General features: G+C 34.6%; 2 protein-coding genes across 3 annotated transcripts; one reads left to right on the forward strand and one right to left on the reverse strand.

Annotated features, from left to right (window-relative positions):
- The first annotated feature begins 6,545 nt into the window (after positions 1-6,545).
- Positions 6,546-35,604, forward strand: CHMP2B (charged multivesicular body protein 2B). The gene is made up of 6 exons (XM_060099801.1): positions 6,546-6,832; positions 22,227-22,318; positions 27,438-27,632; positions 31,175-31,277; positions 34,802-34,908; positions 35,112-35,604. The coding sequence occupies exons 1-6, from the start codon at positions 6,799-6,801 to the stop codon at positions 35,220-35,222; spliced, it is 642 nt and encodes a 213-aa protein (XP_059955784.1). The 5' UTR covers positions 6,546-6,798; the 3' UTR covers positions 35,223-35,604.
- Positions 35,605-41,502: 5,898 nt separating this feature from the next.
- POU1F1 (POU class 1 homeobox 1) lies at positions 41,503-56,212 on the reverse strand. Of its 2 annotated transcripts, none has more exons than XM_060099803.1 (6): positions 56,071-56,212; positions 53,165-53,236; positions 45,820-46,044; positions 43,620-43,784; positions 42,585-42,645; positions 41,503-41,713 (listed from the first exon to the last, which is right to left on the reverse strand). In XM_060099803.1, the coding sequence occupies exons 1-6, from the start codon at positions 56,210-56,212 to the stop codon at positions 41,503-41,505; spliced, it is 876 nt and encodes a 291-aa protein (XP_059955786.1). The 2 variants fall into 2 exon arrangements, with proteins under 2 accessions (XP_059955786.1, XP_059955785.1); XM_060099802.1 differs by having other exon boundaries at positions 53,165-53,314.
- Between the last annotated feature and the right edge of the window lie 15,877 nt (positions 56,213-72,089).

Here is a 72,089-nt window from a genome sequence, read left to right on the forward strand (position 1 = left end):
TACTGTAGCATTATTAAATGTAAGGCAGAATGTATTGTGTAAGGTAGTTAGTGAAATAGCAAAACAGCTTATGGTCTACTCAAATTTGAACCTAAGTGAAACAGGAAACAAAAAAGGGGTTATCCACATTAATCCTTGGGTTATTTATTGACTCAGAACCAGGCTGTCTAGATCTATGTTGTTTACGGGGATGGATAATGTTGGCTGCTTTCAGATATATATAAAGCCTCGAAACTGAGTATGTCAAGTTAATACAAATGTACTAAATACACATTATGTCCTTTGGCATATTTAAGTTTTGACTAAATATTGATACATTTATATTCCAACAGGAAATGATTGAAGCATATGACAAGATAGTCTCTCTGAATCCAAGGAGCTTAGAATGGGATGCTGGGGAGAAAAGACGAACACAAACAAACCTGTAATGGATCCTCCCAATATAACAAATACCAATGTTAGACACATATTCCTATAACAAGTAAACTTCTATAAATATAATAGAATCAAGGACAAGAAAAACAGATTTTTTTTTAATTAAGGAGAAGGAACTTGGCTAATTGGGAGATAAGTGAGGTGGGGTGACTGACAGAGTGAAGGTAACCAGGATCAGAATCAGAAAACACAAATCGAAGTTTTATATTTTCTCGTTTACAGATTAGTGAATTTCAGAGTGAAGTGATGACTCTTGAGGAAACATGGAAAGGTAAGATCTAGGAATATTAACACAGAGACCTAATATCTTATAGTGCTTAATATGTGCTAGGCACCATTCTGAGTATTTACATATATTAGCTCATTTAATTTTTTCAACAGCCATTTGAAGGTAGTACGAATATTATCCCTATTTTACATGTGATGAAATGGACATGGAGAGGTTCAATGACTTGCCCCATGTCTGATAACTAGAAAGTGGCTAAGCTGGTTATAGACCTGAGCAGTCTATGTCCAAAGTCAGCACTCTCAACCGTGATGTTGTATAACAGCCAAACGAGTAAAAGAAGGTGTCCATTAAAATTATAGCCTATGACAGCAAAAGACTGGAGAATGGCAAATATTCTGGTTCTCAAAGAGGAAACTATGTTATAAAATACTTCAGAAAACACTCTTAAATAGATTATTAAATTGTGCTTTATTAATACTCAATAAACAAATTGTTGATCATGTGGAGTGAATGTTGTTTCCTCTGGAATAAATTACGCCAAACTCAACTCATCTTTTTTATCTTTATGGTTGTTATAACTGATAAAATGTGATATAACAGGCATATTGTACCTTGATATCAGCAGAAGTTTTTCTGTCTTAATAAAGATTACAAAAATCTTCAAAAGGATCTTAAAAATGAAAATTAAATAAAATCTTGATGATTTTGTATAAATAGATTCATAGATAGCTACAATGCCTCAAAAGTACTTATAAATGAATCAATACAAAGATGAATGGATGTCTCTAGTGATGCATGAAAACTTTTGTATTTGGGTTAATATTATCCATAATCAAGAATAGGATGAGTGGACTGAGTAGGAATTTATATTTTTTTAAAAATGCTAAAAGTTTTACTTGACTAAAAGTTTGATGCATTTCAAAGAACATGATAGTCAAAAATGGTAATGCAGTAGAAGAGAGTGCTATCAGAAATTCCATGTACAGAACAACGGAGGTAATAGATGGCATAATTTTAGGATCGCATGTAAACAATTACGTTCCAAGTGAGTGACTCATAATGAAGGGAAATAATTAGGAGGGCAAACTGGATGGTAAAATTTTGAACATATAATGAATGAATAACAGAAGTTCAATCTGTAAAATGTGTGTGTGTGTGTGTGTACACGTTCACATATGTATGTGTGGTCCAGACATAAGTATTGAGATTATGTTGATCTCTTTCTGAGAAACAGATGAGCATCATCAGAATGCTCTGATTCACATTTTAACAGGACCACTCTGTCTCTATATTGTGACAAAAGAAGAGTGAGGTAAGGATGGAAACAGAAAAATAACATAGATCAGTGGTCTCCAATTTTTTTGGCACCAGGGTTCGGTTGTGTGGAAGACAATTTTTCCATGGACGGGGGCCGGGGGGGATGGTTCGAGATAGCGATGGGGTGCGGCAGATGAAGCTTTGCTTGCTCGCCAGCCGCTCACCTCCTGCTGTGTGGCCTGGTTCCTAACAGGCCATGGACTGGTACCCCAGGGGTTGGGGAACCCCGACATAGATGGTAATGATCTAGAAGAAAGGTGAAGGTTACCTGGATTGGGATGATTCAGAATGGTAAAGTGCTATTTTTTTTTAAACAACTTTATTGGAGTATAATTGCTTTACAGTGGTGTGTTAGTTTCTGCTGTATAACAAAGTGAATCAGCTATACATATACATTTATCCCCATATCTCCTCTCTCTTGCATCTCCCTCCCACCCTCTCTATCCCACCCCTCTAAATGGACACAAAGCACCGAGCTAATCTCCCTGTGCTATGCGGCTGCTTCCCACTAGCTATTTTACGTTTGGTAGTGTATATGTGTCCATGCCACTCTCTCACTTCGTCCCAGCTTACCCTTCCCCCTCCCCGTCTCCTCAAGTCCATTCTCTACGTGTGTGTCTTTATTCCTGTCCTGCCCCTAGGTTATTCAGAACCATTTTTTTTTCTTTTTAGATTCCATATATCTGTGTTAGCATATGGTATTTGTTTTTCTCTTTCTGACTTACTTCACTCTGTATGACAGTCTCAGGTCCATCCACCTCACTACAAATAACTCAATTTCATTTCTTTTAATGGCTGAGTAGTATTCCATTGTATATATGTGCCGCATCTTCTTTATCCATTCATCTGTCAATGGACACGCAGGTTGCTTCCATGTCCTGGCTATTGTAAATAGAGTTGCAGTGAACATTGTGGTACGTGAGTCTTTTTGAATTATGGTTTTCTCAGGGTATACGCCCAGTAGTGAGATTGCTGGGTCGTATGGTAATTCTATTTTTAGTTTTTTGAGGAACCTCCATAGTGGCTGTATCAATTTACATTCCCACCAACAGTGCAAGAGGGTTCCCTTTTCTTCACACCCTCTCCAGCATAAAATGCTATATTTTTTTGGCTTACCATATCTTTAAAGGTGAAGTCAATAAGATTTGATGGTATTACCTGTAGGATATGGGACACCATATGCCAAGATATTTGGCCTGAGCTATATTTTATTCATAATAAAATTCCAAAATTTAAAGGAACCTTAGAAACCTTCTAATCAAACCTTTGATTCTTCAAAGGAATTCTTTCTACGATAACCTGCTCCTGCTTGAACACTTCTGTGACAAGGAACTCACTATCTCACATGGCACCCATCCTATTTTAGAGAAGCTCTGCTTTTAAAAGCTCTTTTTCTTATACCAAGCTAAAGTCTGTTCCTCTGTGATGGACAAGTGTGCTATCATGATTTATAAAAAAGAAATATATATTTGGTCTTCCTCCTCATTTCTCACACAAAGCTTCTAAAACTCTTGGGAATTCATAAGTGATAAGAGCAATCAATGTACGTTGACATTCATAACAAACACCTTTCAAACACACCTGAGTTTATGTTAATAAGGTGATTTTGGAAAGCCCCTAAGGATGCGGGCTGGTCATGAAGGGAAACAACCATGTGAATAAAGGGTTGGAACTTCCAGTCTCCTTCCTCCAACCTCTGGAGAGGGGAAAGGGGCTAGAGATTGAGTTCAGTCACCATGGGTCAATGATTTAATCAACCATGCCTATGTAAGGAAGGCTCCATAAAAACCCAAAAGGTCTGGGTTTAGGGAGCTTCCAGGTTGGTGAACCAGAACACATTCACATGCCACTGTGTCTGGGTCCCAAACTCCATGGAGACAAAAGAACCCACATTCAGGACCTGGCCCTATGTATCTCTTCATCTGGCTGTGGATTCCTTTAATATCCTTTGTAATAAACTGGTAGTCTAGTGAATAAACTGGTTTCCTGAGTTTTGCGAGATAATCTAACAAATTAATTAAACCCAAGGAGGGGGGATCATAGGAACCTCTGATTTATGGATGGTTGGTCAGAAGCACAGGTAACAACCTGGACTTGCAACTGGCACCTGAAGTGAGGATAATCTTTTGGGACTGAGCCCTTATGCTGTAGATCTGATGCTATATCTCTGCGTAGATGGTGTCGGAATTGAGTTGAGTCGTAGGACACCCAGCTGGTGCTGGAGAACGGCTTCGTGTGGGAAAAAATCCCACATACCGGAATTCGTGTCAGAGAGTAACAAGTAAATGATAAAAGATGAAAAACCTGGTAGGAAGGCGGGTAAGAGAAAATGATGGAGGAACTGTATTTGTTTCTTCACACAAAACATGGTATGTGTCATTAGGTATATAACAAATATATTTTTCACTGCCTGAGCAGTTTGGAAGACTATTATTGGGTCATAATGACCATAGGATATTAGTTCATTATTTCTTAATGAGGTTTAAAAAGAATAACATTAAAACATCTTCTCTATCCACTATGCTTATATCTATGTCTTGTTGATTCAGTGAGTTTGTATGCGATGATGGTGGTTTTGAACAAATGAAAAATACCATTGTATTCTAATTTATGGCACCTTGGTGTCCTAAGTCTCAGTTATATTTAAGTGTACATGCCCTTCAATAAGGAGTGATCTACAAAATATAAACCCGTAGTTTGGCCAGCAACTAATCAGAATGGATGCCAGTTTGCTTATCAGCTGCATATCAGCCTGCTTCAAACCAGGGGAGAATTAAACTATTTGAGTGCTGAGCTTAAATACTGCATATTTCTATTTTGTCTTTATTGTAATGAGGAAGCCCTGCCTTTAGCTCCCGCTGTGCACTTTTGGAGGGTCTTCCATATGGTTGCTAAGTATTTTGGCATTTTCCCAACTGTTACAATTGGGTCAGTGGGGGGGGGGGATTGTGTGGGGGTAATAAAACAAGGGTGAGTGCAGCAGGGAGGAATACGATCACTAGACACATCACAGCTTATTGCCTCTCAGGCACTCAAGCACAGTTCAATGCTATTCATTACAACAGGCAGCCAGGGCAAACAGCCTTTTTGCTATAGAGCTTACCCCAAGAAAGGCCTGGACTTCGGGGCAGAAGCTGTTTCCTGCTTAGGTTTTTGTTTTTTGTTTTTTGTTTTTTTCTGTTTCCTTACTTCTTCACCTTCCCACAATATCTCAAATAACTTGAGAAGGAGTAATATAATTACTCCTTGCATACTGCTATGTTATTCTGAGAAAGTTTTCATGAGCAGACTCTTAGCTAAATTTTAGCAGCAACAGCGGGATGATCAGTGGCCCTGAGGCCTTTGATGTCTCAAGAGGCGGAAAAATGGGGAAGGAAAGTCTGACTACCCCAAATACTTAAAAACCCTTGAGTCATGATTCTTAAAGCCAGAGGTGACTGATAATACTGATACTATTATTGAGGTGTCTTCCTATCATAAATCACATCTTTGTAAAAAAGGTACCATGATTTTCATCCTGTGGAAGGCAGTGCTGCTTAAAGCACTAATAGATTGGGAGAAAAAAGTTCAAAGCAAAATTAAGATTCCAAAAAGCAAAATAATACATTAAACAGAGATGTGTAAACACAGAAAGAGAGACACACACACACAAAATGAACGATGAACTCAAGGTCTTGATCCAAAGACAGTATATTCCATATTTACACTTATACACAGAAGGATTCTTGAAATAATTCATTATGCTTTTCCTTTCACATAATATGGAGCTTTTTTCCACAGTGAATACCAATGTACAGGTATGTAGTATTCTAATAGGTTCACAGTGTAGCCATAAATTTTTCTTGAGCAATTACAAGAAATTGAGATATTAAAGAAATAGAGTTGGAGACATTTAAACAGGTATACAACAAATGTGTATGGATTTCTTTTTTCATGTTTCCAGCCAAGAACATTAAATAAAAAATGTTGCCTTAAGGAAGCTGCTCCCCATTCCCTTCCTCCCCCGCCACTCCCAAGCCTAGAAACCGGATCCCCGGAGACCCACACGTTGTGGTCAGAGCCTCGGGCTCAGGGCCGCAGTGAGCGCCTCGGGTCCGGCAGGGGGCTGCGTGGGTGGCGTCGGAGAGACCGCTGAGCGAGTCAGGGCCCAAAAGAGCGTGAACTCCCGATACAAATACAAATACCACCGGGGCTCGGACCTCAGCATTAACACCAGCCCCTGCACTTATGAATGCCTTGATACAGACAGCAAGGGGATGGTCGTAAATCAACTGGTTCCAGGACGACCCACGCTTGTCCTAGGATTCTGGGGACACCCCTACTTCCAGCTTCTCCAGGGCAAGAAGAGCGCTAAGTAAGGCTCATCTCTGTCAGCATTCAGCACGGAACCCGCACCTAGAAGCCACATGACACCGCCCGCAGTCTCCCACGCACTGCTACCGCCTCTAGCCTCGCATGATTCGCCACACCGGGACGCTGCAGGCGGGAGAGCGGGCAGCAGCTGAAGTGAGGGCAGCGGCTGCAGCTTCAGGCGCCGCAGTACGCAGACGCGCGCGCAGATCGCGCAGGCGCTGCCTGGAAGTGACTTCTCCAAAAAGTGTCTTAGTTCGCGGTCACCTGAGCTGAGGGCAACTCCGCCGCGGCAGGGTTCGTGGATACCCGCCCTCCGCGGGTCCTGTCTGGAGACCCCGCCCTCTTCTCTCGCCCATCCGCTCCGCCATCCCGAGCCCTCCAAAGGCCTGTCCTTTCCCTCCGGTCCTTTCCCAGTCGCGGGCCGGACCGGGCCGAGCCGGGCTGCCCGGGCGCGGTCCCTGACCATGGCGTCCCTCTTCAAGAAGAAAACCGTGGATGGTGAGTTCCAGGCCGGGCCGAAGGGGCCCAGCTCTGTCTTTTCCCGGCGTATTTTGGGGGCTTCCGGCCGCGATTCTTGTTGCTGTCCCAGGGGGCGGGGCTGGATCAAGTGGCCCCACAGGTGACCACTTGACCTACCTCGTGCGTCACTTTTCTGTTTGCCTATCTCTTCTGACTCGCCCCACCTCAACCTCACCTGGGCAGTCTGGCTTCCTCTCTCTGATAACGTAGTCCTTAACAGCCCCGCCCCCAGGTTTCTCCTTTAGCGGGATCCTGAGCATCCAAGGAGGCAGGATGCGGCTGGCCCTTGAGTGTCATTAGAGTTGGTGATTTGATGAACTTTATATTGGTTTCCCCTGCTTGGTTTACTGCTCCTTCAGTTTGGAGCCGTACTACTTCTGGGCATCCCAACCGGAAACCTGTGTTGAGGTGGGGGAGGGTGTAATAGGCTACTGTTACAAAATGAACTTGGGTACGGGCCGGTCTTGCCCTAGGAACACCCCATCAATAGAGACGTGAAAAAAAAAAATGCTTCTTGACTGACACCGGTAGAAAAATTAAAGAAATCCAGGGGAAGTGCCTGGATTTAGTTTTCATAGGAGGTTTTTCTCCCTTATGATTATCTTCTGCTATGTAAAGAGATATGGTATGCATTATCTGCATAGAAGTTTACATTTTAAGATACTGCATTGCTTCAGACATTTAGCTCAATGTCATGTTAAGGGGAGAAAAGTGAATGTACAGGAATATACAAATGGGTATTTATAAGGAATGACTGTAATATGTGTTTATATAACTGTTTAATTAGTCTTGATACTTTCATTGACTCTACTAGGAATCAAATTCATTCAAGTTATTTAAAAATCGTGTTTCTCATTACATGTTGAATCTAGGTTGTTGCTGGTTCAGTCGAAGAATCACTTCTTTGTAAGGGTCTAACTCTGCTACAAAAGGAGCAGTGGTAGCTAGACAGTGATTGGTACAAACAGGGTGCTCAGTCCAGACCTGGGGTAACTCCTTCATTCCTTTGTAGTGACTTTTCCAATGTCAGCACAATTATTTTGTGGAGGATGACAAAAACATCATCTTTACCCTGCCACCACACCCTTTACTTCAATACATAATGTCATTTTACCCCTAATTTATCACAGAGCATAACAATATTTTTGCTTATTCTAAGTGGGTGAAATTGACCTTTTATTAACTGAGAAATACCACTTACTACACCTGAAATAACTACCAAGTTGGGATAGGAAGTAATACAATTATGTGAAATGAGTTTTATGTGTGTTTTACCTGAGACTCCTACTTAATCTTTAACATGGCACTTTAGCTTTTCAGTGTTTCAATACCAGTAATATGATTTTCAGTCATTGTATAGTACTCCAGGGGGGAAAAAGGTTCATTTTTTTTGTTTCAGTTTCATAGAGTGAGAATTTACTAAACAGAGGAAAAGGGTTGCACCTTTCTTACTGTGATGTTATGAATTAAATTTTAAAAATTAACATTAAAAGCCAAACATCCTAGCTTTAATTGCTTGATATCTGTCCAATATTTACAAAGACATGAATATCAGTTCTATATTTTCAGTGCTGTGCTTCCTGGTGCTTTTGGCAATCTAGTGACTATTGTACTTGAAGTATAGAGCAGAAAAAAAAAAGACAATGAGGATGTGCAGTGAGGGTGTTTAACTGTCTATTTATTTGAAGTTGGGTTAATTCATCCAAGAAATAATGTTTTTGCTAAATAGACTTATTTGCGAGAAAAAGATCCTAAGGACTTTTGGAAGGAACTATACTACTGTCTTAAAGATCTGTGTATGAAATTTCTGAATATAAATTTGGCCACTGTGTACATTTACTATAACTACCAAACTGCATACTTGATGTTTTCTTAAATTATCATGTCAATTCAGATCACTTAATGACATCTTAACTGTCGATCTGTACTTTCATTATTTTGATCTAGAGATTTACTGATGTTTTTTATTCTTTGTTTTATCAAAAATAAGGTGTTTTGTTTAAAAGGTGACAGCATTCTTCTTAGCAATAATGAGGCTATATATTATGAAATTAAATGTATTCTTATGCATTTCTCCCAGATCCTTAGACTCGTTGATTATTGATCACAAGATCTTTTACTGTATGCTGTCTTTTTATCTGTTTCAGCAGTAATGAAATTCTGATATAAAAGGAAAATATGTAACTGCTTATAGAGCTGGAGAATAATTGAATCTTTTTGTCTTTGGATTGGCTAGAAGAGTTGCATACTATATCATTAAAGAACACTGCACATGTAAATTAAAAAGGGAAACAACATTAGAGCACTTATTACTATTCAGAGTTATGTTTAATTCATTTTTGACATAAAGATGAACAAGTCTCTGCAGTGTATACTTCGTTACAAAAATTAATGAGAATTGTACCTCAATGCTAAAGAAGAGATTCTTTTGAATTTGAAATTACAGTTGAGTACTTTTACTGATGTATAAGATATACACATATATATAAGGCATATATATGGCAATGTGTTTATCTACAGTTTTTTTTTTGTTTGTTTTGTTTTTCTTTTGTTTTTTTCCTAAGTGGACTAATGGTGACCTATTTATTGAAGCTAATTATGAACCTGTGAATCAGGATGCCATGAGGACTTGTCATGAATGCACAACTAAATATGCCTCTTAAAAAGTGAAGTTCTTGGGCTTCCCTGGTGGCGCAGCAGTAGACAGTCTGCTTGACGATGCAGGGGACACAGGTTTGTGCCCCGGTCCGGGAAGATCCCACATGCCGCGGAGCGGCTGGGCCCGTGAGCCATGGCCGTGGAGCCTGCGTGTCCATAGCCTGTGCTCCGCAACGGGAGAGGCCACAACAGTGAGAGGCCCAAGTACTACAAAAATAAATAAATAAATAAATAAAAATAAGTGAAGTTCTTTAGGCACTATATACTTTTTGTCTGTTATCCTCAACAAAGACAAATTTGAGGTATTACTCTAAGCCAGCACTGTTAGCATTTTGTATTAGTATCTTATTTCGTACAAAACCTATAAGTACTATTATTATCCCCACTTTATAGATGAGGAAACTGAGAGGCAAAGGACTAAGTAACTTGCCCAAGATCACACAGCTACTAAATTAACTTGGGTACGGGCCGTCTTGGGTACGGGCCTACAGCAGAGCCAGGACCTCATCTCTTTGGGTATTATCATTGTTATTTCTTCTTATTGGAGAGCCTGTGGCACAGTTTAATTTTGCTGTTCTTGCTAAGTACATGGAATTCTCAGCTTTTGGTAGGTACCATGTACACCTACCTTTTGTCTGTGAGCCAGAATCTTTTCTCTCAGAATTAGTATTGGAACTTTAATTTCTAATGGTGGTAGAACTGGAAGCAACCCTCCTTTTCCTGACTCTCCCTTAACCCAGCATTTTCTTAGGAAATATTTTCCAGTCTGTTTTTGCTCTTCATCGAAACCTCTCAAAGGAGTGGTGATGTCTCCTATCTTCACTTCTTTACTTCTCTGATGCCTCCCATTGTACAGTAGTTTGTTTTACATCTCATGTAATGAATGAGATCTTGCTAAGATCATCAGTGACTTCTAGATCACCAAATCCAGTGGTCATTTTTTAGTGATCATCTCTTGGGCTTATGTTTTGCATTTGATTTTGACAATAATTTCTTCCTTGAAATTTTCTTTCAGCTTGCATGACATAACACTGTCTTAATTTTCCTCAAATTCTTCTGACTACTCTTTTTCTTTTTTCTTTTATGTTTTTCTTTCTTTTTTCCTTTCTTTCTTCCTTCCTTCTTTCTTCCCTCCTTTCCTCCTTTCTTCCTTTCTTATTTGAACCTGCCCTTTAAATGTTAGTATTTTTCTTGGTTCCATCTTGAACTACCACTATTCTAATTGTGCACTCTCCCTACATGATCTTATCTAAACTCTTATTATTTTAGATATAACCCAAGTGCTGATGGATCCCAATTGTGTATCTCTAGATATATTTTTCTGAGTTTCAGACCAATATATCCAATTGTTTGCTAAGTATCTCTGCCTTGATGTCCCAAATACCTCAAATTAAAACAGATCCCAAACAGAATTCATCACCATCTCCTTCAAGTCAGTTCCTTTACTGGGTTCTCCTCTTCTAGTGTTTGACAGTTCTTGATTTTGCCCTCTACCTTCAATTAATTACCAAGTCCTGTTCCTTTTGCCTCTTAAATGTTTGGCACATATGATCTTCCTTGCTCTTATTCAGATCCCATTTATCTTACACTTTACTACATCACTTTTCTGTGTTTCTTTCCTGTAATTTCATAGCCTTTAAATCAATCTATTGGGTTGGCCAAAAGGTTTGTTTGTTTTTTTCTGTAAGATGGCTCTAGTAGCACTTAGTTGTCTTTAACTTCATTCGAAACAATTTTGTTAGATTGTATGTAATGGCTGTCATATCAGCGTGCATTTAAAAAAAGACTTATCAAAATTGGTGAATTTTTGTGTAGCCATTTTAATATTGAAGATGGAAGAAAAAACAACATTTTCGGCATATTATGTTTTATTATTTCAAGAAAGGTAAAAACGCAACTGAAATGCAAAAAATGATTTGTGCAGCATATAGAGAAGGTGCTGTGACTGATCAAACGTGTCAAAAGTGGTTTGCAAAGTTTCCTGATGGAGATTTACTGCTGGACGATGCTCCATGGTCCGGTAGACCAGTTGAAGTTGATAGGGATCAAATCAAGACATTAATTGAGAACAATCAATGTTATACCACACGGGAGATAGCCAACATGCTCAAAATATCCAAATCAAGCGTTGAAAATCCATTGCCCCAGCTTGGTTATGTGAATCACTTTGATGTTTGGGTTCCACATAAGTTTAGTGAAAAAAAGCTTCTTGACTGTATTTCTGCATGTGATTGGCTACTGGAATGGAAGAGATCATGGGGCAAGCGAAATGAACCACCACCAGCCACACCAAAGGTCAGTCTTCATCCAAAGAAGGTGATGTGTATATGGTGGGATTGGAAGGGAGTCCTCTATTATGAGCTCCTTCTGGAAAACAAAACGATTAATTCCCACAAGTACTGCTCCCAATTAGACTTAACTGAAAGCAGCAATCGACAAAAAGCATCCAGAATTAGTCAACAGAAAACGCATAATCTTCTATCAAGATAATGCTAGACTGCATGTTACTTTGATGACCAGGCAAAAACCTTTACAGCTTGGCTGGGAAGTTCTGACTCATCCGCCGTATTCACCATACATTTCACCTTCGGATTTCCATTTATTTCAGTCTTTACAAAATTCTCTTAATGGAAAAAATTTCAATTCCCTGGACTGTAAAAGGCACCTGGAACAGTTCTTTTCTCAAAAAAATAAGAAGTTTTGGGAAGATGGAATTATGAAGTTACCTGAAAAATGGCAGAAGGTAGTGGAACAAAATGGTGAATACGTTGTTCAATAAAGTTCTCGGTGAAAATGAAAAATGTGTCTTTTATTTTTACTGAAAAACCAAAGACACTTTTTGGCCAACTCAATACAAAGTTGCCTGTGTGATTGATTTATATGAAATCCAAATCTTACTATGCTACTCCTAAGTATATATCCATTTATTGAGTCTCTAGCACTAAAAGGATCAAGTGAATGCTCTTTAATAAGGTATGTATGGCCCTGCTTGATCTGGTCCTTGTCTTCCTTTCTAGTCATGTCATTTTACTCTCCAAGAACACTTCTCATATTCATCTGTATATACCATACTCTTTCTCACTCTGACATATTTTAAATTATGATGACTTTATGCATAGAATTCTTTTTTTTTCTTCCTCTAGCTTACTTGAACTGTCTCAGGTTTTTTCTTTTTCTAGAAATTCTTCTTTGACGCCACCTCAGATTATGTTAAATGCCTCACTCCTTGTGTTCCCCCCATCTGCTTCCCGATTTGCGTTCGCCAGCACCAAAGTAGATCCTCACGCACTTCCAAAGTTGGATTATGCTTTTTCTAAGTTTTTCCTTCATTCCACATTTTCAAGGTTGCAGAGAGTCTTCAGCATAAATGAAAATAACTGCAGCAGTTTAGAACTTAAAGAGTAAATTCCAAAATAGTAGCATTTACTAACCAAAAGTTGTGTTCCCAGTATCCAGAGCTTACTATAGTCTACATCCATATTATCGCCACTCACGTCGAACCTTAGTACAAGTTTAGAGATAATTTGAGGAATGTTACTGACAGTAGAGGAACAAAGCTTCTTGGGTTTTGCCTCATTGGGTTGGTATCCATGTATGCTAGTTTTCCACAGTTCAGAACCTGTGAAGTTTTGACTAAGTTGGATAAATCTGTCAAGAGTTAGTTGTGATGCCACATTTTTTATAGCTCAAGAAGGAATAAAATTTACCATCTATATAAATTAGATCCCCTTCAGAAACATTCTGCTTTCTTCCAAGTAAAATACAAAATTCTTATGGTGCTGCCTACAATAAGTACCCAGATCTTTCCTAGCGCGTTGTGTGTTCCCAGAGTGATTATTATTTTGAATATTTAAAAACTCAAATTACTTTCTGTTTGGTCCCTAAATGTTTGGCACACCAAAGAAAAATAATTGAATAAGGGATTCAGGAGCACCGTTCTCTCTTCTGAGCATTTTTCTGAGCAAAAATTCTCCATACTTTATTTATTTATTTGTTTGTTTTTAGGAATGTAGACTATTCTCTTTTTATTTTGAGCAATTTCAAATCTACAGAAAAGCTGAAGTGACAGTATTCAATGAACACCCATATTCGCACTGCCTAAATGCACCAATTATTAACATTATGCCACATTTGCCCGCTCTCTCCCTCCTCTATGCGTGTATGTCTTTATATGTACTTACATACACACATGTGGGTTCTTGTTGAACTGTTTAGGGTAAGTTATACACATAATGAAACTATCTCTGAATAGTCCACCAAATATTTCCCAAGAATAGGATGTTCACCTGTATAACCACAATGCCATTATGACTCTCAAAAATTTTAATAGTATAAAATAGCATTATTTAATATGGAATGAAATTCAAAATTTCCTCTATTGCCGCCCCCCCCAATCCATTATTGCTGTTTTTGTTGTTGTTGTTTGTGTGTGGGGAAGAGTTACCTGGGTGATGAAAAAAGATTTCCCTACTTATGTGGCATTTGAGGGAAAAACAGAATGTTGAGAAGAAATAGTCATGTGATGATCTGGTACGCGAGCGTCCTAGGCATAGAGAACAGCGAGGCAGGAGGCCCTTTTAGAAGCCTAGGAACAGATATTTCTGTAGGAAAATATCTTTCCTCTGTATTTCTCCATCCCAAGCATGATACCAAGACTGGTATTTCTTTTCATGCTACCATTTTCTACCTTCAAGTCCATCCATATATCTGTGAGACTGTTCTTTCAAAGGATCATTCCCTCATTCCCTTACTTATCTAAGCTGAAAACTGCCCTTTGACAGTTTTCCGAAGCTGTTATTGATGATGCCAAAGGCTGTGTCTTTGAGAACCACATGAGACCCAAAGATGTGCCAACAGCTGACACCTCAAAACCTTCCTTCAGCTCTTGAAAACACTGATATTTTAATAATAATGAACAAATTCATTTCAATGAATTCCTCAGGGCTTGAGTGACTTTTGAGACTTTACTGGTGGGGGCAAAAACATTCCGTATTGCTTCCTTTTATCCTACCTTAGGGCTAGACTCCTATTCTCTTCTTAGTATTCTACCTCTTCCTCCCAAGTGAGTCCTGCTGAGTTTTTCAACTTCAACCTTGTTCTTAAGTGGATCTATGTATAGAGTAAAGCTGTTGGCATGATTCTCTAATGTCCTTTCTGTCTCCTATAGTTTATTTATTTTTGTTTTTACTTTTTCATGTGTTTAAAACTGGTTAATTAAGCTGATACCTTTTCTCCCTGATTTCTCATATATCATGTCCAAAGCCTGAGAAACAAGTTTGCTTTGCATATCAAATTCTGATTTCTCTTCAGCCACTCTCTCATTGTCATTGTCCTTCTGCCTCTGAGTAAATTTGGTTTTTAGAGCCGGTATTTTCTGGTTACTGGCCTTTAGTATTTGTTTCTTACCCCTTAACCTTTGAGTTTGGAGCATTTTTGCAGTTTTTTTCTCCTCATCAACCTAAGAAAATGGTATAGCCCCAAATGGCCAGGACCCCCATCCCCCTTTATTGTTCATTTGAGCTCCACCATGACTGCTTTAGCTGAACTCACACTCCCAGCTCTTCTGTTCATAGCTATGATCAGGGTTTATCTAATATCCATTATCCCACTATACCAGTGCCACAGTACCCACTATTTCCACTGATACTAGCTTGTAGAACTAGCACATGAAATATGAAGAGGAAGCTCACTTTCCTTTTGGATCTTGATCTCCAAAACCCAGTTAATGGAGATGGTAAAGCAGGATGTGGGAGCATTTTGTGATCCTTTCTCAATCCATGTGATCATTAGATTCAGGATAATTGGTAGGCAATAAAGTTGCATAAATCAAAATGATTTTTCTCTGAAAAAATACATTTAAAAGCAGAAAAAATATATTAGATTAAAAAGTCCATCATGACCTTATAGTAAAGCAGCAAACCCAGTACATGGTATGCGGATGCTGTCTAAGAGACCAGCTTGAATCCATCTGAGTGGTACAGTCGGTGAGTTGTGCCTTAGCGCTCATAGGGCAGTAATCCTGAACTATCCGGAAAGCTTGAGACAGGCCCCCTCCCTTTTCTCAAAAGATAGGCACTTTAGAGGATATTGCTCACAAATTAATGAATGTCCGTATTTGCAGTTGGCAACCACTTTTTGCTTTAATCCTCAGATGTGCAAATAGCATGTAAGTGAGCAGGGTCTAGAAGAACAGCCATAATTCAAGTTGGGGCTTGGCCTCAAATCCCAGTAGAGAATTCTAGTGAGCTACACCGCATGGGAGGCCCTTTTAGATTTTATTTTTTTATTTTTTGGCTTTTTTCTTTCTTTTTTTTTTTTTCTGTAAGCAGATAGGCCTTATTGGCTCATAACCAAAGAGTACAGAATGAGCTTTTCTGTCTGTATCTTCTTAAGTCCAAAATTTACCTCAGTGATCTTATCACTGTAATGTATGCATGCCTTCTTTTGTTCAGTAAAAAGAGCCTGAAATGCTTGAGACAGGCTTTAGTGCCCAGAGTGGAGCGGGCCTGAGTGGCTTTTTCTCAGTGTTGTGCTGGGTGTGGGTGAGGAGAAGGTGGTGGATGGGGGAGTTCCCAGACCCTTTGGACCTCACCAAATGGTAACAGAGAGAGCACACCACGGGCATTCCCATGTATTTTCACAGTGTGCAAGTTCCCTATAGCCACCTGTTACGAAACACTTCACAATGCCCCATGAGGTAGAAGAAGTGCTGGCGTATGAGAGTTCAGGGAGTGCTCTTGACTAGAAGAGGAAACAGGGGATGGACAGGGAAGCACAGGATAGGCAGAGCCAAGCGCTCCTTCTCTCCTAGGTCAGCAGTACTTGCACATATTTCTGTCATGGTCATAACTCAGAATGAAAAAAGGGGACAGCAAAAAATTATAAGAGAAACATCTGATTATTTCAGTGTTACATTTTTCCATTGTAGAAAGGTATCTATCGTAGTTCAGATTTTACTATGATAATTTGTTAAATTATCAGCCATCTTTCTTGATAACCAATAGATTTTATTATACATTTTTAAAGAAATGTGTTAAATTATGACTATAAGGCAAATCCTTTTACATTTTGATATATATGTTTGTGCTGCCTTAGATTACTGTTAACTAATATATCGGTATAGTTGTTGACACGAAGTAAAATGGGAATACAGATAGGTAAATAAAATAAAATGTGTTCCTTGCTCTTAAAGAGCTTGTAAACTTAGGAATCAATCAGACCTACTAAGAAATAAATATGATTGGAAATAAACTTGGCCTTAAAAACATTAAAATTGTCTCAGAATCTTTCTCATGTTATTCCTTCTGAATTATCTAGAAGACCAACTGGGGGTTTAGTGTATGGATTGTTTTTAAAGAAAATTAAAGAGTAATTTGTTTTATAAGATATACCTATCATCTCATATGAAAAAATATTTTACTGTCTTTTCCTACTTACCTTAATAGGTTTTAAAGTGTTATGACTCTGTTTTAGTATAACATTAGATGCTCTTGGTTTATAGCCTAGAACTGTTTAAATATTAATAGGTCTATTAACAACAGGCTGTGGAATATGCAGTAGTTAATTTTTTTTTATTTCCCTTCTCTTATATACAGTGACAGTTATGGTACACATAGTTACATAAAATTAAGAAAAGTGAAGTCAAACTATTTAAATTATGTTTTGTTAAAATTTCATGTCATACTTGTTTTTCAAGAAAGATGGCTATATCTGTTCTTTACTCTGATTCTCTGACACCAATTGGGTGTCTGCAGCAGTTCAGTTCAATCCTAACACTAACTGTCTGGAGTTAGCACAGACCGCACACCACAGGTTAAGGGCTCTGTCCACATGACTGTCTGCACTTAAGAGGCCAGTCACAGTCCTAGATTACCACCAGTACTTCTGACCGACCAGCTATAAATTCTAGTGTCACCACAACTTCCTCTTCAGGTTTGGTAATTCACTAGAACAACTCATAATTCAGGAAAGTGCTTTACTTAGTAGTATCATTTTATTATAAGGATGCAACTCAGGAACAGCCAAATGGAAGCAAGTTATTATGCAGGGGGGTGGGGTGAGGGGTGCAGCTCAGAGCTTCTCTGCACTCTCTGGACATGTTACCTTCCTAGAACATCAATATGTTCACGAACCCAGAAGCTCTTCCAATCTCTTTGATCAAGAGTTATTATAACCCAACCTCTGGCCCCACTCCCCTCCCCTGAGGGATGGGGCTGAAATTCCCCACCTTCTAATCAAATATTTGGACTTTCTGGTAACCAGCCCCATCCTGAAGCTATCTAGGTGTACCCCTCTCTGAGTCAAAAGATGTTTCTATCACTTAGGAAATTCCAAGGGATTTAGGACCTTTGTGCCAGGAACTCAAGCTAAAGACCAAATAATGTATTTTTCATTATGCCACCCAAGTAATGAAAAAAATGTATGTGGATAACATTCTAGATCTTAGCAGTCAAGGCTTTCAGTAGTGTTTCACAGTGCTTTGCACTGTGTCAATTACCTGGTCACAATTCAACTTATCAATATAGTGACTTCTCTTTCAGCCCAGTACTTTTGTAACTTTAGGAGACCGTCATCATTATTTTAATATTTCATCTTATCCTAGTTGAGTTCAGGGAGTTTTTAGTATACAAAGGGGCTGTACTCTAAAAATTCATTTGTAATTTCATAGTTTTAAATTTAGGGCGTATTTTCTATTGAAATAGTAGGAAAAGTGGTGAATGTTTTCATACCAATCCATTGCCTTGGGCAAAATAGGGAACTAAGACCAAAAGATAAAAATTTGGAGGGTTTAAACGTTGAGGATGAAAAGGCTGATGACTGTTTTGAAAGGGGAAATGAGAGCTTTCTTTGTTATTTTGTTTAGTATGAATCTGTAGATGTCAGAGGAAAAATATCATGTGTTGTGGACCTAATTATGTCCCCTTAAAATTGGTAGCCCCAACTCCTAATGTGACTGTATTTGGAGATAGGGTCTTTAGGGAGATTATTAAGGTTAAATGAGATCATGAGGGTGGAGCCCTAATCCAATAGGACTGGTGTCCCTATAAGAAGAGGAAGAGATACCAGGGATGGGCACATACAGATAAAAGGCCATGTGAGGACACAACAAGAAGGTGGACATCTTCATGCCAAGGAGAGAGGGCTCAGGAAAAACCAACCCTGCCAGCACCTTAATCTTGGATTTACAGCCTCCAGAACTAGGAGAAAATAAATGTTCGTTGTTTAAGCACTCAGTCTGTGGTGTTTGTTATGATAGCCCTAGCAAACCAATAAGTCATGTTATTTTAGAATAGGATCGCAACCAATGCTCCATGAAACATTTGTATCTGAGAAATTTTAATAGAGATTTCTCAAAAGGGATCCTTGGCTTAATAAATTTGGGAAACAATCTATCACATATTCTCCCCTTAAAGATTGACAATGTATATTCTTATGTTAAATGGTCTTAGAAGCCTTGAAGCAAAGAAATCGGTTTATTTTTTTTCCAACTTGAACATTTCCCCAATATATTTGTCTATAGAATATCTCCTTCACTCTTTTTTACATGAAACACGTTTCCCATCCAGAAGAAAGTTGGTGGAGGGAGAGAGCTCCCTCTCTTTTCACCTCCCATATATTTTATGGTTTCATATTCTTATATTTAAGGAACATACAGAATGTGTTCTTAGTAAATCCTGAGCATGAGATGTCCACCAAGATAACTTCATTGAGAAACAGAGTAAGTAAAGGAGGAGAAATAGATGTCTTGTATGTAGGATATAGGAGCTCTGGCATCTTATTTTAACTTTTATTCAGAAAGTCATTGTAGTTGATTAGTTATATTCTATATAATGACATGAAATGTTTTACATTCTGTTATAACAGTATTTTTATTGATATGGATCTATATTTATAAGGATTATGTCTCTGATAACTTTACTTTTTGTTTTCCTAAAAGTTTCACAGTGTAATAGCATATTTAAAATCAGAGGCCTTGGAATCAGAATGGCTGTATGTGAATCCTACCACTTTTTCTCCCTTGGGCAGATTACCTCACCAAATATCAATTCCCCCCTCTGAAACAAGTGAGATAATAGTACCTACCTTTGGGGGTTGTTGTGAAGCACTTAGTATAATGCCTATTACTCAGTGTAATTAGTTATTTGTATTCTGAGTAAAGTTTCATTAAAACAGAAATGTGTAGAATATAAGTTGTGATGCTCCATCACGAAAAAGGATAACAGTTGCTGACTTCGCTGCTGTTTTAATTGAGATGAAAGTCACATGACATTAATCATTTTAGAGTGAACAGGTCTGTAGCATTTAGTACATTCACAATGGTGTATAACCACCATCTCTAGTTCCAAAACATTTTCATCCCTTTAAAATAAAACCTTATATCCATTAACTAGTGACTCATCCATCCCCCTTCTCTCCAACTCCTGGCAACTATCAATCTGCTTTCTGTCTTTGTGGATTTACCTATTCTGGATATTTCATATGAGTGTAATCATAAATGACCATTTGTAACTGGTTTCTTTCACTTAGCACACTTTTGAGGTTTATCCATGTTGCAGTATGTATCAGTACTTCATTTTTTTAAATAATTGAACAATATTCCATTACATTATATGTATATACCACAGTTTGTTTATCAATTCATCAGTTCACGGATATTTGGGTTGTTTCCACCTTTTGACTATTGTAAATAGTGCTGCATTTGTGTAGAGTATTTGTTTAGGTACTTGTTTCAGTTCTTTTGGGTGAATACCTAGGAGGGGAATTGTGAGGTGATTTGGTAATTTTATGTTTAACTTTTTGAGGAACCACCAAACTGTTATCCACAGTGGCTGAAATAATTTACATTCCTACTGGCAAATCAACACTTATTTTCCTTTTTCTGATTGTAGCGATTTTGGCAGATGTGAAGTGGTATCTGGTTTTCCTAATGACTAATGATATTTTGCATCTTTTCCAAGTGTTTATTGGCCATCTGTGTATCTTCTTTGGAGGAATATCTATTCAAGGCCTTCACTCATTTATTGAGTTGTTTGTCTTTTGTTTTCGAGTTGTCAGAGTTTTTTATATATTCTGGATACTAGACTCATATATAATTTACATAAATTTCCTCCCATTTTCTACACTGTCGTTTCATTTGGTAATGTCCTTTAATCACAGTTTTTAATTTTCACGAAGTCCAGTTTATCTATTTTTTCTTTTGTTGCTTGTGCTTTTAGTGTCATATCTAAGAATCAATTCCAAATCCCAAATCATGTAGATTTACTCCTGTGTTTTCTTCTGAGTTTTATGATTTTAACTCTTATATTTGGGTCATTAATCTTTTATGAGTTAATTTTTATATATGGTGTGAGGTAGGGGTCCAGTTTCTTTTTTTGTGTGTGTGTATCATGTGGATATCTAGTTTTCCCAGTGCCATTTGATGAAGAGACTATTCTTTCTGTTGTGGTGGTGGTGGTTTTAAATCTACCTTTTTACTAAAAAGGTACTCTAGTGAAATGATTAAGATCACTGATTCAGGAGACAACACTTGGATTCCTTGGGCACATTATTTAAACTTACTAACACTTAGTTTTCTCATATATATAAAATAATAGAAAAACCAACTCCATGGCATTATTATGAACATTATACTGTATACTGTATGTAAAGCACTTAGCAAGATTCCTGACAATGAGGGAACAGTTTTGGCAAGCATTACTATCCATATCTGTGATCCTTTGAAGAAATAACTATTTAGTAACAGTTAACCCAAATGATAGTCTGTCAGTCTCAGACTAATATTTTAATTCTTCCAAAGGTAAGACTGGGACTTCCCTGGCAGTCCAGTGGTTAAGACTTCGCCTTCCAATGCAGGGGGTGTGGGTTCGACCCCTGGTCGGGGAGCTAAGATCCCATATGCCTCACAGCCAAAAAACCAAAACATAAAACAGAAGCAATATTGTAACAAATTCAATAAAGACTTTAAAAATGGTCCACATCAAAAAAAATCTTTAAAAAAAGGTGAGACTGGTGGATCCAGATGAATTGAGACAAATGAGAAAGACATTAACAATGACTGGACACTTACAATATATCAGGGCATTGTGTATGTTATTTACTCCTTAACAACAATCCTAATTTTGTAAGAAACATGAGGTTTAGAGTGTTAACTAACTTTGCAAGGTATCATCATATAATTTTCAAGTGGCAGAGGTGCGATTCAAATCCAGGTCTGCTTCATTGGAAGGTTGGCTGCTTCACTCTGTTATGATGACTTAGTGTAGACAAAAAGATTTAATAAACACATTGCTTGTCTTCCTTCTTGGAATTTCATGTAATACTGGAGTAAGGAGAGATGAGAAGGGTGTGTGTGTGTGTGTGTGCGCACGTGTGCACGTGCATGTGTGTATGCATATGACATATATATATATATATACATGCCATATAAAACATTGTATAATAATCAGTTCTCTAAGGGAGTATTTTACTGTGATTTATATATACTTTTGGCTGAACTATAGCATATTTACACTTCTGTAGTTTTTTATATAATCAATACTTATAATTTGTTTTAACAGTTGATTAATTTTTAGTATATTGAATTGAAACAAAAAAATTTAACATCTTGTAATTTAAGGTTTTTTTTTTTATTGAGGTTTCTGAGTCCAATATTTTAAATGGTATTGAAGAAGATTTTACAGCTCATACATTTAGGTTTCTTTTGTGGTTCTCTTAGATGTAATAAAGGAACAGAATCGAGAGTTACGAGGTACACAGAGGGCTATAATCAGAGATCGAGCAGCTTTAGAGAAACAAGAAAAACAGCTGGTAAGTAAAACATTAAATTTCAGTTTAACTTTTCAAACAAATTTAGAAATCAGTGTTGGAATAATTAGCTAACTAGGAAAAAGACACGACAGGTGGTAAGTGATTTACTTTACTAAGAAATGACATTTAACATCTTCCTGCAATTTCTGCTTACCTTTGTTTACTGTGTCATTCTGCTGACTTTTATCAGGATTCTGTGTATTGTGTATTCTGCTGATTATATTCTTCTGTTTGTGAAAGACATGAATGCCTAGGAAGAAATATTGCTCAAAACAGCCACCTTCTTGTCAGTTAACAGCAAAGATAAAATAGTCCTAGAAAACAAGAGAGTGTTACAAGAAAATAATTATGTTAACTCATAGGTGTTTTACTTGATATTTTAACTGTTATTGGGTCTGTGATAATAAATGTACTTTTTTAATAGATTGACTATCTTTCTGTAATTTTATGTTGTGCTTTTAAATGTATGTTGCTTAAAATATTTTTTAAAACCAGCATGTTTGAGGTATAATTGACATGCAGTTGACTGTACTTTTTAAAATTATACAATTTGGTACATTTTGACATATGTATTAACTCATAAAACCATTACTACAGTCAAGGTAATGAACATATCCATCATCCCCAAAAGTTTCCTTTTTCTCTTTGTAATCCCTTCTACCCATCCCTCCCTGTTTCCCTCTATAGTTAGACAACACTGATCTGTCATTGTAGATTAGTTTACATTTCCTAGAATTTTATATAGATGGAATCATAAAGTGAATTCATTTTTATATGGCTTCTTTCATTCATAATTATTTTGAGATTAGTCAATGTTGTTACATGTATGAATACTAACTCCTTTTTATTGATGAATATTATTTCATTGGGTGGACATTTCACAGTTTGTCTATCCCATTCACCAGCCAGTGGACATTTGGGTTATTTCCAGGTTTCAGCTATTTTGATAAAGGTTGTTATAAACATTCAGTTGAAGTCTTTGTTTGAACATATGTTTCCTAGGGGTGGGATTGCTTGGTAGATCACAGGTTATTTGACTATATAAGAATGCTAAACAATTTTTCAAAGTTGTTGTTCCCACCAGTTATATATGAGAATATATATATAACTATAATATTTTCTGTTCCCACCAGTTATATATGAGAGTCAAATTGTTTCACATCCCAGCCAATAATTGGAGTTTACAGTCTTTATATCTTAGCCATTCTAGTGGTGTGTAGTAGATTGTCACTTTAAATTGCATTTCCCTAATCACTAATGATGTTCAGCATCTTTTCATGTGCCTGTTCACCATTTACATATTTTCTTTGCCAAAGTGTCTATTGAAATATTTTACCTATTTTTTTCATCAAGTTTTCTAATTATTTAGTTGTGAGAGTTCTTTATATATTCTGAGTGCAAGTGCTTTATTAAATATATGTTTTGCAGTTATTTTTTCCAGTTCTTGGCTTGGTCCTTTATTTCCCTAAGAGTGTCTTTTGAGGAACAGAAGATTTTTATTTTGATCAAGTGAAATTTATTATTTTTTTCTTCTGTGATTTAGTACTTTTAGTTTCCTAGCTAAGAAATCTTTGCCTAACCCTAAGTCACTAATATTTTCTCTGAGATTTTCTTCTAGAAGTATTATAATTTCAGTTCTTACATTTAGGACTGTGAATCTTACTGAATTAAATTTTACTATGTTGTTAGGTAAGGGTAGAGGTTCACCTTTTGCATTTGGATATTCAGTTGTTCCATCATCATTTGTTGGTGACATCTTTCCCTATTCAAATATCTTGTCATCTTTGCGGAAAATCATTTGTTCAAATACACGTGGGCCTCATTCTTGACTCTATGCTATTCCATTGACCTATATGACTATTCTTTGTTTTTTTTAACATCTTTATTAGAGTATAATTGCTTTACTATATAACTATTTTTAAGCCAATACCACACTGTTTTTACTAACACTTAATAATTAAGTCTTAAAGTTATATAGCATTAACCCTTAAGTTTTGTGCTTCTTTTTAAAATTGTTTTGGCTATTTTAGGTGCTTTGTATTTCCCTATGAACTTTAAAGTAAACTTGTCAATTTCTACAAAAAGGATCAGATTTTGATTGGGATTACATTGAACCAATTTGGCATCTTAACAATATTAATCTTTCAACCCATGAGCATGCTCTGTCTCTCTATTTATTTAGATTAAAATGTTTCTCAGCAGTATTTGTACTTGTAATTATACTGATCCTGTGCTTCTTTCATCAGATTTCTGATTTTGTATTGCTGGTATTTAGAAATACATTCATTTTTTTGTATATTGATCTTTTATCCTGTAACCTTCTGAAACTCACTTATTCTAGTAGCCTGTTTGTGGATTCTGTTCTATTTTATTCTATTCTATTGTCTATTTCTACATAGACAATCATGTCATCTGTGTAAATAAAATTTTTCATCTTCCTTTTTAATCTTGATGCTTTTTTTTTTATACCTTATTACACTGGCCAGAACTTCCAATGTTAAAAGTGGTATATAACCTCTTTTTATTGATTTTAGGGGAAGACATTCAGTCTTTCATCATTAAGTATGATATTAACTGTAGGCTTTATGTAGAGGCCCTTTCTCAGGTTGATGAAGTTCCTTTTGTATCTAGTTTGTTGAGAGTTTTTATCAGAAATTAATTTTGTCAAGTCCTTCTTTTTTTTTTTTTGCATCTATTGAGATGATGATTATGTAGTTCTTCTTCTTCCTTAGTCTGTTAGTATAGTGAATTACATCATTGATGAATTCCAAAGTTGAATTCCAAAGCTGAATCAAGCTTTTGCTACTGAGATAAACTTCATTGGTAATGATGAATTTTTAAAAAATACTTTTATTTCAATTTGCTGAAATTTTCATAAGAATATTAGCATCTCTGTTCATAAAAGCTGTTAATTTGTAGTTATCTTTTTGGTTTTTTGTTTGTTTGTTTGTTTTTGGCGATATGTGGGCCTCTCACTGTTGTGGCCTCTCCCATTGCGGAGCACAGGCTCCGGACGCACAGGCTAAGTAGCCATGGCTCACGGGCCCAGCCGCTCCGCGGCATGTGGGATCCTCCCGGACCGGGGCATGAACCCGTGTCCCCTGCATCGGCAGGCGGACTTCCAACCACTGCGCCACCAGGGAAGCCCCCTGTAGTTATCTTTTTGTTTAGTGTCTTTATGTGGTTTTGACATCAGAGTACTGCTGACCTTAAAGCATGAATTGGCAAGCATCCCTTACTGTTTCATTTACTGGAAGGGTTTGTGTATTTCTTTCTTAAATGTTTTATAGGTTTCATCAGTAAAGCCATTGGGAGTGAAGTTTTCTTTGTGGACAGATTTTAAACTACACAAAAGTCTATCTTTGTGGATAGATTTTTAAATTCTAAAATTTTCAATTTTTAGAAAATAGATATAGAATGGATCACGTTATCTTACCTTTCTGAATGAGATTTGGTAGTGTGTATCTGTCAAATAATTTGTCCATTTCTACTAAATTTTAAAAGGTAATGACATCGTGTTTATAATATTTTTTATTATTCTTTAACATCTTTAGGATATAAAGTGATGCTTCCCTTTACATTCCCAATATTTATCATTTGTGTGTTCTCTCTGTCTCGGTTCTTTTCCCTCTTCTGACTGGCTAATGGTTTATCACTTTGATAAATTTCTTGTAAAAAAACAGCCTTTGATCTCATTAATTTTCTGTATTTTTTTCTTTCCTAGTTCACAGATTTCTTTTCTTGTTTATATTATTTCCTTCATTTTGTTTACTTTATGTTTTATTTGCTCTTCTTTCTACTTTCTCTATTTTGAAGCCGACAAGATATTCATTTTTTTAATGTAAGCTCTAACGCTATACATTTCTAAGAATTATTTTTAACTGCAGCTCACACGTTTTGATATGGGGCATTTTCATTTTATTAATTTAAAATATTATCTTATTTCCCCTCTGATTTTTTTCTTTAACCCATGACTTATTTCAAACCACATTGTTTGATATCTGCTTCTGTTTTTCCTTTCATATTTTTCTTACAGCTTTCTAGTTTAATTTTACTGTAGTTAGAGATCATACCTCATATGATTTCAGTCCTTTTATATTTGTTGAGCCTTGTTTTCTGTTACAGAATATGGTATATTTTGGTGATTTTTATTTTTAGTGTACACTTGCAAAGAGTGAGTATTCTGCTGTTGGCGATGGAGCTTTTAGTAAATGTTGCTTAGGTCAAGTTGGTGATAGTGTTTTTGTAAATCTTCTGTATCATTACAGATTTTCTGTCCACTTGTCCTAACAAGTACAGCAATATACTGAAGAAAGGAGTTGTTGATACCCCTCATCCTAGTTATGTATTTGTCTGTTACGCCTTTCAGTTCTATCAGTTTGTGCTTCATAAATTTGGAAGTACTGTTTTAGGTGCGTACACATTTAGGATTGTTTTGACACCTTTATGTATTAATTCCTTTATTATTATTGAAATGCCCCTTTTTATTCTGGTAATACTCATTTTTCTTAAGTTTTTTTGATCTGGTTAATGTAACCACTCCAAATTTCCAGATTTTAATAAGTATTTATATAGAATATATTTTTGTATCCTTTTACTTAGCTTTATTTAGCTTTGTTTTGGTAATTAAAGTTGGTTTCTTGAGGTAGCATATAATTGCCTTTATGTTCTTGTCTAATATAACCGTCTGCCTTTTATTTGAGATGGAGATGGGCCTTTTCACCTAACATAATTGTCTGTATTACTAGCTTTAAATATACCACTGTGGTCTTCTTTTTTGCTATCTCCTACCAACTCTTCGTTTGATTATTTATTTTTTCCTTTTTTTCCTACCTGCCTTTGGGTTGAGTTTCTAAATTCTCTTCTGGGCTTTATGTGAGTACTGTTTTGTAGACTTGTTTTGTATTTCTGGATGAAGGTACTAGTTCTCTCTTTTCCATGTAAACATGTAGAATAAATCTCCCTCTCAAATTACTATTTCTGTGACTTTATACTAGCCTCTTTCTCTTTTCATAATCAGGGTGAAATGGTATATTGTATATGTTCAGTCTATTCTTCTTAAATCATTGAGGATTCCCCCTTAATGATTTTGTTCTCCTCTTTTTATTTCCTCTCTTAGGAATTAGAAATTAAGAAAATGGCCAAGATTGGTAATAAAGAAGCTTGCAGAGTTTTAGCCAAACAGCTTGTACATCTAAGGAAACAGAAAACAAGAACTTTTGCTGTAAGTTCAAAAGTCACGTCTATGTCCACACAAACAAAAGTGATGAACTCCCAGATGAAAATGGCAGGAGCAATGTCTACCACAGCAAAAGTAAGTGGGAATCTTTATATCCATAGCTTTATGATTTTATCTGAGATATTTAAATGTCAGTATTCAGATTAGATTCAAATTAAATTTCAAGCACCTTCTGATATATATGTGGTACAGAATCTTTGTAATTTTTAATAAAATGAGTTATAATACTACATAATCCAGATAAATATTTCTAGATGTTTTTATTGATTTGTTTTAATATAAAATTTTTTGTTCCAGGGCAGTTCCACTGTTCCAAGATTATATGTAGCTTCTAAATTTTTAAAATTGACTTAAAACATCATTTTAAGATTTTTGGCCTTATTTCATTATGCCATAAGTTTTGGTATAATAATTTGAATAATAATTTTCTCTTGATTTATTTTCATGAATGTCAGAAGGACACATGAGTATTGTGAGAAGAATTTATCAGTTAATTTTTATCAGGAACTTAAGTTTAACTTACAGACTTTACATTAAAAAAATCAGTGTTTTTACTATAGACTTTAAAGGACTGTGAGCCTTTCAGACATTTAATAAGTAATGAGCTCTTTGATGTATATTAAGAATTGTGAGAAATCAGAAATTCAAGACAAAGGCTCTGCTCTCACAGATCTTATATAGTTCAGTCGGGGATGGGAGGAAGTTAAGATGTGTCTGAAAAGGAAACTCACTATACATCAGTCTATGCTAGGTTTCAGTAAACTGCACAGATCCCTGAATAGTACTCACTGTACGTAAGATGGACACATTCTATTTCCATGTGTTCTGCAGTTTAAAAGGCAATTATACTTGATCTGAAAGACTTTGCAGAAGACCTAGGTCTTAAATATCACTAGGCTTTAAATAAAGGGAAGAAAGAATATGAATGTGAAGAGCAAAAGGAAGAAAAGTCACAGAGGAGAGAAAGTACAGGTTTATATTAGGAAAATAGTACATAACAGTTGATTCTCATTATTTGCAGTAGTTATGTTCTATAAAGTCAGGAATACTGAATTAGGGAGTATCAAACCATTGCTCCTAGGGGAAATGCAGGCTTAGGTTCCTGTGAGCCTTTGATCACAATTTTTATCAACCAGTCTATACCTAACCTTGTTTTATATGTTTCTGTTGAAAGACACCTTACTTATCATAGTTGATCATTAACATTGAACTCATGGTCAGTAGCACTGTAACTCATTCCTGAAAAAAGCTTATCTAACAAATGTATTTTTTCCACATTTGTATTTTTTCCAATTTTTCCACATTTGATCCAAGGTACGTCATAGGCTTCTTGCACTTAGAAACGCTAGACTACACTTCAGTACATTTTAACCCTCAACCAACCAAAGGCACAAAATAAACCGCAAAGAAGACACTAATTAAGACACTAGCGCTACAGTATTAGCGCTGAGTCAAGATGGCAGAGTGTCACCTTGCTTGAACTTAGCTGGAAACGTGTGTTGGGTGACTCAGATGTTTTGCAGCTCTGTGCATGTCCACAAATGAGCACAAAAGTACTGCAAGTATTGATTTGTTACAAATATATTTTAGTGAGTAGGCAAATTCAAAACTAAGGAATCCAGAAATAATGAGGATCAAGTATAATTGCCTTTTAGACTGCAGAACACATGAAAATAGAATGTGTCCATCTTATGTACAGTGGCACATTTGTTCCTTAAAAAAACAGAATGTTTCAATATAGCTTCGTTCTGTTAGTTTTTACTCTCTAGGAATCTTAGTCATTTTACAGTGAAAAACACAGTTAAAGGCAAAAACTTTTTTTCCCTTTTTTGGTTTTACCAAATTGACAGAACTAAACATCTGTCTAATTTGAGGAAAAGGTCATATCTGAAGATCACACATCTGGACTGGATAACGTTTCAATAATGTTGAGGAGGAAGACTACTCATTTTGCAATTTTCTGCAATTGATAGGGGAGGAAAAGGTACCTAATATGGTCCTGCCATATAGCAATGTATGAATTAGTTTTCACTTAAATTTCTCAGAAATTTATTAATTCAGGAAATATTTGTTTAGGTCCCCTAAGTAGGAATTATAATAAGTGATGGAGATGAAATGGAAAGCAAAACCAGGCAAGGGCTTAACCTGTAATAGGTTAAAGTCTATTTAAAAGGCAGCTCATTTGAGATGTAGTTTAGTGCAGTGATATAAGCTCCAAAACATAAGCTTTGGAGTCAGATTACTTGGGTTCAGATCTCACTTGGTAGCTATGTGACCTTAGCAAGCTATTTCACCTTCCTATACCTTCATTCTCCGTTTGTAGTGGGGGGGAAATGGTAATACCTAGCACATAAAGACTTGTTAGGTTTAAATGTCAATTAACTTTAAATATTGTATGTAAAGTGCTTAGAACAGTGCCTGGCACACAGAAAGCTAGTATATATAGGCATTAGCTGCTGTATTATCACTGTCAGCATCATTGTTGTTTTTAGTATATTTTTGTAACAATAGTGTAATTTGCAAGTAAAGTAATATAATTTACACCAATAAATAAAATTTTATCTATAGTGAGTAGGATTTAACAGGGGTATCTATTCTAACCTAGGGTGTCAGGGACTACTTCCCTAAGGAAGTTGTATATAAACTGAAATCTGAAGTATTGATAGTGAAAGCAAATAAAGAAGAGCATTCCAGGTGAGGGACAGTATATGCAAAGGTCCTGTGGCAGGAGGAAACATGGCTCATTTAAGGAAATGTAAGATCAGTGTGTTTGGAGGGCAGTGGTGTAGAATGAGACTGGCTTGTTAAGCAGAGTTCAAATGGTGCTTGGTATCACAGGTCAATTATGGAATTCGGCTTTTAATACTAAAAGCAATGCAAAGCCACTGGAGAGTTAGCTATGTGTGGGTTGGTGGTGGGTGGGGGGGTACAGTGTCATACTTGCAAAGATTACTTTGGCTGCAGCATGCATAAAAGACTGTTTGCTTTGTATCTTTGAAACTGACATTTCATATAATACATACATATATACACAGACACATATATAATAATAATATATAAAATATTTTGGTCTTACTAGGTGGCATTAATTTCTTTTAATAAAAGTTGTGAATATAAAATGTAAAAGAATTCTTTTCATGTATTTTTGCAAAACTCAATGTTTTGAACATTTCTTGAAATCATGGTTTAAAATGAATTAATAGGTTAAATATGTATGCTAGTATATCCGTTAATTTAGACATTAAAACTTTTGAAAATTTTTGAAAAAATTAAACAATTCTTTTTAATTTAGACATTACCTGCTTGCCACATTATAGGCAAATGTAGTTTTCCCATTTGAGTAGCAGTGAATTTTATGTTGTCAGTGTTTTTTATTATATAATTTTTTGCCTACTGTTCAGATGAGGTTTTTCACAGTTGTCTTTATTATATAGATGTTAAGCAGATGGTTTCCAAATGACCATTTCATTTTTTTCTAGAATACTAACACTATTATGTTTAATTATGGTAGAATATCTTTAAGAAACCTGCCTTTTTTTGATGTGCTCCTTTTGGACTTATTCCATAGTAAAATTTTCATAATTATGTAGCTAACATGAATCTTTTCATATATTTAGACAATGCAGGCAGTTAACAAGAAGATGGATCCACAAAAGACATTACAAACAATGCAGAATTTCCAGAAGGAAAACATGAAAATGGAAATGACTGAAGAAATGAGTAAGTTTAATAACTTGTAATGAAAATTACAGGTTTTTCTCTTTGACTTAGCAAGTTTATTTACTAGCAACCTCATATTCTCATCCATGAAGGCACAAATGATGAGAAAAGAAATGATACAGCTCCCTTCTAGATAGATGACTATATTGTAATTTCATTGTATTTTTATATAAGGCTCAAAATTCTATTAACATTTAACTGAAGGAAAAATATAAAATATGTGATGCCATATTTCTATGCCATATTGGCCTCAGCAGTTTTACTTTGTTGATTAGAGGACCAAAACCAACTTGTGAATAAAATAACTCTTCCTGGTATAAGTTAGATAGTTTAAGAGTTGTGTTGATTCTTTCATACTATAGAAGATCTATAAATATATATAGAAGATATATTTATATTTTCTTCATACTATAGAATATCTAATATATATCTATCTATATATAAATTTAATGTATATATTTCATGCTATAGAAAATCTGTTTATATTGGAGGTAGAGATTACAGAGTCCTTTCATTCTTTTTTCTTTTTCCCTTTCCAGAGTCTAAATTTAATATTTAATTTTCTTCTTTTTGAGTATAAACTACAGGCTGTAGTGGAAATATGAGGAATAAAATGAACAAAGCTATCAAAAAAATTTATCACACCACCCAGATATAGTTAGTGTTAACATTGTATATGTCTTTCCTATATTTTTCCATATCTTATAAAGTGAGATAATATAACATGGACAATTTTGAATCTTACCTTGCCTTTAAAAAACAGTAGTATAACATAAACATGTACTCATTACCTTGAATTTTCTCTGAAGTCTATTTTTTTTAATGGCTTTAATATTATGTAACATCAATATACCCTGATTTATTGAACCATTCTTACATTGGTCAATAAGATTGTTTTAAAATGTTCAATGTATTTGATAATCCTTTGATAAATATGTTTCTTTGTCTGAATTTCTTCAATGTTCTTAGAGTATTAACTTTTATAAAGCTTTTGATTCATACTGCCAGACTTTTTCCAGAAGGACAATACCCATCTTTTTTTCACCGATAATAAATGAGTGACCCTTCACAATACCCTGGTCAACATTGAATCACTATATGTATGATATGTCAAAGCTGGCATCATTATTTTGCAAAGATATTTTCTAATTGTTTTACAGCTATGTCGGGATATGCCAATTTAGTTCTGCTTATCTGCTTGCATTTTAATTTAACGGCATTTATTGCATAAAATAGTATCTAATTAAATTACTAGGATTACTAAATTTACCTTTGTTCTAGTATTCTATTTCAGGTATCTATTTTCCTTCTAAGGTTTAGTGATACTGTACATGTATCTTTGATAGTTCCAAAAATTGTTTACTTTAGTTTTTACTTTGAACCTTTACTTTAAAAAATATCATTTTTGGGGCTTCCCTGGTGGCGCAGTGGTTGAGAGTCCACCGCCGATGCAAGGGACATGGGTTCGTGCCCCGGTCCGGGAAGATCCCACATACCGTGGAGCAGCTGGGCCCGTGAGCCATGGCCGCTGAGCCTGCGCGTCCAGAGCCTGTGCTCCGCGGAGGGAGAGGCCACAACAGTGAGAGGCCCGTGTACCGCAAAAAAAAAAAATATATATATATATATATATATATATATATATATATATATATATATATATATATATATATATATAATTTTTCGAAGACATCGTTAGTGAATTTTTAATGACTGAGAGAATTGTCATGTATATAATGATCACGGTATCTAATATGTTTATGTGGATTCCAGTGATGGCACAGGTGTGAGCAGATCTTAACAGAGGGATTAACTATTCCATTAAGCTATAATGAAGAGAATCAATAAGCTTGTACTTAAAACTTGTATCTGTCACAGTTCTTGTTTGTGTTTTAGTAATTTGAAAGTGAGTCTGAAAGAATAGTAGTTATTGGTGGTTACTTGATTTTTCAGTAAGGTTTTTTAACATTAGTATTTTCACCCAAAGATAAATTCAAGGTTTAAATGGACATGTCTTTGTCCAATTAGAATTTATATTGTACAGTGTTGCTCCAACGCTTGTTCACATTTAGATTTTGGAAACAAGATCTTTGGGAAATTTCTATTACATCCTGATTACACCATTCTGGTGTTTCTCCTCCAGCCTTTTCTTTCATTTTTTCTGCAAGTAGTTTTTCATTCAGGCCCTTATAAACTCTGACCTGGACTCCCCACCTCCCTTGTTACCTCACTACAATCTGAGTATCACTGCTAAATTATTTTTCTAGAAGCGTACCTCTGAGTGTGCTGATCATATTCCCACAGTGGCTTCTTTCTGACTACAAAATAAAATCCTACATTATAAATCAGAAACAATTTTCAGGTCAAGCCCCTTTATTTTGTCAGTGCAAATACTGAGGCCCAGAGGGGTAAAGTGACTTCCCCCAAAGTTGCACAGGTACTAAGTGGAAGAATTAAGATTGTAATTAAAGTCTTAACATTCACTTAACTTCTTCAGAGATGATATTCCACTTTTTTGGCCTTAAGCTCTTTAGCTTTTTCCAATTGACTTTATACTATTAAACTAACACAAAAAATTAAATTATCAAACCATACTCATGCAAATCAGAGATCTTAACCAATATCAAGCTTTAGTAGCAATGTAAAGGATACAAGCTATTAAGATGCACATGCAAAACAAGGAGAGCGGTGGACATCCCAAATGACTCTCCAGATCTTTTCTTTCCATATCAGACATAAGCTCTTTGACCTAGCATAAGAGATGACGTGTCCAATAGGTTTGCTTATCATCTCATGTTGAAGAGAGCATTTTAGGAAATATATTAAATTTATACCTCAGATGGTCACCTACCTTATGTGTTATTTTCTAGGGAGTCATGGATATAAACCCATAGATAGTAGCTATAGCAATACCAAAGCAAAAACAGCCTGCCAGGAGCATTCCATAAACAAGGACTCTCTTGCTAGCAAATATTAGTCTGTTTACCAGGAGCCCAATTAGCAGCATGCTTACAGAGAGATCAGACTAGGTTACTTGTCTTCCTTTCTCTGGAGGCATTCCCCGGTGATCATGGTAGTAATGATCACAGGCCAGTTGCTTTAATTCTTTCCTTCTCAACCATTTTCCATTTATACATCTTAAATAACCAAACAGAGGAACTTACTCTTTCTTACATATATTCCCTATTGCCTTCCACCATGTCTTTGCTCACACTACGCTGCCTCTGTTTGGTTAAATCCTATGTGTCCTTCAAGGACCATCTCACATATTACTTCCCTGCTGGTGGATATACTCTCTTCCCTTTGAAGCTTTATAATCATTTACCTTTCCATTTATCACAAACTGTTTATTAATTTTTTTCTGTTCTACTTAAGTGTAAACTACCTAAGATCTTTACTTTTCTCCATCTATTCATAAATTTTATTTGTACTGTGTAAATTACGTAGTTGGGCCTTTTTCTAAAAATATAAACCTAACCTGAAATCTGTTTGAAAGTAACTGCTTTGTTTCCTCCCCTCCTCTCAAGTCAATGACACACTTGATGACATCTTTGATGGCTCTGATGATGAAGAAGAAAGCCAAGATATTGTGAATCAAGTTCTTGATGAAATTGGAATTGAAATCTCTGGAAAGGTATGAATGTCTTACTCTCAGTTGGAAATATTTTCTCTACCATTTGTGTCACTTAATTGTTTTAAGTTTTCCTTTATGTTGGGTTGTATGTTTTTAATATTTGTTTGAAAATTAAATTACACCTGTTTGCAGCACATCCTTTATGTCCTATCCCAAAAGTTTGATAATACACATTTTTTTCTCTTTTTCTCTCTTTAATATAGATGGCCAAAGCTCCATCAGCAGCCCGAAGCTTACCGTCTGCCTCTACTTCAAAGGCTACAATCTCCGATGAAGAGATTGAACGGCAACTCAAAGCTTTAGGAGTAGATTAATCAAAAAAGCCATTATATTTTGCCTATTATAATTATTTAGTATAAACCAGGCACAGTGCAGATTTCTTTTACAAAACGCATTTATTTTGCAAAAATGAAGACCATGAGTAAACAGTTGTTTCCTAACCCATGGCTGTTTTGAATCTTTTGCCAAAGAATGACAATGATGCAAAAATGGGAACAGTTTGGATTTTAATTAAAACTGTTTAGGAGTGATGGTGTGTAAAATGTTGACTTCTGCATGGCATAGAGAAATTATATTCATTACTTAGTGTAGTTTATGTTCTAAATCTTTTTCACTGAATACAAATCTTGTTAAAGCCACTAGGCACCAGCTTAAAGAGACCTGTAAAAATATTAAACATATATCATTAATTCTGTATCTGTTAACTTGTCCTTTGTAAGCGATATGTGTTATGACCATAGGCGGTTCAGCTGCCAAATTATTTTTAAATTACCTAAAAGAAGAGTGCTATTTAAACATCTGTCTTAAACAAAAACTGTTATGAGCTTTTCTTTTCTTTTTTTTTTCCTTTGGGAGAACATTCTAGTTGCTAAGTTTCTTACCTTTCAAAATGTGCTTGGCACCTGCCTTAAATAGCACAAACATATTGTGCACATCTTTAAATCATTTTAACTGACAGAAAAGAACTACATTTTAAACTCAAATTGAAGCCATTTACAAAAATTATCCAGGCTCTTTTTTGTAAAGCTTATAAAAGTGAATTAAATATGATTAGCAAAAGAGACACTGAATTAATAACATTTTTAGTAATAAAACAATATATTTTGATCTTTCTTCCAAGAACTGAGATTTTCTCCATATGAGTTATAATTTAATCTCTTTAGTTTTGAACTGTGTTAATGTGTACACTGAACCCTCTAAATTGAAGCCATCATTCTCAATTAAATAACACTACTATGACAGTACTCAACCTAAATTTTAAAAACTAGCATTTTTTCTTGGTAAATAAACTACAACTTTGTCAGAAATTACTGCCTGAATGTGTATTAATGTATTAGCTGCATTTTTTAAGGTAAAGTTGCTATGGTATTTAATGTATGGATAGAAAGTAAGACTAAGTGAAGAAGTAGCAGATTAGTTAGAATTTAGAATTAGGTTAGCTTTGAAAAATGATGTTGTCATATATGGGTTCTAGCACATCCCACCATAAAAACTCTTCTGGAGGAGATCAGATAGCTGTAACCTGGTTAATTTCAGATAATGGATATTTTGGACTAATATGGACAACATCAGTACATTTTAGGACTAGTAGACATGTGGCATATGGATTGGTGGGAAAAGCAAAAACCTAAACTTTACAGTTTATAATCCATAAACCATTTTATAATGTTCAAAGATAAGATTCCGTTATTAATAATATTAAATGCAGTTACCCTGAACATTGATGGGTCAAAACATTTTACTGGATTATGGAATGTTAACCCAGAACTTGTTTTGATTCTTGGATGTACATAATAATGCTAACTAACTTTCTTGTTTACTTTCTTGTTTACATGTGGGGGGTTTTGTTTTTAAAATTATTTTGTTAAAAAAAATCCCAATAAAGGTTTATTGCTGTTATGCTTTTTTTTCCCCTTATCTCTTTAACTCTATTTTTGGTTTCTGCTAAAGTTAAAAGTTTTATGCATATCTGGTAATTTTTCAAAAGACTGATTTTTATTTCTTGGAAGGAAAAATTAGATAACTCTGCTACTTACATTTTAGCAATAATTAATTATCTAAGAATTAGCAGCTGATACAAGACGGATGTTTGTGAATGGAGTAAGTCTAAGAATTGGTGGTTTTACATGAAATTTATCTGACAATTTCTTTCCTAGAACTTCCAGGGGATAACCATTTTTAAACAGATAGGTCTTAGAGCTTATTTTTTAAATTTCAGTCAAAAATGGATGCCACAGAAGACTTTGGGATCCAAAGGAAAAAGTAGAGTCATTCTCATTTGGCTACATTTATAAAATGCTCTAGTGGCAGTTTTCTCGAACAGTCACTATAAATTTGTAATGTTACACTATCCTTTGCTAAAAATAAAATTTCCTTTTAGACCCTTAAGATGAGGAAACAAGGATTCTTACACACTGAGTTTAATGAAAATACTGTTGGTTTTTTTTTAAACTTGATTTCCCTCATTTCCTACTTTTGGCAAAAGGATTTCTTTAACAGCTGTAGTCAAACAAAAGTTTGCCAGTAGAAAGACAGCAGAGGAGTATAGCAATTTCTCTGTTACTGAAAGGGATGCAGCCCAATGTCATATTCTATTACTGGATGTAAAAGTCATGGATGGAGGAGATTGCTGAGTCTCAGAGAAGTAGAATGTGGTACAAAAATGTCAATACTCATCTTAGAAAACATAAAATGACCATCTGTCAGATGACTGTGTTGCACAGACTGTACTCTGTGCTCTGAGAAGAGCACCTGATCATGGTAGGGATAGTGGAAACGGGCTCAGGAAATTAACACAAAATTGAAAATCAACTATACTTCAATAAAATAAATTTTAAAAAATTTTTAAAAAGATAAGTGACCTTGTAGACCGGAGTGGGGAATCTAGTAGCCTGTGAGCTTTATGTTATTTGACCTGCACAGTGATGTGTATTTTATTCTTTGTAATGAATGCCTTTAGGAGAAGCCTGCCCTTGCCCCTTGGCCACATGTGCATTCCTTACTAGCCCAGTAGCGACACTTCTAGCCTGATCCCACTGGGCCCAATTTAAACATGTACCCCTATTTCAGACACTCCCATGTTAAAACAGTGTATGTGCAGATCTAAAAAGAGACCTGTGATGACTTTCTCCTTTGATGCCATTACTCTACATGAATAGGGTTTTGCAGCTACAAAAAAATAGATTAACTTTTCCAATTTCCTTTCTTTAGAAGCTGAGTCCCATAAAGGTATTTAAGACCATTCCTGTAACTTAGTTCCTTCAAGAGTCGATTGGATTGAAGCCTGAGGATCCTGAAGTCTGATCTGAGGTACGCTGCTATTGGAACAGCACACACACTTCCTCCTCCCCCACAAGCCATCCTCCTAAGAGCCTGAAAACGCACTACACGCACACACACGTGCATGCGCACATACACACACACACACACACACACACACACACACACACACACACACACCCCTCTGTCCCCAAACACTGAAAATGTTTCCTTTAACAAATAAGTACTTCCACCATTAGATATGGAAAGGTAAGTTACATGAATGAGTTTCTCAACCACCTCTACAGGGTAAAATTGAGTATACCAATAGGTAAGTGACAGATCTTTCCATTTTAGTGGAACGCTACTGAATTCCTGAAGATTTACCACAGAAGAGCTCACAAAAATATGAGATGGAAAGGCTGTGAGGCTAAAGTCAGCTTTTGACGTTTATGCCCAAATGTATGAACACATAGATACTGCACAGCAAATCACATTTGTCATTTGTTTAATTGCAGTTTAGGATTCTAAGTAACATGAACCATTTTCTATTTTTTAAAAAGGCCAGTATCTGTTAAAATTCTATCAATATAGTTAGAAAATATAGTCTCAAAACTCATTTATACAAATGAGTTAATAGCAAATACCAGTGCATTTACAACCAATGAATAGCTAAATAAGGAATTGCTATTTCAATATTAAGTATTGATTCAAAATATTTTTAGGGAGAAAAATTGGTTTCCAATGCTAATTGTATCTAAAGTTGCAAAGAATGACCTTTAAAATGAATGTCTGATAATATGATCTAAACTTACATCTGTAATGATGACTAAGCATGTATACATGCTTGTTTTTGCTATATAATGTCAGATTAAACATTCCCAGCAGTTTCATATTTTAAGTGCAAAAAGTCTGGATTTTAAGTGCAAAAACTATTCTAGATTTATATTGCATTACATTTGCTTCTGTTTGCAAGTTTCAAAGGTATGCATATATTTATTTTTAGGTGTGTATATATGTATGTACATTTTGCCCTGCCTTTTGCAAACTAAAGAATCACTCCCCCAACTAATGTATGCTTTAAGCAGGTGAAAAATCAAGAGAAAGTACTTATAAATCCACATAGCTGAATAATTTAGAATTTACTCTCAAATAAGAAAAGCCTTTATATATATATATATAGTATATATATATATATATTTATATATTAAATATATTATATAGTTAAATATATATATTATTTAACAACTCCTGGGTGCTAGATGTGTGCTTAAGCATGGATGATCAGGCCACTGAAAACTAATTTTTTTAAATTATTGGGGTATAGTTGTTTTACAATGTTGTGTTACTGTCGACCATACAGAGACATGAAATAGAGTTCCCTGTGCTATACAGCAGGTTCTCATTAGTTATCTATACATATCAGTGTATGTATGTCAATCCCATGAAAACTAATTTTTTTGTTGTTCATGATATATCAAAGTTTCTAGCCATCCAGTTAATGCTGATTATGTGTGCACAAACATAATCTACATAGATTATGATCTGTATAATGCTTGGTTTTATTAATATTACAAAAAGCAAGAGACAGGACAGTATATTTAGTAAGCATTCTAAATAAAAAAATTTAGTCTAATTGTTCCCATTTTTGTTACATAAAATAAGTTAGATAAACATTGCTAGCAGATTGACATTCAAAATGCAAAACAAAGTCATTATTTGATAGTGCTATCACATTACAGTCTACTTCTGCCTACAAGTTTTAAAGAAGTGCATTCTTTTTTTAAATTGAAGTATAGTTGATTTACAATATTATGTTAATTTCAGGTACAATATAGCGATTCAATATTTTTACAGATTATACTCCATTTAAAGTTATTATAAAATAGTGGCTATATTCCCTGTGCTGTACAGTGCACATTCTTATAAGTTAAATAAATATGTCCCTCAAGGTACAACTCTCTGAATTGAAAAGCTCAATATAGTAAACTTTTTTATTAATAATAAATCATATTCTAACCAATTACATAAAAGTGATCATCTTTTCTGATAGGACCCCAGATTTTCTAGGTTGTGAGATTTCAAAAATAAGTTATGTTATTAAATTAGACTCCCTTCAAGTTTGTAGCCATTGTTAAGAGCACACCCCTTTGTTCATTTAACAAGGACTGCATGCCCATTGTGAGCATAGGCTTCCCCAGACACTGGAGAAACAACAGCAAACAAGCCAGACATCTTCCTTGCACTTTTACAGCTTACAGAAATAGCAGTGTGGGGCTCAAGAATCAATAAAGCATGTTTTCTAAAGCTAAACATCAAAAAAGCTAATGTCTGGGAAGAATAAAAAGAACATAACTTAATATTTCTACAGATTTCTTTTGAAACACTTCCTTGGGCTCTATGCCCTAAATGTTAACTTCAAAGGTGTCACTTCTAAGATTTATTCCTAAATGCAATAATAAAATTCAAAGGCCCCTGTGGTTCTTAAGTGCAAAACTTTTAGTTCAGGACCTCCCTAGTGGCTCAGTGGTTAATCCACCTGCCAACACAGGGGACACGGATTTGAGCCCTGGTCCGGGAAGATCCCACATGCCGTGGAGCAACTAAACCTGTGCACCACGACTACTGAGCCGGCGCTCTAGAGTCCGCGAGCCACAACTACTGAGCCCATGTGCCACAACTACTGAAGCCTGTGCACCTAGAGCCCGTGCTCTGCAACAAGTGAAACCACTGCAACGAGAAGCCCGTGCATCACAACGAAGAGTAGCCCCCGCTCACCGTAACTAGAGAAAGCCCGCACACAGCAACAAAGACCCAATGCTGCCAAAAATAAATAAATAATAAAATAAATTTATAAAAAAAAAAAAAGTTTAGTTCAAACAAACTATCAGAGTTGATGGTAAGCAGGACATCAGTTAAGGAATTTTCTAATTGGATCTTCTCTGCTGATATTCTTTATGTGACATTACTGACTAAAATATTAAAAAGCAAATACACAGCCTTTGGAAAAGGAAACTTTAAAAGACCACTCCCCTGTGTGTGTATGTGTGTGTGTGTGTGTGTGTGTATAAAGAGAGAGGGAGAGATATATTGAGAGAGAGAATCACTGTTTTATTCCTATTAGTCTCTGGCTTAAAAAGTACAACGTGGTTTCTGAGAATAATTCATCAATATAATTTAAATTGTCATATTGATTTTTAAAGTAGAAAAGAAAAGCTTCTGCAAAAGTTACTGATACGATTTTTTTGAAGCTAACCAAAAAAGGAATTTCTATTTTGGCTGGAGAAGAGAAAGGAATGAAAAATAGAAAAACTGGCTATTATACAATAGGAAATCTTATCTGCATTCAAGATGCTCCTTAGAAATAGTAAATAAACTCTGATTCAGACTTGTTTTCACCCGTTTTTCTCTCTGCCTTCGGTTGCAAAACCAAACCCTCACTACTTCTTTCTCCAGGTTCAGTTCTTCAGCCATCCGCAAGATCTCTTGAGAGGAAGGTTTATTCTGTTCTCCAAAATGTCTCTCCAGAGCGTCTTTAGCAGCAATACTGGGAGGTGGGGAGTTGACAGGAGAGAAAGGGAGATAGGATATTTTTAGGGATGTTTTTGGCAGATCAAAATTGTTAGGTTGAATTTCCTAAATATTAACATAAAAAGGAAATTTAAAGACTCCGAAAACACCTTCAAAGCTCTTCAACAAAGATAAATGTGCAGTTTGTTGAACATTTGGATGCTTGCTAGTCTTACGTTGGCTACCTATACCAGAGTCACAGGAAGAAATAAGTAGGGGAACCCAGACATTGTGTTTATCCCACTTTGTGCCACAAGAGGGCACTGACTTACTGAGAAGGAAATAATTCTGTAGGCATTTCTAAATGTCCTCCAGAAATCATTTATTTACAATAAATGAAATGTTTTGTGTAAACTAACCCACTAAAACAAAAACTGTATTTTAGCAATTCCTCTGTGAGCCTGATGGAAATTACAAAAAGATCAATGAACAATCTTTCTGGCTTGAAATGCAAGGAGCTACCTTGAACTTTAAGCAGCTAAAATACTGGTGACTAGTTTTGTTATTTGTAATAACATAGATACCATACTGCCAGAGCAAGAATTATGTCTAAAAGGACAATAGAAACGGTCACTCTATTTAGAAGGGATTGTCCAGTTTCTGTTTTATCCAAAACTTGCAGAGTAAAACTGTTCTTGGATCAAACAATACATATTTTTCCATCAAATTTTAAATTTCCAGCTATATCTCACGAGTAATTTATTAAATGTTATGCTATTTCACCTATCTTATTTTCTCAATTGACTCTATTCATTTTTATGTTATATTGAACCTATATTATGCTTAAATGCTCATTCCATTTGTAAAATATCTTTTTCTTTTCCAGTAACTCTATTTCAAAAGTATACCTGATAGTTGTTCTCCGTTTCCTTTTTCTTTCATTTGCACCCACTTTCTCATTGTATAAAGCTGTGATGGGGAAAAGATGAATAATTACAAAAAACAAAGTAAGTCTTTTTATTTTAACTATCAGATTTGGATTCAAAATTTTCTTTATAAAACAATGCAAAATAAAATTACCACACATTTTTGTTTTAAAGTTTTGTGGTCTACATCATTTTAGATTACAAGCGTTAGATTAAAACGTTAACACAGAAATAAATATTAACTTAGCAAAAACAATTGTCTTTTAAATCATATCCCTACTTTTAGTTGGAACACTTGCTCTGAATGCTCTCAAACCTTGCTCTTTATCCAGCCTTGACATTAATATAAGTAGATAATTTTATCACAATAAATTGCTCACCTAGCAATTGCTTGTGTGTGTAAATGCTCTGGCTACACTTATACTAGGTTATGAAAATGACTCATGTATAATTACTACCGTATATAGCCCAGAGGCAAAACAATCTGGATGTGTTAAAAAGAATCATTTTACCACTTCACACCTATGCCATATTGTCTAGAAGTTTTCCTTATGCCATTTATTCTCTCACAATTTACATTCTCAGTAAACTTATTTCTACACTCGCACTGGCCTTGCTTTTTTATTTATTTATATTTATTTATGTATTTATTTTTGCATTAGGCGGGCCTCTCACTGTTGTGGCCTCTCCCGTTGCAGAGCACAGGCTCCGGATGCGCAGGCTCAGCGGCCATGGCTCACGGGCCCAGCCGCTCCGCGGCATGTGGGATCCTCCCGGACCGGGGCACGAACCCGTGCCCCCTGCATCGGCAGGCGGACTCTCAACCACTGCGCCACCAGGGAAGCCCTGGCCTTGCTTTTTTTAGTGGGATGAAACAAGATATTTATTTTTCACGTCAAAGAGAAAAAGCAAACAGAAACCAAATTTCAAGCCTCTCACTTTAGCATTAATCCAACCAAGGGAAGGCATTGTTTTCAGGTTAGAACATCACTGGGTCTCCAGAAACAACTTTAGTACCTCCTACTTGCTCGGCTTCCTCCAGCCATTTGGATAATATTGCTTTTAGTTTGCATGCATTTTTGAAGCTGAGCTGCAGGTTTTCAAATCGGCAGATAGTTGTTTGACTGAATTCAGAGCCATGCACAGCTGCCAGGGCTTCCCCAACATTTGTTTGGGTGTATCCTGTGAAAAAACAACAAAGGCCATTAACTTCAGATTTTCAAGAAACATTCATTTTGATCCATTGTAGAATTTTGTGTATCTTTGTCAACTATTAATTACCACTTTAAACCATATATTTGTTGGCAACTTAGAATAACAGTAAGGTTCAGTGTAGAATTGTTCAGTATTTCAAAAAAAAATCCTTCTAGTTAATAAATTACTTTTTTAGAAGTCAAAAGAATTCAGGTAGGAACATCTGCCATTCATAATATTTAGCCAGATTGGTTTGATGTGTCATAAACACTTTAGAAGACATTTAAAAATTCTCTCTTAATCATTTTTATTAAACAAATGATGATATACACTCAAAATCTATAGTATATTAAATATAATGCATAAAATACATGGTGAAATAGCATAAATATTTTTATCTCAACTTTAAGAGTGAAAAATTCAACATGTTGAAGATAAAACTAAGAATTGTGTTTACTTTCCCTAAAAACATGTTTATTATGAGACTTTGATCACACAATATTTTATGTATACCTCCAAGCATATTTATGAAATCATTTGGTAATGCTTCTATCTCCAGGCAAAAAGTTCTCATAGATTGCCTCAAACATTTTTAGAATATAAGTTGATATAAAGCATCAATATAAAATTTGAAACATTCACAGCAATATAAATAGCAAATTGAAAATGAATGTCATAAAGATGCCTACTGCTGTGTTTATGACAAATAGTTACTACTTATTAATTCAGGGCCTAAGGCTATATACCTGTATGCAGAAAATGATTACATACGATGCCCATCAATAAATATCATTAAAAATTACCAGTGGCTCATTTCACAAATGCAAAAGTTAGCACCATCATTTCAATCTATTAAAAAATACATTTCATGCATTAAAATCAAGGTTAATTATTACGGTTATTTACATTAAAAACACTTTTCGATAGAAAGTGAGCAAAGGCTAAGAACAGACAGTTCACAGAAAAGGAATTACAAATGACTGTCAAACACATGAAAGAACATCTTTCACTCTTCACTCATAGTAAGAGAAATTTAAAATGAAACTACCATGAGGCACCACTTTGACCTATCTGATTTGCAAAGATCCAAAAGATTTAATAGCATCTTTTTCCTTCAACAACTATTTTTTTATTCTATGTGCCAGTCACTGTTCTAAGTGCTGAGGATATGCCCCTAAGAAGAAAACAAAAAAGAAAGAAATAAACAAAAAACAAAGTACAAAAAACTCCTGCCTTCATGGAGCTCATATTCTGAAGGGTGGCAAAAGAGACACCCATGGTGGTAGTAACATTTGGTACAACTTCCACAGAGACCAATTTGACATCTATCGATATTACAAACACACATACTCTTTGATCAGGCAATTTTGCTTTTAACACTTTCCCTTCACATGTATTTATATAGGTGCAAAATGACATTTATGAAGTTAATTATTGTGGTATTGTTTTCAGTAGCATAAGATTGAAGGCCATATAAATTCCATCAGCAGGTGACTGGTAGTATATTCATAAAATGGAAATTGGCAGATGCATTACAGAAAGCTCTCTAAAAAACTAATATTGAAAACTCTCCAAAACAAATAGTTAAATGAAAAAAAATCTGTATGAAGAAATATATGTATCTGCTTGTATGTATATGCATAAAATATCTCTGGAAGGCCACACAACACTGATAAACAGGAAAAACAAGCAGAAGGGATATATTTCACTTATACCTTTTTAGCCTTTGAATCATACAAAGGTATCTCTTCAAATAAAATATAGGTTAAAAAAGGCACTTCAAAACTTACCTCTGAAAAAGAGTACCATTAATTTAGAAATCTATGTATTTTGGCTACTAAGAATTTACAGGGAAATGAAGGTTTTTGTAGGTTTGTCATCATTTGAGTAACTTACATCCACAGTAGAGATGTAGAATGAGAACTGTCTTGGACTTCTGAGCAGAGCGTAAGAGACTGAAGAGTAACAGAGTAAGAATTTGCAGAGCAGGTTGTGTGCCCCACTGCTCATAACAAGCACATACCTAGCTTAATTCTTCTCACTTTAAATTCATTGGCAAACTTTTCAAGTTCTCGGATTTCTGGAGAATCCATGTCTATTGGCTCTTCAGCCAACTTGCTTTTCCGCCTGAGCTCCTGCTTGAAATCAGCGGCTGTGAGGTCCTCTGCCAGGAGAGGCTGGTGCATGGGAGGAAAGCCATGACTCAAGGTGTGGTCGGGAAACTTATAAAGACAAGGGGCTAAGCTCCCTGTAACAGCAAGAAAAGGAAAGGACCGTTTGTAATTATCCCCCATTTCTATACATTCAAGAGTTTGGCCCATAAGATTATTCTGTGACAGCCAGTCTCAATTCTGAAAGGTTACCTGACATTCAGTCTTTGAAATAGAAGAGTAACAGTATAAATGCGATGATTTATTTTCCACCTTCCTGGGAGCAGCAAAAACGAAGATAATGCAAAGCCAAAGGGAAGAAGCAGGGACTTGCCAATAATTAAAATAGAAATAAGCAAATTTCACAGAAGTGTGAGTTTTCCATCATTTTTTTCTCTTAAAAGACATCTATTCCTGGGAATCTGAGGTTCAACTTTAACCAGAATGTACATATTCATCTCTGTTAATTCATTGAACAAATAATCTATGATGTTTGTTATAATCAAGGCACGTGGTTAAGGGCTATGCTGGGAAGTTTTCGTAGGATTGAAAAAATTGATTTTACATTGTTAAGAAACCCCACTGATTTTTTAGTAAATGCTGAATTTAGTAAAGGCAGGTAAAAAGAAAATTATGAGAACACAAAATACATTAATATGTTTAAATAGATTCGACGTTAACATGCGATAGACATTAACAAAAAGTAATTTTTAAAGTTCTATTAAAAAGTCAGCAACAAGAGTTCTTGAAAAGTATAAAATATAATGGAATCACTTCTTGACAATTATTTAGGAGGCAAAAGTAAGTGGCAAGGAAGGGTTCAGTTCTAGATATGATAGGTAATCACCCATAAATGATGAAGCATTGAATCCATTTAGTGAGTTAAATAAATCACAGAAAACTAAAAGATTTAATTTTTTAATTGCTTCTAGGTTTCATTCTTCATTTGGAAAGAAGAATCTGCCTCAGTTGTGGAGCGTGGGTTAGAGGATGGTATAAGCCAAACTCCCACACATTTTATTTCTGTTTTCTTCATCAGTACTTTACATTTTTATTCATAGAGATTTAACTTAAATTTATATTAAATGATACCTGTATAACCAAGACATTTTGATGTAAATAAAATATGCAATAATGAATAATCTTTCTTATGAGTACAAATAAGTATTTAAACTAAAAATAAATGACTACAGGATACCTGCAGTAATCATTCTTAGAAGCTTACTGAAAAAATACGAGTTTATGCTACCTATAATTTCTCTATAAATACATTCACAAGTCAGACATGAGTAATAGTGTATTTTGCCAGAATATATAAAGCTTACATTAATATATCAACACATAATGAGCAAAGAATAGTGTAAGTCAGCAAATTGTTGGCTTATATTATTTACATGAGAATATGTAATTATATAGTGTACCCCTATCCAGTAGACTATATTACTTTTCTGAAGCAAAATACACATACGATTGAGAAATTAAACAAAATAGCATAAAATAAATTTAGCCGTTTCACAGATGTAAAAAATATACAAAAGAAAATATTCCTGTCTAGAACAATTAATGTTACTTCTAAAACTCAAAATTATCCAGTTTTATTTTTTCTTAATATCAATTTTTAATTTATTACATAACTCAATTTGTTAATGTTTTTTACCTTTGGGGTTCATTTTTAGCTTTCTATTAGTTTTAGGTTTCTGTTAGTTGAACTAAAAGAAAGGACTAATATATAAAAAAGAAAAATGACCACTTTTATTTTAACATTTACTTAATATTTATCTCAAGACTTTTCTTTTGCTTTCAGAGTTGAATCTTACACATATGAAAAAATCTTCACTTCTTTCATCATTCAGAAAGAGCAAATGCCACTTAATACACTTAATGATGAAATACTCTGAGAAACAGTCAAAACAGAGACAAATCAGGCTGCTGTTTTATTTTGCATATTTAATGTATTTTAAGGCACTTTGGATAACTCATGTAATCTATGTCAAATTATTTTTATTTCACATAAGTAATTTGTTGCATATCGTTTACATGAGATGCAGAAAGGTCTGAATTTGTTAGCAATCTTGATCACTCTTTTCAATTTTTCTTGCTGATAATAGTTGTGCTGCTACAAATCTCCGTGCTGTGTTCATTTTACATTTGTCATCTTCTTATACTTATATAAACAAATGAAGTAGAAAAGATATGTATTTTTTACCCACAATTTAAAATTTGAATAAAAACAAATTAAATAACTCTCCATGGGTGCTATGATGAATTCACTACACAGTTGAAACTAGAAGTCCAATGAACATTGCAGTAAACCACATCAAAATAATCAGTTCATTTTTCAGGTAGTCTGTACTCAGGGAAATCAAGTGACTTTAAAGATTTCTGCATCTTAAACATATTTGGCTACATTAAACAAACGCTTTCAGACAAAAGTATTATATTTATTTAATGAAATATTGGAAGTGTGCCATCTCTATTTCTGGAAAATTTTAAAGCTAATTCATACATTATAAATACTCTGGAGAAATGCACATTTAGCAAATAAATTTGAACATGAGTCCATAAAAAGTACACAGAAAATATCATGTTCAAAAGTCTGGCATCCAGAGGAAAAAGGAAAGCACTAAGTGTGACAAGTTTTTATTTTCCGTTAAGTGAAAATATCCACAATTATCTGCAAGGACACGGTTTTCCTGGAACTAACCTTAAACAGAAATTCATGACAGTCACAAGCACAGCCAAACAACCTGTGGTTTCTGTCATATGATCCTATATTTGGCGGAAAATGGGGAGTGATTGGTACGGTATACATGACAAGATATTTAATTTTTTTTTCTAAAGCCTGGATTATTGAAAAGTCAGGTTGGGGAGGAGGAGAATAAGATGGACTGAGTCGTGTGCAGCAGAAGTTTCATGAACAATTTCCAAAACATTGCTAAAGCAAAATTGTCTATAAGCCTAGAACAAGCTCACACCTAAATAGGTTGGAAATGTTTGTACATTCTTTACAGCCCAAGATGTATCTTCACACTGCAGATTAATCCACCACAGCCTTTCTGAACTGCTCTGCATGTACTTCTGGGTGGCAGAGGAGGGAGAGGAATAGAGGTGAGTCTTTTAAAGCAGGTGATGGGGAGGCCATGGTCTTGCCTTGCGGGGACATGGCTCAAGGTTCTGTGATACAGGGCAGGGGGCTCTTCTGAATCATGTGACTCAGCCAGATGTTAACTGACATCTCTGAGGTTATGAAGCTTTAAAAGAACAAACAGGGGAAGCAGAGGGACACAGTAAAATACTCCCACCTTGCTGTAGACATGCACAGCAAAGTGCATTTGAATATCTCCATTTCTTTTTGTCCTCCTGCTTGACAACGTGAAACAAATCATAAATTTGAATTGATTTTTTTTCTCTTTTGTGCATTTGTACATCCTATTCATGTACAACAGGGTCCTCTTCCTGGTTTTATAAATTAGGTTGACTTGGAGCATAGCCATGCCTGTTTGTTTAAATATTGCCTGTGTCTGCTTTACAATCACCGAGTTGTGTAGTTGAGACAGAGGCTACAAAATTTAGGGAAAATACATAGTGTCAGTGCTACTGAAAGTCCTTTCATGATCCAGAGGCAAAAGACGGTCAGAATTACTCCTTCCCTTATTGTCAACACAACCAGAATAAGTTAGGGAAAATTAAGACTAAATAAAAGAAAAAAATGAAACAGAAAAAAAAAAAGACAACTTAAGAATGAAGAGGTGGGCTCCAAAGTAGACTCTTTCTCTATGTCACTGTCAAACAGATTTCTGTTACCCTTTGCCTTAGCCCAGGGAAAGGGCACTTGCAGCCCTACTAATCTTTTCTCTTATTTTCCACTTCTCATAAGAAAACAACATCCATCTTCTTGATTAATTCTCCAATATCAGCTATTTTGCTTTCCTGATAAAATTAATTTTTAAGCAAGGACTCTTATAGCACAACTTGGGTGGCCATTATGTCATAACTTTGCTGGATTTAGCAATCATTACCATGTAGGTGATTTGCCCAGTCTCCACAGGACAGTGGACAAAGTACACAGCTCATTAAGCTTGTTTTCTAACTTTGACCCAGCTTTAGAAACTGAAGAAGAGACACAATGTCAGATACCCAGGAATCAGAGTTTTGAAGGCTTTTTGTTGTTATTTTATTTTGTGTTTTTCCAGAAGAGATTTTTGAATAGCATTTATAATTCCCTGTTTCCTATTATCTATACTGTAGGCTGTTGAATTATCTAAGTTCTCAGGAGAAAAGAGACAGAAGAAGATATAACTGAGGATATATCTGAAGAGAAGATCGAGAAAGCCAGGTTGAGTTGGTACAAAGTTGCCACAACTCAACTCTGATAGACCTGTGGTACCCACTGCAACTTGGATACGAAGAGACTGACACTTGGAGATGCTGACTTGAACAAGGTTTGTAATTAGTTCCTGGTGTGACTAATTCATTTCATCCTATCAGTCATTCTCTTTGGTATGCCCACACCTGGACTATGAAGCACAGTGGATTCATCTGATGATTAGAGTCCTCTCTACCAACCTTAACAAAATATTAGCTATAGCTCTTGTCTTCCAATGGGTTATTAATTTAATGAAATGCTCAAACTAAATGTAAGCATCAGAGTATAGTGACAAAATAACCATATTCAAAGAAAGCAATTTCACAGCCTTTGAAATATTGTTCTTTCTGCAGCTTCACTTTTATATGGAGTATGTGACAATGAATCTGTCTTTGTTGTTGATGATTAAACGCTTCTGTGGATTGTGTGGAAGCAGCTGATTTGATGAACGCCTTGAGACTTCTCAGAAAATTCAAATGACATTGCCAGGTTTCTCTTGTGTTTTTTATACCTTTTCTGAATTCCTGAATACTTCTGAGTTCTTGTGTTTTACAACTCAATTTGTGTAGCTTCTCTGGGGATGACAGCAGGAAGGTTCAGATTCTCTGAGATTTAATCGGCCATGATGCAAAGGCTAATTACCAAATATATGTCAAAATAGTGACACTGTAACAAATTATAAAGCACACCATATTTTAATGATATCCCTCTCAAAAAAAAATTCAAATATAATCTCTATGCTTGCTATGGTGAATTTTTCTTTCAGTGACAAATATATTTAATTTTGGTTTAAGACTACAACAATACCTCCAAATCTTAGGGCAATTTTTCTTGTGATTGTCACCAACCCAGGCTTTGAATCATTTTAAAGGGCTTTTCCAGGGGCCTCTCCTTTTTAACTTTTAATGAGGAAGAGAGTTTGCTGAGACTGCCAAGGAAACTTGTACCAGCACAATCTGAGCTGCCTGTGGACTCTCAGTGTGAACTTGGGCCTGTTCTCTCCAATCCTGGAAATTGGAAGGGTGTTAGATTTCTCAGGCCAGCTGTGAACCCCACAGACACTGGCCTAGATCTGGTGAGAGGGAGGTGGTAGCAAAAACCATCAAAAAGTATTTGGTCTGTGGCTGGTTTTATCTTTGTGCCAACCTCAATTCATTCCTGCCACTTGCTGGGTATAGACGGAGCCTATAGTTGTACCGGGGCTCCTGGAACTTACTGTGAAGGAAGAGAGAGGTCTTTTTCCTCCAAGAAAGGGCAGCACGTGGCCATGAGCTTGTTATTTCCAGTCTCCATAATCAAAATGTGGTGGAGGCCACAGAAAGCATTCTGCCTGCACCTCTAGTGGCTAAATGCACATTATTCTATTTTAAAATGAAAGTAGTTCATCATCGAGAGCTGTTCTCATTAACCATGAATACTGATTAACTACTACGTATATGAATCATAAATGATCTGTTTTCAGAGAGGAAGAAAAATATGGCTTTCTTTAGTTCTTACTTATTAAAGAGAGACATTAGGATTTACAGGTAACCATTAAGAACATCAGTTTTCAATTTATATAAAGGTGAGGATACTAGTTTATTCAGAATGCTGCCTAATAGAAGGTAAAAAGAAGCTAATTTGTCCTGGAATATTTTATTTTAAAGTTTTAATGTTTTATTGAGTCTTAAACTGAGAAATTCTGAGAAATGAAAGGTTGGTGAACTAAATTCTTTGTTCAATTTTATTTCAAATGTATAAGCATAAATCCATATTTGATTTTTTATTACCTACTGTGGATAACAAAACACAAGAAAAGATTTCCCTAATATGTGATTTCTCTATCCAGAGTTTCTCAATATCACACAAGCGTGCACACACACACACACACACACACACACACACACACTCACATTCTCCCATAGATGCTTGGTAGTTTATTGTTACCCACAGTATTTCTCTCCCTGCTGCAGAAATAAATATAAATAAATAAATATAAAAGATTACGGGATACCCAAAAAACTTCTGTGCCCAGCAAAATTGTTTTTATAGCCATATCCTAAAATTAAGTCATAAATTTTGTAACGAGTGGATCTCTTAGGTCATTTTCTTTTCCTTAAGAAATGTGCTATCAATATCTTCATGCAAGTGTCAATAAACAAGTAGTTTATCTTGATCTAGTGATGCTTTACTTATCCAAAGGGAAAAAAGATATGTAACTTCAACTATTTCAATCTCATCTAAGACTCAGAAGCATCTCAGACAGGGCTGCCAAATTCTCAACTATTGCTAAAGCAGCTGCAAATCACTCTTAGCCTTCAATGTCTTATTTATCTTTATGGACCAAATGGCCAGAAAAAACATTGTGATGAGGAGGATGCTCTATAAGTTGGTCTATCTGCTTTGGTAGGCATATAAGATTACTGAGCACTTGAAATATGGCTAGTGCAACTGAGGAACTGAATTTTAAATTTGACCTTATTTTAGTTAATTTACATCTAAATTTAAATAGACACATAAGTCTAGTGGCTACCTTATTATTACTGTAGGCAAGCCCACTAATGGCATGAACAAGTGACCATGAGCAGTTTGGCAGTAGAAAATTAAAATAAAAATCATACAAAGCAAACACAAGAGTTAAGAAGCATAGTAGTTCAGAGCTGTGTAGAATAGGGGCAATCAGGTATAACTATTATGGTCTCTGAAGACATCACAGATCAGAGAACATTTCAATACGTGGTGGTTTTACCAGCATTTCCAAGGTTAAGAGATCTGAAATTCATGATATACTCTGGTCAAGATTCCCTCAGACCCAGGAAATCCATCCAAGTGTCCCCAGACTCAAGCTTATATGTAAAGACAATTTTTCTTACCTGTCATCACTCCATAGGTCGATGACTGGTTTCCATAATGACAGGAAGGAACAGAATAATGAAGTCCTGTTGCTGTGTTTCCCAATGTTGTCACCAAGAAATATGTGCACAAACATTTAGGAGTTTGGATCAAAGACAAAATAGACGGGACTGGTAAGAAAATGTACGAGGATTCAAGACACATTCGTTTCATTTCAAAAGTACACGTTTAAGCTATTCTTAAAGTTATATGCCAATAATTTGTTCTCATTTGGGGGCGGTTCTCTGAAGAGTAGGTTAAAACTAGGGGTTGAAATTTGTCTCAAATAATGAGATCATGAATCATCAAAGTGGACTAGAGCCTTCATTAATTATATCCTGTGCTCTGTGTTGGGGTGATTGACCAGTTTGAAACTTGGCTAATTGGAAGTAGCCGAATTCTCGCAGGTTCCACCCAATATAGACATTGCAAAGAACTGACGAGAGGATAGTTTCTTAAAATTCTTGTATAACATAGTATAATACAGTGGTCTTTTTCTGGAACAATGAATACAGAAATCAACACCTGATCAGTCTTTACTTCTGCTTATTCACCTAACAATTTTTTTCTATCATAGAGGAAATGGCAGAGCCACTAGCCTTTTACTGGATATAATTATAAAAACCCCACTAAGTTCACAGGCTTATGAAAAGCCTGTGACAATGTACGATGTATTTAGGCTGGTGTTGAAACCATGAGGTTGTAGGTTTTCTTCATGTTCACAATTAATTCAACAATTCTAATGATGAAGCTGGTCAAAAAATAAGTTCGTTGGTTGTTGCATAACTTGAGGTTTATAAAGGTTGAACCTAGCATATAAACTTAACCTCATTTATAAATAGTTATAGGTTTCATTGAATTAATGTGTATGTTGAAAGTATTATAAATTTGAATTACTAAACTTTTATCAAGCTTTAAACATGAATAACAATGGACTACTGACAATAAAATCACTAGCCAATGTTTTCTTATGTATTTTATTTTCGCTTTTTTTTCATGATATCCTGAATGTAGTGGTGGATTTTCATAAATAAAATTGTATCTTCTTGAATAATATGAGATATTATAAAGAATAAATTTAGAATCCTTTGAAAATATATAGTCTACCGATTAAAGACAAAATTTCTTCAGAAAGTAAAACATATTTTCCCTAACTATAACTCAATTTTTAATATTTTAAAATATCTGCATAAATTTTCATTTTACAACTGACACAGAGAGAGAACTGAAGTCATTTTACTTTATAATGATCACTATGCATTCCAAAATTAAACAAATAAACATGAAACGCATTCAATATCTAAGTGCTCTTCTCATTATAATTACTATTTTTAATTCCTTACTTAGACAATTAGATGTATATGATTACAATTTGATGGAAAAATTATAAAAATCAATGTGATTGTTATTTAAAACACGTTAGGTCACTTTTACTGATTATGAATTTTTTTACTTCCAAGGTTTAAATACCTTTTGTTTTTCTGATTTGAGGAAGTAGTGTAAAAGGGTAGGCTAACTTAATAAATACACTATTTATTTATTTTTAAATTATTTATTTATACATTATTATTTATAATTATTTATAAATTAGTTATAAATAATATTTATACATTAGTTATAAATTATTTATTTATACATTATTTACTTATTTTTAAATAAATAAATAGGGTTTTGACCTAAACTTGCTTAATTTTAACCTCAATTCCAAATTTTACTTTTATTCTAGCCAAATACTATCCACACACAGTAGATTAAGCATACAATGCATTATCCTTCTCATCACCAACCTATATAAATGCCTATTATGTAAAATATACAATTAGCTATGTGATAATTGTTTAAATTTATTTATACCACACCTCTTTGATAAAAATACTTTATTACATTTTCCAAAAAATATGTTTGAGGATATTTTCATTAGTACATTTTAAATTAAATTCTGAGAATGCTTAGTAGATAAATAATCACTACATTAATAATTTTCCCAAAGTCTAAATATATGATCTCTAGATACTTTAAAATTCAGCCGAAGATTAATGCCAAACTTACGTATAAGTTTGAAAACTGCTTAATTATAACAAAAGATAAGGTTAAAATACTTTAAATCAGCATCTAAATGTATCAACTCAAATTTTGATTTTTAAATGTATAATATTTAGTTCATATTTAGATTGCTTTTAAAACAAGTGGAAAGTGCTGTTAAACAGAAGACATTTACTCAACTCAAGACTGTTTATAAATCAACTTCAAAACACTTTGTTACTGCATAAAAAATGGACACATTAACAAAATATACTTATTTGCTTGGTTGTGTTTGAGACAATATATTTGAATTCTAAAGTTTAATTTTCATTTAAGAAAGTTATATAAGAAAATATAAAAACTTTGAAGTCTCTTCAGGATTCAATTTTGAGAAAATTCAACTCAGTCCATGGGGTCTAAATATTATACTGCCTCTAGATTTGATTTCTGAGTTTTTAATTATGCTAAAAATGTAAGTGTATTTAAACACTTAATTATTTTATTCTTTGAAACCCATTGTTGTTGGTATTGGGAATCATTCAGTTGTGTTCACTGTGAGGTGTATGACTGTTTTTAGACATGGTAGTAAATGTAATCTAAGAACCAAATAAATCTCAGACTCACTGTTTACTTATATAGAAAATAGATCTCTTTTATAATAAAACCAACAACAATAGAAATTACTACACTTACTAATATTTCTTGAAATTTTTCTTAGGCATTTTGACCTCTTCAATATCCTGAATATTTAACTTAACACCAATGAAAATAAAAGAAGCAATGAGATTCTAAACTAACAAGATTCAAAGCATCCACCCTGACATGTTAGGCCCAGGCACACGTAGACGGTTATTGGAGTCAGTACCTGTGGACATCACGTTGGTGGCATGGTTGGAGACTGGTAGGCACTCGGCAGCACTGTGATGCATTATCAGAGGCAGAGTTGCAGAAGACTCAGAATTCAGAGGTATAAAGGTATCAGCCGAAGTAAAAGGTTGGCAACTCATTCCCACAAAAGAGTAGAAAAATGAGGAGAAGTGCTGCTCCTCAAGTCAGAGTTTTATTATATCACCATCTCAAAGGGCTGTTTCAAATCTCACTACCTGCATATATACATCAGGGAGGCTCTGAGCACCAGGAGGGCGCGTGCTGGTATTTATACTGCAGGGAAATCCCTTTATACATGTTAATCGTCTTTTCCCAGGGGTATTGCTTCATCAATCTGGACAGTCTTCCTTCTTACCCAAACATAATCCATGCTCAAGAGGGGAAGCTTGTTCTTGGGTACAGACTGAAGGCAAAGGAGAAATATGAAACTTTATTTGACAACTTCAGTAATTCAGGTCTTTTAGAAAGGAATCAAGAACTTAAAAAAAAAAAAAGTGTCCCTCAAAGAAATAACACTACAATGAATTGAAAAATACTAGGTGTGTTTTTGCTACTAACAAAATGATAAATTTATACATATGAGATTTTTCTTTTTTTATAACCTCATTAAATCTGAAAAATAACAAAACAAGAGAAGTACACGCTACATAATTTTAAGAAGCAGAATTTTTAAGTTTAAATTGAAAGAAGCATAAAAGACTAAATGTGAGAATGAATATATTGCCAACTAGTGATTCACACTCAATATAATTCGAAAAACTATAAAAACAATTGAATTTTTACTATATCACAAATAGAAAATGATAAAATATTAAATAAAATTGTAGTAATTTGTAGAGAAGATGAACATTAGTGATAGTATCTCTCCCTTGGTTTCAATTTATTCAACAAGAACATACACTTAGTGAGCTCTTACTAGATGTCAACACTATTCTAGTCACTTTCTACAGTTATGTCAGCAAATGTCACATCTTTGTGAGATGTGTACCATTGTCACTAACCTTGATTGTGCCAGAGCCTGTGATCTTTGCCATTCCGCTCCAGAACCTGCACTGGGTGCAAACTTTCCACACAAAATATATTGACATTATAAGACTATGAAAAAAATAATATACTATAAACAATTGATTCAAAGATAATTGTCAGTATAATGATTTCACAAGGATCATGATTTCTACATATAAATGAATGAATGAAATACTGTCTTTATTATGTATACTAGGGATAATATAGGGACCAGAAGTAACCTGACAGGCATAGATATTACTGACATAAGCAAGGACTTATGCTCCATTAGATATTTTTGAAATTTTATATTATGGAATATTTATCTTGGAATTGGTTGCTTTGTGCTAAATTTAATGTTGATATTGATGAGAATACACTTTCAAAAACTTGAAATTTGAACGCTTGTCATTAACCAGTTAATATTTTGTAGGAAAAAGATGTTATAAGGTTGCCTAAATCATGAGATATTGCCTGAAAATATTTATTGTAAAAATGACATATTTTCCATTCTGAATTCTCTTTGAAGCTCCATTTGTCTTCTCTAATGAGAGAAGAAGGTTACAGGTAATCAAACGTATTTATTTTACTTTTGCAGAATTCTTGTAATTTTCAGACTTCACATATACAAAAAAGTATTTTTTGATGTGTTTATAAAGAGAATTTTTTTATAAAGAGATTTGCTAAGAAAATTAAAAGTTTATAGGGCATCAAATAATTTTAAAAATAAACTAAATGATATTTAGAGAGAATAGTACTTGAAAATTGCCCCTAATAATTTTGCTATAGTTTGAGTCATTGGAATATGTCAGTAAAGTATATGAACCAAATGATAAAGAGGAGCACTGTAAAACTTGCCTGGAACAGCAACAAAGAACTTCACCAGTATTTGCCATCTAAAATTCTAAAGTTGCAATTTTAGACATAATTTCCTTAATAATGGTTTAAAACATTTTAACTATTTGTGCTGTGAAGTGGAAACCAGACTGTTACAGTTAAAACTGTGCAAAGCCAGGAAGTAGATGTTCCCATTATAATCTTTACTTAGCACTGTAAATTATTAATTTATCAGATTTTTAAATCTGCTTTTGTACACAGTTTTGCTTTTGCATAGTATTGAACTATATAGCTCTATTACAATTTAGCCACTTATTCTTGGGGGTTTGTATTGCTTTTTGCTTTTCACTTTTATAAATAACAGTGCAATTAACTCTTTGTCCAAAATTTTTTTTTTACACAATGCATTTTTACAAATTATCTATAGGATTATTTTGAATATCCCTCCTTATGATGGGTTCTTAGAAGTGGGATTATGAGTTTGACTTATGATATTTTTAAAGTTCTTGAAAACATTCTTAAATTGCTTTAAAAACGAAGGACTTTTTTTTTTTTTTTGAGCAGTTTTAGGTTCACAGCAAAACGGAGCAGAAAGTACTAAGAATTCCTATATGTACTCTGCTCCCACACATGCACGGTCCACCTCACATCTGCACCAGAGTGATACATTTGTTACAATTAATGAAAGTGCAATAATACATCATTATCATCCAAAGTCCACGGTTTACATTAGAGTTCACTCCTGTGTATTCAACTAGTTTGAACAAATGTTTAATGACCTGTATCAACTATTGTAGCATCATACAGGATAGTTTCACTGCTCTAAAAATCCTCCTTACTCTGCCTATTCATTCTCCCCTTCCTCCTAACCCCTGGCACCATTGATCTTTTGACTGTCTCTATACTTTTGCCTTTTCCATAATGCCATGTGGTTGGAATCATACAGTATATAGCTTTTTCACATTGGCTTCTTTCACTTGGTAATATGCATGTAAGTTTCCCCCAGATCTTTTTAGGGTTTGGTAGCTCCTTTCTTTTTAGCTCTGAATAATATTGCATTGTTTGGATGTGCCACAGTTCATCCATTCACCTACTGAAGGACATCTTGTTACTTCCAAGTTTTGGCAATTTTGAATAAGGCTGGGGTATACACCTATATGCAAGATTTTGTGTGGACATAAATTTTCAGCTTTTTAGGATAAATACCAGGAGCAAGATTGCTGGATTGTATAGTAAGAATATGTTAAGTTTTGTAAGAAACTGACAAACTGTTTTCCAAAGTGGCTGTACCATTTTGTATTCTCACCAGCAGTGAAAGAGAGTTCATGTTGCTCCACATCCTCCTCAGCATTTAGTGTTGTCAGTATTTTGGATTGTGATCATTCTAGTAGGTATGCAGTAGTATTTCACTGCTTTCTTAATTTACTATTCCCTGATGGCATATGATGTTGAGCATCTTTTCATATTTATTTGCCATCTGTATATCTTCTTCAGTAAAGTGTTCAGATCGTTTGTCCATTTTTAAATTGGGTTGCTCTTTGTCCTTATTGTTGAATTTTAAGGGTTCTTTGTATATTTTGGATAACAACCCATTATCAGATATGTCTTTTGCAAATATTTTTTCCCAGTTTGTGGCTTGTCTTCCAAGTTTCTTTTCCAAACAATTTGTTCTGTTATGATTTGGTTTCAAATACCAGGAACAAGTTGAGCAAAAAATAATTGTTTATTATTAGGTGATACAGAGGATTCTTGGAACTCACAGAGGTCAGGCCATAGGGAGGGACTGAATAGGAAATGAAAGCCATCTGCCACATCTCTCTGACTCTCCTATCTCCTTTACTCTGTGTCTCTCACTTTTTAACTCTCTACAACACAACCTATGTTGAGTCCATCTATGGCCACCTCACAGATCTCCAGATCACACCTTAAGCTCTTAACCAAAGAGATTATTTTGCCATTTCTCAGTCTACATTTATGAGAGAAACATTCTGATTGGCCATGGCTTTTGTTGTGTTCCAGAAGCACAACATGGTTCCCTGTGTCCACATTTGTGAATGGATTGGGTTGCACTGGAAGCATTCAGGCATTTGTAGACAATGAGGGATGGATTGCTACCTGGGACGACACCCTTAAAATGTGACTGATGCTGTGCTGCAATTTCATAATAGCCTCAGTAGAGTTAAACTTACATTTTTGTTGCTTTCTCAATGGTATTAATAAACTAAATTTAAAACACTTAGCTCTATTAGTCACTTAAGACAATGGCATTTTATTAATTTAATTTGCATTTTATTGTTAATATGCTATATTTTCATATTTATATTAGCTATATGTATTTATTGTTTTGTTAATAACAGATGTTATGTTTTACTTTTACTTAATATTTATTTTTATTATCAATTTGTATGTGTTTTGAAAATATATTAAAACATTAATTTTAATTATCATTGTTTCATTTTCATTGTTTCCATCATTTCATGATTAAATTTTTTAAAATTTCTTGTTTGTCTTTTAAATTTATATTGGATATTGACATACATAATGTTTTGTCCATGAACTGAATATGTTGATCTTTTCCTTTGTGCATTTCTTAATGATTTTAAGTTTTAAAATTCTCTTTTGTCTAAGGTTTTGTTTTTGTTTTTGTTGTTTTATGTTATTTTGGAGCCTTAAAAAATTCATCTTAACATTTTAAGCTGGTGTATGCATTATGTTTCTAGAGTTGATTTATTTAAAACTTTTTTCTACTGAGATATAATTGATATACAGCACTGTATAAGTTTAAGGTGTGCAACATAATGATTTGACTTATATACATAATGAAATGATTACCACAACAAGTTTACTTAACATCCGTCATCCCATATAGATGCAATATTAAAGAAATAGCAAAAGAACTTTTTTCCTTATGATGAGAACTCTTCAGACTTACACTCTTAACAACTTCATATATAACATACAGCAGAGTGAATTATCTTTATCATGTTGTACATTACATCACTAGTGTTTATTTTTCTTATAACTGGAAGTTTGTACCTTTTGACTACCTTCATCCAATTTCTCTTTCCCCTAACCCCCACCTCTAGTAGCCACAAATTTGATCTCTTTTTCTATGAGTTTTACTTGTTTTTGAAGTATAAGTGACCTACAACACTATGTTAATTTCTGGTATAGAGCATAGTGATTTGATATTTCTATACATTTCAAAATGATCACATTGATAAGTCTAGTTGTCATCTGTCACCATACAAAGATACTACATAATTATTGACTATATTCCCTATACTATATATTTCACAACTGTGACATTTATTTTGTAACTGAAACTTTGCATTTCTTAATCTCCCTCACCTATTTCTCTCCCTCCACTCACCTCCCCTCTGGCAACCACCTGTTTTTCCTCTGTATTATGACTCTGTTTCTGTTTAGTTATGTTTGTTCATTTGTTTTGTTTTTTAGATTTCACATCTCAATGAAATCATACAGTATTTGTCTCTCTCTGCCTGACTTATTTCACTTAGAATAATACACTCTTGGTCCATCCATGTTGTCACAAATGGCACAATTTCATTCTTTTTTATGGCTGAGTAATATTCCACTGTATACGTACACTCTATCTTATTCATTCATCTATTGATGGACACTTAAGTTGCTTCCATATCTTGGCTGTTGTAAATAATTCTGCAATAGAGTTCATTTATAATTGCTTAGATACTAATGAAAATTATAGCATAATTTGAAAACTATCAGATAAATAAGGAGAAAAATCCACTTCAAGTTAAGGTAATAAAAGAAAACATAGCAGACGTCTTGGTGAGGCACATTTGTTAGTTTGGTTCATTCACTGTAGCTTCTCTTCAATAAAGTAAACAATTATTTTTTTGAAATAAACTGAGTTTTGACAGAATAATCAGATTTTGACAAAAATATATAAACCCAGAAAAAATGCTGTTACGTTATTAGGAAATAATACTCAAATCTATTTGTCTCCAGATAATAGAAGTGAGAATCTTTTTTTCTTTTTCACATCTTTTTTCTTAATTTTTCCACATTTTTGCATGAGTTGAGAAATAAAGTAATAGTTCAGCATGTAGACAGATTTTGGAGCCAAAATCTTTGGACTTGAGCTCAAGCTTGACACCTTAATAGCTATGAAGTGACAGGAAAGTAACTTCACCTTACAGTGTCTCAGTTTACTTTTTCTATAAAATGGAGATAATACTAATAAGTTCTCTATAAATGTTAACAATTATTAATATGTGAATTTTAAAATAAACATTTATGCTTATTAAGCCTATGTGATTTATGGTTATTATTTTCTTTGATCCTCACATTAATCCAGCAACCTAGGCAATGTTTTACAGACTGGGAAACTGAGGAATAGAGAGGTTAAAGACTTACCGAAAGTCATATAGTAAGTAACGGAGATGGTATAGGAGTCCAAGCCATCCATTTAAAGCCTGAACAAGCTACATAATACTGCCTTTTATTGTATAAGGAAAAGGTGTATTGATTTTGAGATTTATTAACTATAGTTCCCTGACTCTTTCTACGTATCTTTATATTTAGACATTTTGCTTGTCACATGACTTCAGGGAGAAAACATGGAAAAAGAGCCAATTCTCTACAAGATGTAGTATTCTCACCTTCTCAGCATATGGGTCTCTGTATAAACCTATATTAGTTCCCAGGTGTATTACATGAATAATATAGATATTATTTCTTGTGGGGTAATGGACTGGCACTACTAAATAATTTAACCCTATTCAATATGTTCAATTAATGTTAATATTCTTTTTTTTACCAATTTGTAATTCAAATCACTTTGAACTAATTAGAATTTATATATATATATATATTTTTTTTTTACATATGTTCTCTCTATATATAAACAGAGAGAGAAAGAGGAGAAGGAATTAAGATGGGGGATTCCCATCAGGATATGAAAATGATATGAAAATGAATCTAAATTAATTTGTTCAGTTAGTGTAAGTGACAATAAAATGTAGTATTCCCACAACTCAACATTTGAGAAGATGATAGATTTTACTCAAAGCAGTTTTTAAAGAAAAGGTTATACAGACATATGGCTTGAAAAGAAACTCTGTTACATTGGAAGCAGACATTATTCAAAACATGCAGCAGTCATGCATGTCATATTTCGCTCTTTGTTGATTGTGAAAGCAGCAACGAATGTGTGCATTATGCAGTTTATTCTTGCTTAAATTCTTTTGTATCCAGAAATCAAGGTTCTTTATTGCCCAAGGAAGAGAGAATGTCAATGACTTGCAGCCTTGCTGAAGATGAATGCTCTCTTAATGCTGTCTAAAGGGTAAACTTGGTACTTATGGGAAATAAATGTCAAGGTGAGACATTGACTTAGGAATGATGCTCTTCCACAAGGGCCATATCCCTGTTGTACTACAGTTCATGGGTAGATTTATTATTTGCCTCACTCACTTAATAGAGTAAGTCTTGTCTAAACAATGGACTGCTGCACTTGAATTAACTTAGTTGGAAAACATCTTTGCTCCAAGTTTCATTAGACAGCATTAATACATGATGCATAGAGGTACGTTCTGGAGTGAGTAAATCTTTCACAAGAGGTGTTTGCTATTTGAACCTAAATTAGAAATTATATTGTTATTCCTTATACTCATGGTGTAAAAAAAAAAAAGATTAGCTCCTTAGTAGTCTTATTGGGTGACACAAGGATATCATGTGGTGTAACAAGAAATGTATACAGAACACAGCAAATTAATTGATACTGTGCCGAGTCTGACTCCTTTTTTCATTTAGGTATCTCTGAAGATGAAAGAAGCGAATGCCTTCCTTAGTTACTGCAGTGAGATTATTTAATTATAATCATCTGGCTGTGGCTTAGTTCAGGACACAAGATAATCTAATGTAGGGGTTGTAGAAGGGGGACAAGGTAAACAGGGGTGCAAAGTAGGAGAAAGAAAGGTGTTTCATTTCCTCTGATAGAGATCAAAAGCTAAGTTTGATTATTTGGGAGTGCCTCAGTATTTTGTGTTCTTTTTGAGGGGAGCTGGAATATGTCAACTAAAAAATTCAGTTATTTATGAGTGATTCACAATGTTTACTAAAAAATATTTCACTCAAGTTAATGTGGTAATCATTTCATGATGCATATAAATAGTCAAATCATTATATTGTACACCTTAACCTTATACAGTACTATATGTCAATTATAACTCAATAAAACTGGAAGAAAAACATGTTCTTAAAGTGACGGTAAGTAAGGCAGTATAGATCATAATGAAGAATTAGAAGGCTTTCAGAACACAAATTAATACTATGTTCTGGTTTAAGACTACCTCTCCTGAAATGTTATCTATACCATTTACTCCTCTTCTGCTTATCCTATGCTTTGTTTTTTTGTTTTTTGTTTTTACTACTATGTTTATGCTGCTTTTATATTTCCTACTTATCAGGCAGCAATGTTATGATCAGATAAAGTGTTTTTATTGAGAAATAGATCTAATAACCTAAACTTTCATAAATCTATATTATTCTGAATCAGATGTGGCTGTATCTATTTTCAGTCAATGATTAAAATGGGGGAAAAATGAATGGCTTGATGAATGTGGGAGAACTAAGTAGCAGCTTATCTAAATTTATTGAAAACCCCTGGTGCCCGAGGGTCATTATTTAAGAATAGTGCTGAGGGGGCTTCCCTGGTGGCGCAGTGGTTGAGAGTCCGCCTGCCGATGCAGGGGACACAGGTTCGTGCCCCGGTCTGGGAGTATCCCACGTGCCGTGGAGCGGCTGGACCCGTGAGCCATGGCCGCTGAGCCTGTGCATCCGGAGCCTGTGCTCCACAACGGGAGAGGCCACAACAGTGAGAGGCCTGCGTACTGGGAAAAAAAAAAAAAAGAATAGTGTTGAGGGCTGCTCTTGGCTCACAGGCACACAGTTCTGGTTAGTGCCCAATTATTAGGAAAGAACATTATTTTATTGTAAACAATAAGGTGTTTTCTAATTTGAATTCAGATTCAGTTATTGTTTATTGAACATCTACTCTGTGACCCATTTGTGCTAAGTGTTTTGAAATATATCATGTTACCCCAGCATATGTTATTTAATTGAGTGTAATTTTAACAATATCCAAGTGATTTTATGCTGATCTCTATTCTGTATTTTCCCAACATTGTTAGATATATAAATTATTAAACGTAAATCTGTTATTTATATTTCTTTAGTTGAAAATACTTCCTTTATGTTTCTTGTAGTGTTATCATCACAGAAATATCTAAATATTCTGACTTGTACTTACTTTAAATATCTTAATCTCGCCACATATATTTTCATCCAGTACAAGAACTCTTTCAGTGTAGTAAGTGAACAAGTCTGTGGAGGTAATTTCAATTCTTTATTGGGTGTTGTATTAAGCAAGTAAAGTGCATTTGTTTCTGCAGGGGAAAATGGAGAGAACAGATTAAAACAATTTAGCAATTAACCATATACGTTTGTGTTCTGTGTATGTGCATGTATGTGTATACAATATATATTTTTTATGAATAATTAGTTGCCTAGATCTTAGGTCTCTGAATTAAAATGAAGGTAATTACATTACTCCTGACAGGAGCCTAGAAGTTTAATTAAGAAAAAATGAAAGGTTCAATAAAGGGTAAATAAAATTAAAATTTCTTTCACTGAGACACCTGCCTTCAACCAGATTGATTCTGCAAATGAAAACCACTCTGTTGTACATTAAAGAAAGGAACTATCTCTGAGGATAAAGCTGTTCTTCCCACGGTTCTCAGAGAACATGTAGAGTGTAAACAAAGTGTTTTGACAGAATTTTTTAAAGCTAGATTAGCTAAATTTTGAATTTTAAATAATGATAAATAATGAATCTTAGTAAAACAATAACTGACTTGGAAATGTTTATGACAATAAAGTTGAACAGATAAAATAAATAAAACCAATAAATGTCATAAAACCAATGACATTGATATTCTTAGGATCTATGGAAGAATGAAAATTAAAAAGTGAGTTTTAATGGAGCCATCTATGAAACTGAATATGGTCAGAATCACCTAATTACTTCACTGTATGAAATAAGATCATTTAAAAATACATTATAAAGTGAATATGATAATTCTATTTCTAATGAAAAATTGAGTCAATGAATCAGACGTCATGAATGATGAGTGATTAAAATATTGATAATATTTACAAAATATAAAAAAACACATGACAATTATTTTGCAAAGTACATTTCCCTTTAATAAACAAATGTATTGACTAGTTGATACATAGTGAAATAAACATGTTTCTTACTTGCCTTACTTTAACTCTACATATTTTCCAAGGGGTCAAATAGGTTGGAGAGGGTGAGGGGAAAAGTGAAGGGGAAAAGCAAGAGGGAGTTGGGGGAAGGGAGGTGAAGGGACCAGAGAGGGTTAATGATATGCCATGTGTTTAAAAGATCCACTGAGAATCTTGTGTAATGGTAGGTAGGAACAGACACATGAGACATATATAGCAGGAAACTGGTCATGCTTCACATGTGATAGATATAAAAGATAAATATATCACATCATATGATTCAGGTAATTATCATATAGTAAGCACCATGTAAAATATTACAAAGAATTTAGTCTTTTTAAATTATTCTTCTTAGTACATCCTTTACTTGTATTTGATATCCATAATCTGGAGAGATAATTTAGGGAAATAAGAAGGATGAAAATAGGAATAGAACAAGTTGCTAGAATTAGCCAATTACGCAAGTTTGTAACGCTAACTACAGAATTCCAGTTTAAAAATGATTAGTAATGAGAACAAAAGTTCTTCAGAGTTCAGGGAAGCTTTGTAATATTTTAATTGCTCTTTTTATATTGAAGAACAAAGTACAAATCATAAAGATATTGAGAAATGATGACCTAATGGAGATTAACATGTAAGCACCGAGAAAATCCATTTCATTTTTATTCATACCTGAACTTTGGACACATACTTCTGTTTAATGAATATTGGTGCATTAAGCAGAAAAACATCATCTGTTCAAACACAGTTGGTAGTTTAAGGTTTCATTTTTTTATCAAACATCTTGCAAACTAAGCGACTTCATCAGCATATTCAAATCAATACCCATCACCTGTAAAAGGTCACTTGTAACACTTTGAAACATAAAACAGAGAATGTAAGATTGTTAACTTAAAAACATTAAAACAAAATTCTTTTCTGACAGGACAGTTTTTAATCTTTTATATTTATAATAATTTGTCAAATTCTACTAATAATTTCAAAATAATTTATACAAGTATCAATGTGAGAATTTTGTTTTTGATGTAGGTGCCTTTATGAATCACTAGGAAAAGAAAGAGTTATTTAATAAATGGTCCTGTGACATTTGACTCACTTTTGAAAAATACGTTGGAAAAAGAGCTTCACTTTGGAGCATATACCAAATAAGTACACGTGGATTAAAGTGTCTATTATTTTTTAAAATGTTGTCTTACAAGTAGAATTTATAGGTGATCATTTAATCTCGTGATGGAAATTTTAAAGAAAAAATAAAAGGATTTTTTTAAAGAAAAGACTTTCAGATTTAGCTTTACATACATATATAAAGGTCTGTATATCAAAATCACCATAAATACACTAATTTTAATACTTTCAGTTCTGAAAAAAATGGCACTCATATAACCCAGAAAACTTTCTGCAACAAATGGAAATGCTGCATAAAATAAAGAGTTTTTTAAACATATATAACTAAGAGAGAGAGAGAGAGAAGAAAGATAGAAAGAAAGAAAGAAAGAAAGGAGGGAAGGAAGGAAGGAAGGAAGAAAGAAAGAAAAAGAAAGAGAAAGAAAGGAAAAGAAATCTTCAGATAATAGAAACAAACAAGGATAAATACGTTGGTGAATCTATACCAGACCTGTGTTGCTGGTATGGTAAAGTGAATGCTTGCTTAGTAATAGTCGGGACCTTGGGTTTAGTGACCACACTAAACTATAAATATTCACACAATTAACAGAAGGTGTAGCTATCCAAAAAAATATTGAAACTTAATTAAAGAAGAAAATAAAGACATTGGGCAGGAAAAATCAACAGTTATCCAATATAAAGCTGGATCACTTGGTAACAGAGTAAAAGAGACTGGAAATTGGAAGCTGAAATTCAGACTTTTTAAAAGAAGTTTGGAGTAGAGGAAAGTAAAGAAATTGAGTGGTAATTGCTGTAGATAGGGATATTCATAAAAAGCAAACCTTGGGCTTCCCTGGTGGCACCGTGGTTGAGAGTCCGCCTGCCAATGCAGGGGACACGGGTTCGTGCCCTGGGCTGGGAAGATCCCACATGCCGCGGAGCGGCTGGGCCCATGAGCCATGGCCACTGAGCCTGCGCGTCCGGAGCCTGTGCTCTGCAATGGGAGGGGCCACAACAGTGAGAGGCCCGCGTACCGCAAAAAAAAAAAAAAAAAAAAAAAGCAAACCTTACAGAGACCGCTATGGATGGGAGCTTACAAACCTTTTGGCGGTCCCTGTTCCATGTTTCTCTTCCTCTCTACTCTCACCACAAGGACCCATCTCCACCTTGTGCATTTGAAGGTGTCATGCTCCAGGAGACACTTGCCTGCTACATAGAAAAACAGTACCTATGACATTGGGAATGGAGCATCTACAAGGCAAAGCAAGTTCTCTCAAAAACAACAATCACATGCCAGAGCATAAATTTGATGAGTATTTCTTCTAAAAGACTTCCTTCTCCACCCAACCACCTACCAAAAGTTAAGTTGGAAAACACAATTCTGGGGAAGGGATCTCAGATTTCTGACTTATCTATGTTGTAGAGAACAAGAGATAAAATACAACAGGTCCAGAGAGGTTAGACAGCTTCTTCGAGTTCTCACAATGAGGAAATGGCAGACCTGGAATTACCACCGAGGTGTCTGAAGTCTAAAGCTGGTGTACAAGGATGAGACTTAAAGCATCAAGAAATTTGTAAGAAACTGCTTCCCACCAGCTCTACTTTAATATGAAGAATCGTGATAGGGCATAATTTCTTCCCACGAGGCTCTATAAAACAATTTCAAAACGTCTATACATTTCCATTCAGAAATTCAGCTGTACAAGAAAGACTACATTTGTTAATTTCTATAAGTAGTGTCCTTTTAAACTCAAAGACTCCCATCTCATAAGGCTTGTGGGAAACGTAATATAAGACATTCTTGAAAATTCACATCCCCACTCTTTTCAGGGGTCTCTGAAGATGTGATCACACTGGTTACTGTTTAGATACTTTTTGTTCCAATCTACATGGTCACTTCAGGCCTTCATCATTACACTTCTGCCATTATTGAGAAATAGAAATCTTTGGTGCAGAAGCGCTGGGTGTGAATTAAACCTCTTCAAGCACTTGTGTCTATCCTTCCTGAGGTCCTTGGCTCCTACCAAGGAGTTGTCTGCTAGTCTCCTCTTCAATACCGACACCACTGTATTCTCTTAGCCCGAAGAGTTTGAAGGCTCCAAACTCCCTTCCCCTTCAAGTACTTAGATTTTTGGAAACATAACCTAGAAAGCCTTGTCACAAAAGTCATGGAAGCACTTGAAGAGATGGGAAGAGAAGACAGAGAAAGAAAATATGGAAAAAGTAAGAAGAAAAATATAAATGAACTTCTTCACAAAGTATTTTAGCCTAAATTCTAAGACTTATTTAAAGGAGACTGTGAAAAGAAAATATTGTTCAAGTTGAAGTCATTATGAAAATTACTTATGGAAAATTTGAGGCTGGAATCCAGCTTTGAAGAATGAGCAGTAATTGAACTGGAGGAAAGGCAATTAGGCTGGCAGAACTCTATGACCAAATGAGAAAAGCAGCAGAGGACATTGGAGGGAACGCAGGGAGCAATCGGGACTGCTTTCCCTCCTGTCTGCATGGCCACTCGAGCAATATCCTAATTACACTGCTGTTTTCAAATACTGGTTCTTTTAAAAATCCCAAATGTAACTTTATCCAAGTAAATAAGCAAAGAAATAATCTGAGGTGTGGAGAGGAGCTGGAGCATGTTGAATAATTTTTTTAAGAAAACTAAAAAGAATATTACTATTATATAATCCTTTTCAAATTTCTTCATGTGTATTTTTCTTTAGAATAATGGTTTTTCTACATTTTCTAAATTACACCTTTGAGATAAGCAAGAATCATGTCTGTTTCCACCTACTCCCTGGCCTCATCCGTTGCATTTGGAGGAGCTAGATGCTGGCATAAGGACATCTGTTGGTTTTAAATGTTCATTTGTGATGCTGTATTATCCCATTTACTGAATGCATAGCTTGTAGAAAGAACACCTACACCTTCTTCAATTAATATTTAGTATTAAAATCTAAAAGATTATATTTGAAAATGAAATGAATAATTTCATGGGAAGTTTTTAAAAAAATCAAACTTAACCCCTTTGGTTAGAAGGAAATCAGCCTTCTTAGGAAGATAGAGAATAAATCATAATGCTTCATGAAAGTACAAAGAATGAGATGCATTAATTAAAAATAGAAGTAACCAGAGTAGATGTGACCAAAAGAGGCGAAGCTTTGTAAAATAATGTTGCATATTTTCTCTTCCAATGAACTTAAGATAAATAATTTACTAAATTACACAATCCATTCTGGGTAATTAGTATGGGAGATATTAGTCTTGGTTACAGATGAGGAAATCAAGTTTCAAAAAGTTACTTTTATCAGTGACAAAAATAGGATGAGTAAATCATCATGATACACCGAGCAATTCAATTTCTGACACTAAGTCATATCAGGACTAGTTCTACATGAAGGCTAATTAATATAGCTGCTTACATTATGTTACTGACCACACATTTCTTACTCCCTGATAATTATCTCTACTGACAGGTCTTTGATAATAAGCACTGGTTATCTCTTTATTCAAATAGTCCTTTTCTGTTATGATTAAGGTGACCATATAATTTATCATCCAAATATGGACAGCCTTTAGAAGTAAATGGATTCTATTAAAAATTATCCTGGGTAACAGGTGTGAACTGGGTAAAATTGGATATAGGGCTGTATGTGATGCATCTCGGGCATGGTTGAGGAAACATAATTATGGCCCATCATAACCATAACTTGTCAGATTTATACAGAACAGAACCGCAAGTGGACATACAATAGATATACATTGACTTGGACTTTAGGATTGGATGGTGGGAATACTTAATTGGGGCATCCTGGTGGGACAGCTTGTGACTGAGAGGCTAAGAACACAGGCAAAGCATGGAAGACGGCAATGACATTCACCTTCTAAAGGTTAATGGGAACAAAATATAAACAACCTAACCATTATCAAGAATTGCCTGTTACCTTAGGGACTGAAGGATTTTTAATATTGTTTTGTAAAATATTGATTAAAATGAACAGGTATGTTTCTTCCTTTTATTAACTAGATTGTGATAGCTATGTAAATTTTTATTAAATTTAGTATTTGAGATATAATTTTAAATCTACATAAATTTTTAATTATAACCTATTTTATTTGCCCAGTAATTTCAGGGTTTCACACATCCGTAACAAAGACCACCTCTACAACACAAACCTGCTATCTCTTAGACAGGTATACTTTCTATCCCTGGAGAGAAGGGTAGTATAGATTTTATATATATATATATATATATATACACACATATACACACACATGTACATAGTTTATTAAGAGTAAAGGTAAATATTATGATTAGCAAACAAAACTGTTAAGGATAAAGGAAAATAACGATCAAAGAAACTAAAACCCCTTAGTTATTTTTTACAACCTTAGATATACATGTATAGTTGTAATATACATGTGTATTTATTATATATACTATATATCTTATATTATATATGATATATCTTATATGTGTATATATAATTGATTCAAAACCACTTAACATAATGCTCTTGCATTGGTTTCTTTCTTCTCTGTGCAGGATTAGAAAGTCAGGTGCTTGGTTAGAGCATAAGATCTGGCATGTTGGGAATAACAGCAACTATTTTAACCATGGGCCCCTTCTCTGGCGATCAGAAAGGCTATTTTTAACTTCTTTCATTCCAGTCCACTGTCTCATAGCCTTTTCTTTTCCAAATAACATTTGCCCATATAACAAAGGAAACACAGAAGAGACATGAAAAACATTAG

The sequence above is a fragment of the Mesoplodon densirostris genome, chromosome 5 (assembly GCF_025265405.1).
Source record: "Mesoplodon densirostris isolate mMesDen1 chromosome 5, mMesDen1 primary haplotype, whole genome shotgun sequence".
NCBI classification, from domain to species: Eukaryota; Metazoa; Chordata; class Mammalia; order Artiodactyla; family Ziphiidae; genus Mesoplodon; species Mesoplodon densirostris.

Excerpts from the sequence above, each read along its gene's own strand:
- POU1F1 (XM_060099802.1), bottom strand. The coding sequence starts at position 56,212 with ATGAGTTGCCAACCTTTTACTTCGGCTGATACCTTTATACCTCTGAAT. Across the intron at positions 46,045-53,164 it reads GACCTATGGAGTGATGACAG|GGAGCTTAGCCCCTTGTCTT; the intron begins GTAAGAAAAATT and ends TTGCTGTTACAG. Across the intron at positions 42,646-43,619 it reads GGAAGCCGAGCAAGTAGGAG|CTTTATACAATGAGAAAGTG; the intron begins GTACTAAAGTTG and ends TCCCCATCACAG.
- CHMP2B (XM_060099801.1), top strand. The coding sequence starts at position 6,799 with ATGGCGTCCCTCTTCAAGAAGAAAACCGTGGATG. Across the intron at positions 22,319-27,437 it reads AGAAACAAGAAAAACAGCTG|GAATTAGAAATTAAGAAAAT; the intron begins GTAAGTAAAACA and ends TTCCTCTCTTAG. Across the intron at positions 34,909-35,111 it reads GAATTGAAATCTCTGGAAAG|ATGGCCAAAGCTCCATCAGC; the intron begins GTATGAATGTCT and ends TCTTTAATATAG.